Source organism: Scyliorhinus canicula, chromosome 1 (genome assembly GCF_902713615.1).
Source record: "Scyliorhinus canicula chromosome 1, sScyCan1.1, whole genome shotgun sequence".
Lineage (NCBI taxonomy): Eukaryota > Metazoa > Chordata > Chondrichthyes > Carcharhiniformes > Scyliorhinidae > Scyliorhinus > Scyliorhinus canicula.
This window is the reverse complement of record NC_052146.1, coordinates 141,728,116-141,800,204: the sequence shown is the minus strand read 5'-3', so window position 1 is coordinate 141,800,204 and position 72,089 is coordinate 141,728,116. Positions and strand designations below refer to the sequence as shown.

The 72,089-nt window shown below is 48.1% G+C and overlaps 1 protein-coding gene across 1 annotated transcript; it reads left to right on the top strand.

Annotated features, from left to right (window-relative positions):
- Nucleotides 1–28,178: 28,178 nt before the first annotated feature.
- LOC119968174 (gap junction beta-4 protein-like) lies at nucleotides 28,179–36,706 on the top strand. The gene is made up of 2 exons (XM_038801174.1): nucleotides 28,179–28,333; nucleotides 34,597–36,706. The coding sequence occupies exon 2, from the start codon at nucleotides 34,625–34,627 to the stop codon at nucleotides 35,369–35,371; it is 747 nt and encodes a 248-aa protein (XP_038657102.1). The 5' UTR covers nucleotides 28,179–28,333; nucleotides 34,597–34,624; the 3' UTR covers nucleotides 35,372–36,706.
- Nucleotides 36,707–72,089: the final 35,383 nt, after the last annotated feature.

Here is a 72,089-nt window from a genome sequence, read left to right as displayed (position 1 = left end):
CTACTTTTTCATTGTCTGTGAAGTTTGCAGAACAGAAAGCGCAAGCCACTTTTGCATCACAGTGCATTCATGACTGTTAGCAGGATTTATATTTTATTAATAATTGTGGATCAATGATTAATCCAAAGTATTGCTGCCTATACTCTAACCTACACCCATTCATGCAGCACCCCTGTGCACAATAGCCTACATTGGCTTCTTGTCCAATAATGTTAAAGTTCTCACCCTGCTTTGGAAGTCTCTCCATGATCTCGTCCAATACCCCATCCAACAACAATTCTTGAGATCTCTGTGCCCCTCCAAATCTCCAAACATGACAAGGAACCAACTAGAGAACAGGCTATCCAAGACTGGGTATTGTGCAATGAGAGAGGATTAATTAGCAACATTGTGGTGCGAGAAGAGGGAAGAGTGAACATAATATGGCAGAATTTTCATTAAGATGGAGAGTAACACAGTTAAGTCTGAGGCTAGGGTCCTGAACCTAAAGAGAGCTAGCTCTGATGGTATGTGGCGTGCATTGGTTAGGATAAGCTGTCAAAGGATACTTAAGGGATTGACAGTGGATAGCCAATGGCAGACATTTAAAGAACACATGAATGAACTTCAATAATTGTACATCCCTGTCAGGCACAAGAGGACGGGGAAGGTGGCTCAATCATGGTTAACAAGGGAAATTAGGGGCGGCACGTGGCACAGTGGTTAGCACTTCTGCCTATGGCGCTGAGGACCCGTTTCGAATCCCAGCCCTGGGTCAATGTTCATGTGGAGTTTGCACATTCTCCCCATGTCTGCATGGGTTTCACCCCCACAACCCAAAGATGTGCAGGGTAGGTGGATTGGCCACGCTACATTGCCCCTTAATTGGAAAAAAAAATAATTGGGCACTCTAAATTTAAAAAACAAAGGAAATTAGGGATAGTCTTAAAAGCCAAAGAGGAGGCATATAACTGAACAGTACTCAACAACCAGGAACACTACAGACAGTTAACTGCAGATCCAACCAAAGAACACACCTGCCAACTCAACAGACTGATCAGACCTTGGATCCAGACGGTCAGAGCACTCTATGTCAATGTTCTTCAAACTTTTTTTCTGGGGACCCGTTTTTACCAACCGGCCAACCTTCAGGATCCAACCCGGCCGACCTTCACGTCCCACGCCGGCCGACCTTCGCGACCCACGCCGGCCGACCTGCGCAACCCACCATTCTTTCTTACCTTGTTTGCTGCTGACAAAAATGGAGGAAATGGTTTTGGGTCACTTTGGCCCTCGTACACGCTCCTCCAATGGAACCTGTTAGATAAAGGTGAAGCCTTCTGGTGTCGGAAAGCATGGAGTCTCCATCTGTCCAAAATTCTGAATTTTTTTCCTGTAAAATTTTATCAGTTAAAACCCCCCCCCCGAACTTGTAAAAAAAAATAAAATGAATAAAAGAAATGAAAAAATAAAAAATTAAATGAATAAAATAAATGAATAAATGAATAAAAATACAGAACTTGCAAAATAAAAAGCTGCAACCGTTTAAAAAAATAGCGGCTGCACTGCGCATGTGTGCCCGATGATTGGTGTGCATGACGAAATTTTTTTTACATGGTCGCAGCTGCTTGCAGCCGGCATTATGAAAAGTCGGTTGCTGCGCGTGGATTTGTGCAATTGGGCGCGCCGCAGACAAGGACTCCGCGACCCTCCCGACAACCGCTTGTGACCCACCCGAGGGTTGTGCCCCCGACTTTGAAGAACACCGCGATAGAGTACCTTTCGCCGTCCAGTACTTCCCTGGAGCAAAGAAACTATCACATCTTCTTTGCAGCCTTCAACATGTCATCGATGAAGACGAACATTTTGCCAAAGCCATCCCCAGACCCCCACTACTTGCCTTCAAACAACCGCGCAACTTCAAACAGACTATTGTTTGCAGCAAACTATGCAGCCTTCAGGAGAACAGCGACCACAACTCCACAGAATCCTGCCATGCCAATCTCTGCAAGACATGCCAGGTCATCGACATTGGTACCACCATTACACGTAAGAACACCACCCACCAGATATGCGGTACATTTCCTGCAACTCGGCCAACGTTGTCTACCTCAATCGCTGCAGGAAAGGATGGCCCGAGGTATGGTACATTGGCGAGACCATGCAGACACTGCGACAACGGATGAATGGACATTGAGCGACAATCACCAGGCAGGAATGTTCCCTTCCAGTCGGGGAACACTTCAGCAGTCAAGAGCATTCAGCCTCTGAACTTCGGGTAAGCATTCTCTAAGGCGGCCTTCAGTACGCGCGACAACGCAGAATCGCCGAGCAAAAACTTATAGCCAAGTTCCGCACGCAAGAGTACGGCCTTAACCAGGATCTTAGATTCACGTCTCACTACATTTGCTCCCTACCATATGGCCTGGGCTTGCAAAATCCTACCAACTGCCCTGGCTTGAGACAATTCACATGTATTTAATAAGAGTGGTTATCCCTCTGTCCAATCGCACCGTTTGGATCTGTAAAGACTTAATTATCTGCAAGGACTCCCATTCAAAGTATCATCTTGCATCATTGACTTTGCCTGTATATGTGTTTGTGGAACCCACCTCTTCACTCACCTGAGGAAGGAGCTGTGCTCCGAAAGCTAGTGATTCAAAACAAATCTGTTGTACTTTAACCTGGTGTTGCAAAACTTCTTACTTATTAGCCAGGACATTGTATTGGGGAAATTGATGGGATTAAAACCCAATACGTCCCTGGGCCTTGTGCTCTGCATCCCAAACTACTTAAGGAAGTGGGCCTGGAAATAGTGGATGCATTGGTGATCATTTTCCAGCATTCTATAGACTCTGAAAGAGAGTTCCAACAGATTGGAGGATAGTTGATGTAACTCCACTTTTTAAAATAAAATAAGGGAGAGAGAAAACGGGGAATTATAGACCAGTTAGGCTGGCATTGGTGGTGGGGAAAATGCTGGAGTAAATTATTAAGGATGAAATAACTGAGCATTTGGAAAGTGGGGACAAGATTGGTCCAAGTCAGCATGGATTCACGAAAGGCAAATCATGCTTGACAAATCTCCTGAAATGTTTTGAGGATGTGACCATGTAGAAAGGACAAGGATAGACCAGTGGATGTTGCACATCTGAGGCGGGATTCTCTGACCCCCCGCTGGGTCGGAGAATCGGCGGGGGCCAGCGGGAATCACTCCACGCCGGTCGGCGTGCCCTCCCCTGGCGATTCTCCGGCCTGCGATGGACTGAAGTCCCGCCGCTGTCATGCCTCTCCCGCTGGCGTGGATAAAACCACCTACCTTACTGGCGGTAGCAGGCGGCGCAGGCGGGCTCCGGGTGGGGGGGAGGGGGTGCCCCCACGATGGCCTGGCCCACGATCGGGGCCCACCGATCGGGCCTGTGCCGTGGGGCACTCTTTTCCTTCCGCCTTCGCTATCGTCTTCACCATGGCGGAGGCGGAAGTGACCCCCTCCCCTGCGCATGCCCGGGGATGACGCCAGCAGCCGCTGACGCTCCGGCGCATGCGCGGACATCCGCCGGCTGGCGAAGTCCCTTCGGTCCTGGCTGGCGTGGCGCCAAAGGCCTTCCACGCCAGCCAGCGGAGCGCCAACCACTCCGGCGCGGGCCTCGCCCCTCAATGTTAGGGCTTGGCCCCTTTGGGGCAGCCAACGCCGGAGTGGTTCACGCCACTCCATCACGCCGGGACCCCTCGCCCCGCCGGGTAGTGGTGAATCCCAGCCCTGGACTTTCAAAAGGCTTTCACCAGGTCCCACACAAGAGATGAGTGTGCAAAATTAGAGCTCATAGTATTGGGAGTAATGTATTGACATGGATAGAGAACTGATTGGCAGACAGGGAGCAGAGTGTGGGAATAAACGGATGCTTTTCAGAGTGACAGGCAGTGACTAGTGGAGTACCACAGGGTTCAGTGCTGGGACCCCAGCTGTTCACAATATACATTAATGATTTGGACGAAGGAATTACATGTAATATTTCCAAATTTGCAGATGACACTAAACGGAGTGGCAGTGTGTGCTATGAGGAAGATACAAAGAGGCTGCAGGGTGATTTAGACAGGCTGGATGTGTGGGCAAATACTTGACAAATGCAATATAATGTGAGCAAATGTGAGGTTATCCACTTTGGTGGCAAAAACAGGAAGGCACATTATTACCTGAATGGTGACAGTTTAGGAAAAGGGGAAGTGCAACAGGATCTGGATGTCATGGTGTAACAGTCACTGAAGATTGGCATGCAGGTGCAGCAGGCGGTGAGATAAGCTAATGATATGCTGGCTTTCATAGCGAGAGGATTTGAGTACAGGAATAGGGATGTCTTGCTGCAGTTATACAGGGCCTTGGTGGGCCACACCTTGAGTATTGTGTGCAGTTTTGGTCTCCCAGTTTGAAGAAGGATATTCTTGCTATTGAGGATGTCCAGCCAAGGTTCACCAGACTAATTCCCGGGATGGCAGAGCTGACATATTAAGAAAGACTGGATCGACGGGGCTTGTACTCACTGGAGTTTAGAAGAATGTGAGGGGATCTCATAGAAACATATAAAATCCTGATGAGACTGGACAGTTGAGGTACAGGAAGAATATTCCCGATATTGGGCATGTCCAAAACTCGGCATCACAGCCTAAGAGTAAGGGGTAAGCCATTCAGGACTGAGATAGGGAAGAACGTCTTCGCTCAGAGAGTTGTGACCTTGTGGAATTCTCTACCACAGAAAGCTGTTGGGACAGATCGTTGGACATATTCAAGAGGGAGCTGGACATGGCCCTTGAGGCTAAAGGGATCAAGGGGTATGGGGAGAAAGCGGGAGTGGGATACTGAATTTGCATGTTCAGCCATGATCATATACAATGGTGGTGCAGGATCGAAGGGCCGAATGGCCTACTCCTGCACCTATTCTCTATGTTTGCCAGAAAACTATAAGGTGATGCAATAAGAGAAGCAGGCCTGGAACATAAGCCAGAGTTGAGGGTATATATAAATAATTGATCGTATGGGAGAGCCAATGGGCATGGTTCCTTATTACAGATACATTCACCTTTGGGCGAATCACACTATTGTCAGGCACGGTGTCTGGTAATTAAACTTTGATAGGATTTTAGTCGATTCAGAGGGAGGTTTAAATGTGACACATTTCCACTCTGCGATGGACCGTCACTCCAGTGGGGGAGGAGGCAGAATTTTGGAAATTCCAATGAGGAAATGAAACTGTGATATGATTCTGGTGGGGACTGAACTCTGGGATAGAATCACGATCAATTGACTCTAATAGAAACCATATACTCGATTACACACTTGTTAAAACTGGCTCCCTAATCTCGCAGTGGCTCTTGAGGGTCTACCTTGGAAATGTTCTCCAGCTGGTGAAGTTTCCATTATGGGAAGAATGAAAGACCTCTGAAAGCCTTTAAAATGTTGGACCTGTGTTCCCTCAGAATATGATGAAGAAATTTCACAAGCACTTTTCTTCGATCCAATTCAAGTCCCTCTCAGAGTAGGAGGGCGCCATGCAGGAGCAAACACTCCTGGGGCGAGATCTTCCAGCTGTTCACACCAGCAGAGTCTTCTGGTCCAGTCGATGGCGCATCCCTGTGGGGTGGATTCAATAGGAAATGTCATTGACAGCACGTGACCAGAAGCTCCCACCGCTGGCCGATGGCAGGCCAACGCTCGCCCCTGGGAAAGACACCGCAGGGAGGCCAGATAATCTTGCCCCTGACCTCTTCATGTACCATTCACCAACTCACACCCCCCTCACCCCGACTAATGTGCGTGAACAGCTCTGGCATGGGATTTGAGAACAAGCTCAATGTTTTGTTAGGCTCTTGACGTTGCATAAGCCGCTTCCTTGATGTGCACTCTGACAAAGGAAGGTTCAGACTTGGATACAGCTTTAACACATTTATTAAACTGTTAACAATTTTCCTACTTGGATTCGACTCTTGCGTTAATCCTGCTATAGCTACTCGGACTGACGAACCGGTCTGCTACAATCCAGGTGGTGGGTATGTGTTTCAAATCAACCCTGTGTACACACCGAGTGTCTCCACTGGAAAGAGGAAGATCATGTGTGCTGTGTCCTTTTATATGGGTTGGTGTAATGCCCTCCTGTGGTGGTGTCACCTCTGTGTGTATTGTGAATGCCCATTGGTCGTGTCCTATCTTACTGACCTATTGGTTGAATGTCTGTGTGTCATGTCTCTGGTGCTCCCTCTAGTGTTTAGATAGTCTATGTGTATGTACATTAACCCCTTGTGTATCTACAGTGATGCATATCACCACACACCCCTTTTTTTCGTGTTACATATTTTCTGTAGAGTGTTAAAAAAAATTGAACAAAAACAGGTAGATAAGTGATGCTATGTACAAGTTATGATAACGGTGATCATTAAACAATAAGTCCAAATCATATGCATGAGTCCAAAATTCACTAATTATTATGGTCGAGTGGCTTTCTTGTTTGGTTGGTGAGGTGGTGATGTTGATGGTGGCATGTCCTTGTGAACACCATCAGTGTCCCTGTCCGTAAGGAACCAAGAAGTGGTCAAATCACTTTGTTGTCTGATTTGGAGTCTTTTATTTCTTCTGATGCTTGTGGTAGCAATGTATGCAATCTGTCCTGAAAGCCATGTTGCCTTTGTACTGAGCTGAGCAGTAACAGTGTCCCTCATGGGCAGAGTTGTACCATGTTGTACCAGTCGTAGTTCCAGTGGCGTTGTGTTTGTTGTGCTTGTCGTCTATATTGTTGCCTTTGGTACGCTCCTTTTTATTGTCTTTGATGTTGTTGTTGTGTTGGTTGTTTTTGTTGTCGTGCGTGTTGCACTCAAGGACCACACTCTGTGGATAATATGAGTCCTTCACACAGTTACTCGTGTCAGCGTGCTTTGTGGCATCTGCTGTTTCCTTGAGCGTGCCGTCACTCCTCGTCTGGAGTCATGTCCAGCTTACGTGAATCAGCTTTGGCTTGTCGATTCTCCCCGTCTGGAGTCTGGTCTGTTTCACCTGAGTCAGTTTTGGCTTCTTGTCGCTCCCTGTCCGGAGTCATTACAGGTTCACTTGCATCTTCTGATGTTTCTTGATGCTCCACGTCCGGAGTCAAAACATTCAGGAATGCATTTGCTTGTGGAGAGGCTCGAGCGAATGAGGTTTGAAGTAACGTGGTGTCACCGGAGTCACCAGAAGTCTCACTGTGATCATCGAGTGCCTCTGTACAGTGAACTAGCTGAGGTCTGTCACATTGGACTATCTTGTATGGGAAGTGGGATGCCGTCATCACTTGTCTCACATACAGTGGGTAGAGCCTCAGAGTCTTTTTGTTGTTCACTTGAGCGTGGTAGACTGTCATAGTCTTCTTGTTCACTGGAGCGTGGTAGACTGTCATAGTCTTCTTGCTGTGCACTTGAGCGTGGTAGACTGTCATAGTCTTTCTGTTGTTCACTTGAGCATGGAAGACTTGTATTGTCTGCTGCTGGTTGCTCAGAGGAGGTTGCTAGACCATGTGGTACCATGGTCTTGTTCATGCAAGGACTGCGCTTTGGAGTCTTGCGTTGCTTCTGTCATGGAGGCTGTCCACGAGCACGCTGTGGAGGCTTGTGTCACTCGAGTCACTTCTTGTTCATGCAAGGACTGCGCTCTGGAGTCCTGCATTGCTTCTATCATGGTGTCTGCCCACGAGGTCTCTGTGGAGTTTTTCATCGCTTTGCGTGTGGAGGCTGGGAACCTTCGTGGTGCATGGACCACTCTCTGTGTGGCAGCAGGCCGCTCTCTGTGGGCTTGTACCGCTCTCTGTCTCTTGGCGTCAGGCCGCAGCATAATCTTGCCCTCACGAGTCGGGATGTCGTATACGCTGGGCTGAGGATTCCCCAATCCGAAGAACTCGTCGTCGGGGTCTTCAATGTACAACACGTCTAGTTGCGGTTTGGATTTGGTACTGGGGTAGCCACCTCCCAAGGTGAAATGTTCGTCTGAGTCGTCGTCTTCCAAGACAATATCATCACGTTTTGTGTCGGAGCTGGCATTGGGCTCGCGATGTCCAAAGAAGAATTCAAGGTCTGAGTCATAGTCTTCAAGAACTGTATCATCTCTTTGGGCAGTGCTAACTGCTTGTTGCAGGGTTCTGCGGAGGTTACTTTCAGCTACTGGCCGAATTTCAGGCATTGTGCTGTCGTTCCAGGTGAAGGAATCAGGTTTTATGGCTTTAAATGTTTTTTTCCGTGTTTTGGGACATTTCCCCTTTAAGTGGGCGTGGTCTGGGGCTTCTGACATCACAACACGTGTGACATAGGTTGAAGGAATCGATTGGGCATGCTCTGATCGCTGTTCCTTTACTTGGGGCCTTTTTCTCCACTGCGCATGTGCAGCACCTTTACGAAGATGACTGCCAATCAAAACTGCAGATTTCTGCTGCAAGCCTACCACGTGGAGAGTTTTGGCGCCTCTTTTACCGTTTTTTCTTGTATGTCCTCGCAGAATTTGTGGAATTTGTCCAGGAGTGCCTGGAAGTCGCTCTTGGTTTGCCCCTTTGAGTATTTGAAGGTCTGTAGGATTTCAGCTGCTTCTGGGCCCGCGATGGTAAATTGAAGCTTTATTTTCTCTGCTTCCGCCATGCCATCTAGGTCGAATGCTACCAGGTAGATTTCGAATCTCTGCCTGAACCAACGCCAGTTTTCACTGAGATTCCCTTGGTACCTGAGCTGCTGTGGAACCGGAATTTTGAACATCATCTTGCCTGGGTGCGGTTGCTGGTTGTCATTGTTTGCTGAGTTGTAACTGTATGAATTTAACAGGTCACTCCGTGGGTACCATGTTTTGTTATACTCTTGACGTAGCATAAGCTGCTTCCTTGATGTGCACTCTGACAAAGGAAGGTTCAGACATGAAGACAGCTTTAACACATTTATTAAACTTTTAACAATTCTCCTACTTGGATTCGGCTCTCCCGTTAATCCTGCTATAGCTACTCAGACTGACGAACCAGTCTGCTACGATCCAGGTGGTGGGTATGATGTATTTCAAATCAACCCTGTGTACACACTGAGTGTCTCCACTGGAAAGACGAAGATCGTGTGTGCTGTGTCCTTTTATATGGGTTGGTTTAATGCCCTCATATGGTGGTGTCACCTCTGTGTGTATCGTGAATGCCGTTGGTTGTGTCCTATCTTACTGACTGTCATAATATACACATCAGTATATAATGGTGCAGACACACACTGACTGACACACTGCAAGACCAATCAACACACACAACACAGCAGCAAATCACCAGTTAGAGCACACTCACTATGAAGCCAGAGGGGAATAGTTTTCCCGCTCATTCGGGATGCAGCCTCTGAGAAGGACAGAGCTCACAGCTTGCAGCACAGATCTTTACCATGTGCTGATAGTCTAAACTGGTTAGGATAGGCATAGGTCTTCAGTTTAATCTAACATAGTGTCGACCCACAGTGAAAGTATGTTCAACAGATCCTAGCTTAATAAAATAGTGTTGTACTATTTCAAGTGTTGGTAGCCTGTATGTGTTACTGCTGAGGTAAACACAGTCTCCACAGATCCAGAGTACCCAACACATCATGGTACCAGTATGTGATGTTAGAACTTGTTAGACCTACCTTCAAGTGATCTTCCTTCGACCAGCCATCCTGCAAAATGGACAGCTTCTGCCCCCCACCGCCGCTCCGCATCACCGGTAACCTCGGGGCCAACTGGAAAATCTTCAAACAACGCTTCCAGCTTTACCTTGAAGCCACAGACCTGTAAGCTGCTTCAGACGCCAGGAAGATTGCTCTCTTCCTCTCCACGGACTGGGACTACGCCATCCATATCTTCAACTCTCTCACTTTTGCTGATGGTGAAAACAAATCAAAATTCAAGACGGTCCTCCTCACATTTGACAGTTACTGCGACACGAGGTGAATGAAAGTTTGGAGCGCTATGTCTTCCAACAGCGTTTGCAGGGTAAGGATGAACCTTTCCAATCCTTTCTCACCCACCTCTGCATCCTTGCTCAGTCCTGTAATTACGGGTCCACCTCCGACTGCATGATACGCAACCAGATCATTTTCGGTGTTCAGTCGGACCCCCTACACCAGCAGCTCCTCAAGGTTAAGCAGCTCACCCTTGCGATTGCCATCGAGAATTGCGTTCTGCATGAACACGCCACTAATCGATACTCACACATCCAAGCGGCTGAAACGGCGCGGCAAGGTCCCCATGAGGCAGAATGGGTATGAGCAATCAAGAAACTCCAGGGCCTCAGCCTGGGTGAGGGCGGCCATTTTGCGTGTTTTTCACAGCCTCCCGCGCATGCGCACACTGAATGAGGGGACGCCGACGATCGCACTGCGCAGGTGCGGTGGCGCAACGAGCGTCCTGACGTTACAACATGTGGCAACTGTGGCTCCGCCCACTTAAAGCGGCAATGCCCTGCAAAATCCGAATGCTGCCTACAATGTGGCAAACTTGGCCACTATGCTGCTTTATGCAGGTCTGCTCAGCCTGCCAACTCTCGTCGCTCCAACCAGCTACGCAGGGATATCCGCGCCATCCAACCCACGGTCACCGAACCCGATTCTGACCTGCTGCCTGACCTTGACACCGAGGACCAAAAGCACCTATTCGAGTCGGTGGCATTCCCAAACACAGGGTGCCCCCAAAGCAAAAAGTCCAGCCTCTACCGGTATACAGCATTGATCCGGACGATGAGTGGTGTGCCACCCTCATGGTCGACCGATCCCGAATCCGATTCTGCGTGGACACCGGCGCCTCAGCCAATCTCATTGCGCGGTCTGACCTCGAAAGCCTCCGTGTCAAGCCAACCATCCTGCCATCAGCCTGCCAGCTGTTCGACTATAATGGCAATGCCATTGCTGCCAGTGGTTCATGCCAACTCGAAGTGGCGCACAGGTCCCTTAAAGCCATCCTTCCATTTGAAATAGTGGGATCCTCCAAAGCCTCCCTACTTGGTGCGCAAGCATGCAAACTGCTGAACCTTGTCCAAAGGGCTCACTCCCTCTCTCCTGCTGACACGTATGCCTCTCAGGACACTGATTTTAGGGCACAGCTGGACGCCATTATTAACCGATACCACGATGTTTTTGAGGGCATGGGCACACTCCCATACACCTACAAGATCTTGTTGAAACTGAATGCCGCGCCTGTGGTGCATGCACCTCGCAGGGTCCAAGCACCCCTCAAGGACCGCCTCAAGCAGCAGGCTGCAGGACCTCCAGGACCAAGGAGTGATTTCCAGAGTCACGGAACCGACCAACTGAGTCAGCTCCATGGCATGCGTAAAAAAACCTTCCGGCGAATTGAGAATATGCATTGATCCCCAGGACCTCAACCTCAATATTATGAAAGAGCACTATCCCATTCCCAAGCGCGAAGAGCTCACCTGTGAGATGGCTCGCGCCAAGTTCTTTACCAAGCTAGACACCTCAAAGGGATTCTGGCAGATCCAGCTCGATGAATCCAGCAGGAAACTCTGCATGTTTAATACCCTCTTTGGAAGATATTGCTACAACAGGATGCCGTTTGGGATCATCTCTGCATCAGAAGTGTTCCATAGGATTATGGAACAGATGGTGGAAGGTATTGAAGCCGTTCGTGTCTATGTGGACGACATAATCATCTGGTCTACCACTCCGCAGGGGCGCATTAATCGCCTCCAGCGCGTCTTCAGACGGATACATGAGCATGGCCTCCGCCTCAACAGGGCCAAATGCTCCTTTGGTCAAAGAGAAATTAAGTTCCTCGGAGACCACATCTCCCAGTTGGGCGTGCAGCCGGATGCGGACAAGGTATCTGCCATTAGGGCCATGAAGACACTGGAGGACAAGAAGGCGGTCCTCCGCTTCCTGGGCATCGTCAACTTCTGAGGGAAATTCATCCCTAACGTCGCCTCTCACACCACGGCTCTCAGGAACCTGGCCAGGAAGACGACAGTGTTCCAATGGCTCCCCGCCCACGAACACGAATGGAGGGAACTCAGGGCAAAGCTGACCACGGCCCCGGTCTTGGCATTTTTTGACCCAGCCAAGGAGACCAAAATTTCTCCAGATGCCAGTCAATCCGGCATTGGAGCAGTGCACCTTCAACGTGATGAGGCCTCATCATGGGCCCCCATTGCACACGCGTCACGTGCGATGACCCCCACTGAACAGAGCTATGCGCAGATTGAAAAGGAGTGCCTGGGCCTTCTTACCGGAGTCGTTAAATTCCATGATTATGTCTATGGACTCCCTCAGTTCACCGTTGAGATAGACCATAGACCGCTGGTCAATATCATACAAAAAGACCTTAACGACATGACGCCTCGCCTGCAGCGCATTCTTCTCAAGCTCCGGAGCTACGATTTCCAGCTTGTATACACCCCAGGCAAGGAGCTCATCGTCGCTGATGTCCTCTCCTGGTCTGTCACCACACCATGTGACCCAGCTGGATTTGTTTGCCAGGTTGATGCCCATGTGGCATTCGCTGCCTCCAATCTACCTGCCTCGGATGAACGCCTCGTCCAAATTCGTCGCGAGACGGCTGCCGATGCCTTGCTCCAGTGTGTCATGCGCCACCTAACGGACGGGTGGCTCAAGGGCCAATGCCCTCAATTCTATAATGTCAGAGATGATCTGGCGGTAGTGGACGGGGTTCTTCTAAAACTGGCCCGCATTGTCATCCCGCACAGCATGCGCCAGCTAGCCCTTGAACAGCTACATGAGGGCCACCTGGGAGTGGAAAAGTGCCGCCGACGGGCCCGTGAGGCAGTGCACTGGCCTGGGATTAACGAGGACATAGCCAACACAATGCTCAACTTCCCACCTTGTCAGCGATTCCAGCCGGCCCAATCACGTTAAACCCTGCAGCCCCATGAGTTGGTCACGTCGCCCTGGACCAAGGTGGGCATCGATCTGTTCCATGCGCTTGGCCGAGACTATGTCCTCATCGTGGACTACTTCTCGAATTACCCGGAGGTGGTAAGGTTGCACGACCTCACAGCTGCAGTCATTCGTGCGCGTAAGGAAACCTTTGCTCGACACGGCATCCCGCTCATGTCATATGCGACAATGGCCCCTGCTTCGCCAGTCAAGAGTGGTCCAGCTTTGCCAGGTGGTACAATTTTGCACATGTCACGTCCAGTCCCCTGTACCTGCAATCCAACGGCAAAGCAGACAAGGGAGTACATATCGTCAAACAGCTCCTATGCAAGGCAGCCGATGCTGGTTCTGATTTTTACCTTGCCTTGCTGGCCTACCGCTCCGCCCCCTTGTCCACTGGCCTGTCGCCAGTCCAACTACTCATGAATCGCACGGTGCGGACAACAGTGCCATCCATCCATGTCTCAGACCTCGACCACGCTCCGGTCCTTCGCCGGATGCAGCTGTCTCATGCCCAGCACAAAGCGGACTATGACTCCCGTGCAACTGATCTCCCTGCTCTGGCTCCCGATGGCAATGTCCGCGTCCATCTTCCAGATGGTGGCTGGTCCGCCAACCCTGTCGTCCTCCGACAAATGGCCCCCCATTCGTTCCTGGTTCGTCTACCGGATGGCTCTCTTCTGCGACGCAATCGGCGTGCACTGCGTCTCATCCCGCGCTCGCCACATGATCTTCAGGTCCTGCCTCGCCATCATGACGACCCCACCATGGACTTTGCAGCGCTCCCTGTCACTCTGCCACCCTCTGACTCTGACACAGTCCAGCCCGTTCCAGAACCGACGGCTCTTGACCCACCCTTGAGGCAGTCAACCAGAATTTGTCACCCACCTCAGAGACTAAATTTATGAACTTTTTGAACTCATGAACTCTCTGAATTGTTTTGTTGCTTTGTTTAATCGACTCACTGGTTTGTATATAATGTTGCTCTAGTTACTCTTTTGTTGCATACTGTCCATCTGCACTAGACACCTTCCGATGTAAATAGTTTAGTGTTTATGTACATAGTTTTGTAAATATGCCTTCACGTACCACACATAGTTAGGAACATTCTCACCACACATTATTTATTACCACAACCACACATTTGTTTTATAAAAGGGGATGTCATAATATACGCATCAGTATATAATGGTGCAGACACACACTGACTGACACACTGCAAGACCAATCAAAACACACAACACAGCAGCCAATCACCAGTTAGAGCACACTCACTATGAAGCCAGAGGGGAATAGTTTTCCCGCTCATTCGGGATGCAGCCTCTAAGAAGGACAGAGCTCATAGCTTATAGCGCAGATCTTTACCATGGGCTGATAGTATAGACTGGTTAGGATAGGCATAGATCTTCAGTTTAATCTAACATAGTGTTGACCCACAGTGAAAGTATGTTCAACAGTTCCTAGCTTAATAAAATAGTGTTGTACTATTTCAAGTGTTGGCAGCCTGTATGTGTTACTGCTAAGGTAAACGCAGTCTCCACAGATCTGGAGTACCCAACACATCACTGACCTATTGGTTGAGTGTCTGTGTGTCATGTCTCTGGTGCCTAGCTTGTCTACGTGTATTTACATTAACCCCTTGTGTATCTACAGTGATGCACATCACCACACTCAACAGCAGCAGGGCAAGGCGGTAGGCAGCAATGCGACCCCACACACGTGTGTCCCTTGAAACATCTGCAAATTGTTATTCAGAGTATTTATTCTCTTTCGATGTAATTTTGAAACAAAATATGAGTAAATACAACATTGGGGATTGAGCTGCATAGGGAAGAAGGTTGCCAATTCAGTACGACTGTGGATCACTGATTTCAACATCAGATACTACTGATCCGGAGAAAGGAAATCTGCAGTTGGAATGTGCCTGGAAATGTGGTTGCTGGATGAAGTCAGTGTTCAGCTGAGATTTGTAGCTTCCTGTCGTCCTGCAGCTTTCCAATAAGCCGCCTACATGAGTGTGCGCGTGTGAGGCCGTAGTAGCAGCAAGGGGCCTGAATAATTAACCCAATGGGTCCTCAGAGGGATAAGATTTCCTGGGTGGCACATCTGGCGCCTGCACAAATGCTTCAGACTCAAGTCCCAGCTTCCTATTACATGGACATCTCTTAAAGCCACTCCGAATGAATGAACAGGAAATTGATTGAAAATGCACCAGATACTCATTTCACAGAAAACCCTAATACGACTCCTTTTTTTGTCATTTGACATAAGATGCGGGCATTGCTGGGAAGGCCAGCATTTGTTTCATATCCCAAGTTGTCCTTGAGAGCAGTTAATGCTGTGGGCCTTGAGTAGACCAGACAAGGGAAAGACCGTGGCTTTGCTTCCCTAGAGGGACATTAGCAAAGCAGATCTGTTCTTCTGACAACCTATGATAGTTTCATTAATGCCATTAATGTGACTAGCTTTCAATTGCAGATTTTCTTTTCAATTGAATTTATTTTTCACCAGCTACTGTGGTGGGATTTGAAACCTTGCCCCCCGAGGATTATCTATGCCACCCTCTTCCCCCTTCAGTGTGCGATGTCTTGAAACCTAGACCTGAGGAACTAAAAGACTGTGTGTTAACCCTCTGTTCTCTCGTAGAGTCTGTATAATACATAGGTGGGGTTAACCTCTTACCATACAATAAGGTCATTGTTGTACACGTTGAGCACAAACTTCCTATTACTCAAAGATACTTCATCAAGTAATGCTTTTCCAATGTGTTTCATAATTCCCTTCCAGTGTTGTGATTTCTAATTGTATTGGGCGTGTCTCTTGAATTATTAGGTAATAAAGATATTTCTATTCTGGCAGTTTGAAAGCAGCCAGCACGCAAAGGGGTGATTGTGCACAAAATGACGAGTCTGTCGACAGAATTGCAACATACTCTTTGACAACTAACAGCCTGGAAATTGTTGGTTCATCAACAAGTTGGGATCAGTGCTATTTGGATTGTTGTCATGTATAAAAAATGTACAGTTTATCTCTACATCAGCCAAACAAAGCAGCTGCAGTGACCAAAGCCACGATTCAGAAAGCAATTTACGTGGTTTGGCTGTGACGAATAGAAATGATGAAAGAGTCCCACCTTTCCCTTTGCGCAACACTGAGATGCGATTTGTGGACATGTCATTACAGCACCCTGTGAATAGTCTCCGCTTCAGCAACAGGATTGTGGAATTAATTGGAAATAAGTGTACGTGAGCTCTAACCAGCAACACCACTGCAAAGTGGCGAAATATTCCATAACCTGCCACTTAATATACCTCCACTTCATGACTCCAAAATGAAGCTGATCAGTGTTCAGTCTCTCTGGGAAACATGTTGAGTGATCTCAAAGAACTTTTGTCAGCCTTCAATCTGAGGAGAAAGACTGAAATGCAAAAATGACAGACAGGAGGAGATCAGCTGGTTGAACAAACCGCACTTATGATGGCTGGATCAGCATGGTCAGACAGATCTTAATCCCCCCACACAACCATGTAATCTCCTGAGGGTGGCAAGATTAACAGATAAACCAAGTCCAATAAAGGGAGCAAGTATGATATTCCCATCTGACCCCCTCAAGCGATCAGAACCAAATCACATTACCTTCCGTGTGCGCTGTCAAATTTGTAGAGTGATCTCCGACTCCTGTAAGATCCTTCAGTTAAGCAGGGATTACGTTCCCTCGCTGTAAATGTTAAAGCAGTGCTCTGCAATCCACGCTTGTGAATGTAAAGTCCAATTTCCTGCTTCTGCCAGAACCACGGAGGTATCTAATATTGGGGCGCATGCGTAAAACTGCCCTGATCATCTAATTTAAGTAATAATTCGGCATTCAAGGCGCTGATTGGGCCACACGCTGCCAATGTGAAGCCTAAAGGCACAAGGCATTTGGTAGAGCAGCTGTCCTGTCTTAAAGGGGCACCTGCACTTCAAGTGCTGTCAGAGAATGATGTTCCTCAGTTGTTACTCCTGCATTTTGGAAGCTATCAAAGGAGAATACAAGGTCAAATGATGAAGGGAGAACTCATCTCTTGACAGTCAGGGCACTGTAGCCTCCGCTCAGAAAGTGAACTGAAGAGTAACTGTTATTTTTGGGTTGAAGGGATTGGGTGAGGGTCAGGTGTGGAAGAAGTTTAGCACATTAAGCAAGTTTGTCAAGGTTAGTACCTGTTGAGTTGTCAGTGTTCTGGGATAGCATGGCAACAGCACATACTTTCCCCAGCTGCATCCTCTCTGTGGGGCCCTATGATCTGTCCCAAGCCTTCACACGGCAACACCATTTCAGACATAGCCTTCCTCATTCATGGGTGGCACGGTGGTACGGTGATTAGCACAGCTGCCTCACAGCTCCAGGGACCCACGTTCAATTCCGGCCTCGGGTGCCTGTCTGTGTGGAGTTGCACTTTCTCCCCGTATCTGCGTGGGTTTCCTCCAGGAGCTCTGGTTTCCTCACAATCCAAAGATGCGTAGGTTCGGTGGATTGGTCATAGTAAATTGCCCCTTAGTGTGCAAAAGGTTAGGTGGGGTTACTGGGTGACCAGGATAGAGTGGAGGCATGGGCTTAAGTAGGGTGCTCTTTCCAAGGGCCGTTGCAGACTCGATGGGCCGAATGCCTCTTTCTCCACTGTAGGGATTCTATGATTCCAAGGAAACATAACATTTGGAATTCTGTAAGTACTTGTCCACTTTCAGGTAAGAGTAAAAGTGAAAGAGAAGTGACTGTGAAGAAAGACCATAAAATGTGGGAGAATTAACAGGGAGGACGGCTTTCTCTGTGACACAGGGAAGGAACCCGAAAACATTCTCATCTAAACGGTGAGGTTGAAGAGTTGGTGGAGCCTGAGGAACTAAAGCTAAGTGATCAGCTTATTTTATCACAAGTACAAGTGTATAATTTATTATATAACTGAGTTTGATATTTAACAAAATAACCAGATCAGGGGGATAAAATTATAATTAACTAAATACAGGATATTAACCTCACAGGGTACTGAATTTTCATTAGATTGAAATCTGACATATGTAAATTGAAAAATGTTAAGAAGATGATCAAATGAAAGAGCTGATAAACCAATGGAGCAGAGCAAAGATTGAAAATTGAAGCACTTTAACAAAGCTAATTAAATTCTCAAATTACATAACCCCGATAACACATGGGTCGTGATCGTAAGGCCTCGTCGTGCCCAACTCGGTGATGTGGCGAGGGTGTTAAATCTCGCTGAGCGGATCCACAATGACATATTTAAGTGTGGGGGTTAGGCACAAATAAATATGTCACCTCTCAAAGCTCCCGAGGCTTGGGAACGAATGCCCATTCCTGGGAGAATTCACCATGGTTCCGTTTAGCACTGGTCCACACAAACATGGACCAGGCATAACGGCACTTGCAGGAGGGCATGGGGGTCTCCCAGGCCATCAGGGGCCCGCGGGTGGTCGGGCGCTAGACAAGATGGTACCTTGAACACTCCTGCTGCCACCTGGGCACATTGGCACTGCCAGCCTGGCACCTTGACACGTCCACACAGGCACCCTGGCAGTGCCATATTTTCACTGCCCAGGTGCCCTGGTGTCACTGCCAGCATGGCGGGGCACTTCCAGGGTGCCAGGCTGGTAGTGCCAGGTTACCCGTGTCAAGGATTGAGACGGGGGGGGGGTGCCCTGCCCTTATAAAGTAGGGGGGGGGGGGAAGGCTCAAGGATCTCCTAACAGGTAAAATTGTGCATTGGGGGAGTCCAGTGGCCGTGGTGGGGAGTCCGGGGGGGGGGGGGGGGGGGGGGGAGAGAGAGAGAGAGAGATCAGGACACCATTTTTAAATGAGCTCATCAGTGCAGGAAGTGAGTTAGGTGCGGCCTCGGCAGGGCTTTCCCCGCTGAGGCCCAATAAAAAGAGTCACGTTTGATAGCAGCGTGGTTCTTGGCGCCAAGGAACACCCTACTAAACACGCCCAAAATGGGACTTTGATTTTTTTTCCATCAAATCACGCCCATACAGTTTTAGTGACTCACCCACAAGATAGTCAGCACTCCCTGAGTACTGCACTGATGTGTCAGCTTATTTTGTGCCCATTACCTTAAATCTGTGTCTTCTGCTTCTTGATCTTTCCACCATTTTGAACAGTTTCTCCCTGCACCTCTGTCAAGAATCCTCCTGATTTTGAATATCTCCATCAAATTTCCTTTCAACTGTCTCCTGTCCATGGGCAACAGTCCAGGCTTCTGCCAGAAATCCTTCTACGTAACAGAAGTTCCTCATCCTTGGAACCTACTCTCATATCTCCCTTTTTCACGCAGTGAATGGTTAGGACCTGGATTGCATTATCTGAGAGGGTGGAGGAGGCAGAGTCAATTGAGGCTTTCAATAGGGAATCAGTTCATTTTCTGAAAGGAAAACATTTTCAGGGCTACAGGGGAAAGGCCAGGAAGTGGCGCTAGGTGAATTGCACCTTCCAATGGGCAACACAGAAACAATGGGCAGAATGGATTAAGCATCAAAATTGCTACACTGAAGCCACAGCAAGGACCAATAAAATCTATTCGAGTCTCTCGTATGTGGCCCACTTAAATCTCCAAATCAAACGTGTTGGTGCAGCTTTTCTTCACCCATCTGTAGACTTGTCACACATTTAGATGTTTGGACTGATCACTCCAGTAGCTTAACTCCATCACTATGACAGCAGCGCCACAGGGCTATGACAGACTGACCAGTAGTGCCCCTGACCTGACAGTGGAGGAGCTGCGTTTAAGGTTTTTTGAATAAAGCAGTTGGGTGCCAACACTATCTGAAGCACTCAGTTGGTGCAGGCTGAGGAAATTAGTGCAGTTCCACCGTATCCAAGTGGCCCTGGACCAGAGGGAATAACAAGTGGAACAACCCAAAACCACCAACCAGTCTTGCCACTTTCACTGAGAACAGAATTTAAAGGGGGTGGATGAAAGATATGTCTTCCCCAACTGCTGACAGGAATGTCACCATCTGCCACAAATGGTGGGCTTGAACTGGATCTTGCCCTGATGTCCATCACCTACCACCATTAAAGTCCCACTGCCCTTTCCAGTATAAATGTGGCTACTTAAACCTACAATTATTGTGAATTTTGTAGGCCTTTGTTGGGATGCAGACAAGAAAGCCACATAGCAGTATTGAACGTTTGGCTAGTGAAAGGAAGAGCCCTTCCTAGCTGCAGACGATTGTCCTCTGGAGAAGTGCTGAGCACACAATCTAGCTGACCTACAGTACTGTAGGGGTGCTGTATTATTAAAAATCATCCATCTTGCCACCCACCCAGAGGATGAGATCTTAAACAGAGGATCTATCGCCCCTCCCAGGTGGACATAAGAGACCTATCCCTCAGCAAACGTCACCAAAACAGATGATCTGGCCTTTAATAAAGGCGAAGGGAGTCCGAGGAATAAACAAAAGAAGATGTTTATTAGTAAATAACTATTTACATGAAGCCCAGTTTTACCTCACTGGGTCCTCTCTCTGTGTTGGTTGGTTCCTGACTGGCCCACCTTTTACACAAGCACGGTTAGCAGCCCCGTAGTTAGTGGGAGCTCTCTTCCTCCTCGTTATTACATGGTCATGATCACATTTTGGTTTATGGGAGATTTCTGTGCACAAATTGACTGTCATGTGGGGCAGCATGGTAACACAAGGTCAGGGTCCCAGGTTCGATTCCCCGCTGGGTCACTGTCTGTGTGGACTCTGCACGTTCTCCCCGTGTCTGCGTGGGTTTCCTCCGGGTGCTCCGGTTTCCTCCCACAGTCCAAAGACGTGCAGGTTAGGTGAATTGGCCATGATAAATTGCCCTTAGTGACCAAAAAGGTTAGGTGGGGTTATTGGGTTACGGGGATAGGGTGGAAGTGAGGGCTTAAGTGGGTCGGTGCAGACTCAATGGGCCGAATGGCCTCCTTCTGCACTGTATGTTCTATGTTATGTTCCCTGCATTACAATGAATATACTTCCAAAGTACTTCATCTGCTTACAGTACTCTGAGGGACCCTATGGTAATGAAAGCTGCCATATAAATGCAAATCTTTAGTTAGTTCTTACCAGTGCATCTGGGATTGTTGTACGAAGTGATATGCTGCAGACCTGACATTTCTGAACCAGAGCAGTTTAAGAGAAGCCAGATGTTCAAGATGGCAATTATATCAGAGTCATGAATGAGGTTTGGAGGTTTGATTGGATAAGACTGCCTCCATAAGGAGGCGTAAGCACAGAGGCAGTTCTTTGCTGAAAGAACTGTAACACTGCGTGCTTGCTGAACCTTCTCTCTACACCGTGCACCGGCCATCACTGAGGCCTGGCAAAAAAATATTTGCATTAATATCACCCCTTTCATGGCTACAGAACAGCTGAAAACAGCGTCGAGTCACTGAGGCATTTCTTTGTAAAGTGGGAAATATGGTAGCCAATTTGTACAGAGCAAGACTTCATAAACAGCAATAAACTAACCAGATCATCTGTTTTACATGCCCATTTGGATTTAAAATAACTGGTCAAATCATCTATTTTAGCGGTTAGCTGAGGAATATCTGTGTCCATCAAAGACAGAGAATGGGTCCTTGGTTTAAATGCCATCGCCTGCAAAGCAGCACTTCCAAAAAGGGCAATAATTCCTCAGCACTGCGCAGAACCTGGCCTATATGCTCAGGCCCAAGACCTCCTGACGCGGAGTCGAGAGTTCTTCCACTGAACCAAGTCTGGCATCCAAAATTCTTCCCCATCCTCTAACTTGCTGAGGTCAAGCAGACTTCTCAAAGGGATTGTCTGGCTGTGGGATTGTTTCTCGTCAGAGAACCGCATTTCTGACTGCGTAAGTGCAAACACTTCACAGGCCAGGAACAAACTGGGAACTGGTATAAAAATGAATGAAACCAACCAAATTTTAAAGAAGTACAATAACAGACTCAAGACACCAGCAGCATGTTCAGGCTGTGAACATTTTAAGAACCTTTCTTCTGCAGCACCTTTCAAAACAGTGCACACTGATGTTGCATTTCAGGAAATGTGCAACAGAAAGGCTCTGGCTTCATGCATACTTTTCTGTAATCTCTAATAAAGTTCACTCAAATCTGAGAAAGTAATACCGGCCCAGTTCATAGAACATAGAACATACAGTGCAGAAGGAGGCCATTCAGCCCATCGAGTCTGCACCGACCCACTTAAGCCCTCACTTCCACCCTATCCCCGTAACCGAATAACCCCATCCAACCTTTTTGGACACTGGGGGCAACTTTCGGCCTTCTCAGCTCTCCATTGTTCCGTCCATCGATCACTGCACACATTTGTGCTACTGGATCAGCAGGAAACCTCTTTAGTTCCAAGTGCTAATCACTATTAATTGGCTGTGGGTCACTGATTAGAAATCATTTTATGCAACAGTGACTGGAAAATGTTCCACGGTTCAAAGGAAAACCAGCAGTCCGATAGGTGTTTGAAGCAAGCGGTACAGCATGTTAGCTGTGACAGAAAGAGCAAATGGTCTGTAGAAAATCCACAGGGGATCTAACAACTTGAGGACACCAAAGACATGTATGGTTTCTTCAGCACTGTAATTTTAAACACTCCATTGAGAGGTAAACATAGACGAGAGCTCATGAAGAACAAGAAGGCAGTCAGTGATCACTGAGGGAATATTTTGACATTCTCTTCAACTGAGACTCTGGGCTGGATTCTCTGAGCCTCCGCTCCGATATCACGTTCGGCGAGGGGGGCAGAGAATGGCTGTTTACCCAGAAATCGGGACCGGCGCCGCTGAAGCGATTTTCCAGTCCCCGGGGAAATCGCTCGGGAGTCACTTGCACGCGATCTACGCGGTGCAGGTAGGGGACCATTAACAGAGGCCTCCCCCATGATTCTCCGCGCAAAAACGGCCAGGTTCCCAACGTCGTGGTTCTAAACACGTATCGGCTGTCGGGAAACTCAGTCCGTGGCCGCCCTGGTAGGGAGCAGGGAGATCGATCACCGGGACTGGGGCGCGGGCCTCATGGATGGCCAGGGGAGTGATCGGGCGGCACGGACCCGAGCGGGCACGCGATCTCTGCGGGTGGGGGGGGGGGGGGCCTACATTTTTGATGTCAGGCCGCGGTGCGAGTCCACCATGTCCAACGTGCAGCCGCCGCAGGCCGCCATGCACATGCGCGGGCTCCAATCCGGAAGTGCAGGGTCCCGTATCCGCAGCCAGAACTATGAGGAGCACTCCGGGGCCCTGGCAGCCCCCTGCAGGTAGCAGAATCGCTCAGGACTTTCTTCAGGAAAGTCCAGAGTGAAACGCCAGCCTTTGTACGCTGGCATGGCGTCATAGCCCCATTTTTGGAGAATCCAGCCCAAGGTCTTTGATTTGAATATCCTCAAGTTCATTCTTCAACACCCTTTCCATCCTGGTGTCAGCTCTTCCCCAACCCGGAGCAGAGTTGTAAAAGCCATCCGATAGCTGAAAAACATTAAAGCTCCTGGGCCAGATAATTCCTTCATGAAAATCTGAAACACAGATGGAGAGCCGCATTGGCGTGGATGCACAACCTCATCTGTGAAGAAGAGTTCATGCGACCGAGGATATCAGGACCATGGGCATCATGACTATACTCAAGAGAGGGTGCAAGTCCAATTTTGGCATATACAGAGGGGTCTTCCTGCTGTCTGCCACAAGGAAGGTCATTGCCAGGAGCTCCCTCAATCGCTTCCTCCCAGTGGCCAAGAGACTCCTTCCAGAGTGACAGTGTGGTTTTTGCTCATCGCAAGGCAACTCAGGCATGATTTTCACTGCACACCAAATTCAAGAAAAGTGCAGAGACCAGTGAGCGTGTGCGAGCAGTCATTCAGAAACTGATCTCCAGGTCATTGTCGACTTCTTCTCCATGGCACGGTGGCACAGTGATTAGCACTGCTACCTCATAGCGCCAGGGACTAGGGTACTATTCTGGCCTTGGGTGGCTATCTGTTTGGAGTTTGCATGTTCTCCCCGGTCTGCATGGGTTTCCTCTGGGTGCTCCAGTTTCTTCCCACAGTCCAAAGATGTTCAGGTTAGGTGGATTGGTAATGCTAAATTGCCCTTAAGTTTCCAAAAATCTGCAGGTTAGGTGGATTGGCCATGCAAAAATCACTCTTTCGTGTCCAAAGATATGCAGGTTAGGTGGATTGGCCATGCTAAAATCACTCTTTAGTGTCCAAAGATGTGCAGGTTAGGTGAATTGGCCATGCTAAAATTACCCCTTAGTGTCCAAAGATATGCACGTTAGGTTGGGTTACGGGGGTAGGTGGGGGAGTTGGCCGAGGTAGGGTGCTCTTCAGAAGGTCGGTACAGACTCGATGAACCAAATGGCCTCCTTCTACACTGTAGGGCTTCTTTCGATCCAAAGTAGATGAGAAAATGGGTCTTTCACTTAACGTACAAAAGACGAAGGTCTCCTACTAATCAGCTTCCACAACATTTAAGATGAATGGCAAAATCCTGGAAAATGTGAACCATTTGCTGTACTTTGAGAGTCTCCCCTCGACCAATGCTGACAGAGGTGCCAAAATTCAGGTTCGTCTCCAATGTGCCACTCAATCTTTGGCTAACTGTGGAAAAAAGTATTGAACACCAGGGTCTCAAGCCTGAGGCTAAGGTCATGGTTACTGGGCAGCAGTGACCGCCGAGCTACTATCTACTCCAGATACTTAGACAACCTATAGTACTGGAGATGTACCACCCAGTGGTGCCTTCACAAGATCCTCCAAATCTGGAGGTAGGAAAGACATTCCAACAACAATGTCCTCTCCTAAGCCAATCTGCCCAGCAGTGAGACATTAATGACTAAAAATCAGCTTCGCCAGTCAGGTCATGTAATTTAAGACTCCCAAAATACAGAAAATGGTCCACATTTTCCAGACTCCTAAAGCAACTGCTCCACTGGAACTGGGGCATAGCAGGAGTGTTGCAGGAGGATGGCGGGACATGCTTTAGAAATGACAAGAAGACATATCAAGAGAGGTCAAACATGCCCGTTAACTCATGTGAGAACCTGGCTTGTGACAGACTGAAACTGAGAAGGCTCAATGAGAAGACGCTGAACACACTGAGAGACTTTGTCAGGCCCATGCAGAGATGAATTTAGAGGGAGTGCACAGACCTCCAGACTACCTATTATACCAACCCTTCGAACACAACCTGCCCCACATGTGGCAAGGTCTGCAGGTCACTCAATGAACTTCTCAGCCATCTCAGAGCCCAGTGAACCAGAGTGGAAGCAAGTCACCCATGATCCTGAGGGGCAGGGGGAGGTGCCTCAGAGAAGGGACACACAACAGCACCACCAGCAGGAATAAAAGGGTATTACAGCACCAAATTCAGCCCACATTTTGAAAAAGAATCACAGACCAGAGAATTCCTACAGTGGAGAAGGAGGCCATTCAGCCCATCGAGTCTGCACCGAATCTCCAAAAGAGCACCAAATCAAGCCCCACTCCCCCACCCCATTCCCGTAACCCCATAACCCCACCCAACCGGCACATTTTTGGACTGTGGGAGGAAACTGGAACACCCGGAGGAAACCCACACAGACATGGGGAGAAAGTGCAAACTCCACACAGTCGCCCAAGGTCAGAACTGAACCCCAGTCCCTGCCGCTATGAGGCAGCAATGCTAAGCACTGTGCCACTGTACTCTCCATGGTAAGGCTCCCTTTAAGCCAATGAACTTGCATTCATGCAGCAACTTTCACATCCTCAAGACTTCCCAAAATGCTTCACCGCAAATCAAGTACTTTCAAAATATAGTTGCCGTTGGAAAGCAGAAGGCAACTTGCACCCAGCAAGTTGCACAAACAGCAATGAGATAAATGGCCATTTTATTTTTTATATTCGTGCCATTGGCTCTAGGAGATAGTGAAGGTTATTCAGAGCACCGGGTGAACTCCCCTGTTAATCCTTTAATAGAACTGTGGTACTTTAACATCCAGCTGCAAGGGCAGAAAGAATCTCAGTTTGCTTTGCAATGCAAAGTGCAATACAACCTCAATACTACACTGAAAAATGAACCCAGATTATGTGCTTAAGTTTCTGAAGCGATAATTGAACGCACAACCTACTGACTCAGAGACAAGATTACTGTTTCTGAGCCACCCGGAACATTTACCAAGGAAAATGATTGTTTGTATTTCCCTGATTTCTTCATCTGTGAATAGCTCACTAATTTTACTTCCTCAAGGACTTTGAGATCAGGAGCATGTAGGCACACACTGTGAACTTCATAACCTAAAAGAATACCCATCAGTGGACCCTGTCAGTCAATCGCTCCACATAGACCAGTTATCTCTATTGCACCAGATTGCTAAGGCTCAGCAGGTCAGAGTGAACAATGCCGCCAAACGCCTGGTGCTCTACAGTTGCTGCCCCTTACTTAGCTCTGCTGTTTGACAGATGAACATTGAGGCAATTCTATGGTGCCACAGTTTATCCTTTCCTGATCCCTCCTGTCAAAATGCAGTTTGCTGTACCACTAATATGAAAGCAAAATAATGCAGACGCCAGAAATCTGAAATAAAAACAAAAAATGCCGGAAACACTCAGCTGGAAACACACAGATGGGCAGCATCTGTGGAGAGAGAAGCAGTTAATGGGGGGGGGGGGGGGGGGGGGGGGGGGGGGTGCTGCATCCCCTGTGGTGTGTTTCTGGATGGCTCGCCATGGGCCAGGGGTTGGATCTCCTGGTGCCGCTTCTGTCAAACGGATTGAATCCACTTCCCGCTGCCGGGAAACCCACGGCAGGGGTCTCCCATCGGCTGGGCCAGAAGATCCCGCTGGTGACGAAAGCCAGAACCCCCCCCCCCCCACAGTTAGTGAGATTTTCCAGTCCCTCCCATCAACGGGATTTTCCGGTTCCGCCAAAGTCGATCCCTCGCGGCGTGTTCTTCAGCAGTCGGGCGGGCGAGCCATGCCAAAGCCCATAGACTGCAGCAGTACTGGAAGATCCCACCGGTGGCCAATGGCTCACCAGGTCAGGTGCAGGAAAACCTGCCGCAGTAGGGAGTGGCGACGGGTGGGCAGTAAATCTCAGCCAATGTTTCAGGTGGGTGACCTTTCATCAGAACTCACTGATCCTTTTGGGCTGTGTCGGGCAGAAGCACACAATCTTTGGAATAGGATTGTTATTTGCTCGTCCTGGTCATATTAGATTGAAGCTATGGAAATCACCAAATGTCCATTCAATTCTCGGACATTGTTATTGTGAACTTGTTTCAGATTAATGAGTCTCCTGCTGCTGCCTGTGAGAATTCTAAATGCAGCTGCAGTCTCCACCATAGTACTGAAATGGCCATGCCTTCAGATTCTCCAGTCCCTGAATTCTGAAACACTACACCTCTCTACCTGGCCTTTCTCTTTAAGGCAATCTTTAAAACCTGCCACTTTGACCAGCTTTAGTCACCGGACTTGATTTCATCTTAGGTGACTTGTTTTAGAATACTCCCTTGAAGGACCTTAGGACTTTTTATTTTATTAAAGGCATTATATGAATAAAGATGTTGGTGGGGGGGGGGGGGGGGGGGGGGGGGGGGGGGGGGGTCGATGTTGGTGCAAATATATTATCGCTGGACTAGTAATCGAGAGGTCCAGGGCAATGGGCTCTGGGGACCTGGGTTCAAATCCTACCATGGCAGATGGTTGAATATATATTCAATATAAAAATCTGAAATTAAAAGCCTATTTTTTAAAATCTCATCTGGTTCACTAATCCTCTTGCAGGTAAAGAAACCTGCCCTCCTGACCGCTCTTAAACACCCTCTGAACAAGCCACTTAGATATATCAAATGAAACTGGACGGGCCCACCCGCCATCGACCAAGGCACTGGAAATGCCTTCACTGTCACTCCCTAACAGCATTGTGGGTGTACCTACATGTCTGAGGCTGCAGCAGCTCAAGAAGGCAGCTTCCCACCAGGGGCAACAAGCGATGGGTAATAAGCACTGTCCTAGCCCACATCCCATAAACGAATAACACAAAAAAATAGTCCCAGTAAATCAGCCGTTTTGAGCCTTGCCACTGAAGACTTCTGCAATTTGTTGTTGGCAAAATAGGAACTTAAGTCTTCAACACTTAAAAGCCACAGGCATATGGCTGCTTTCCAAAGACAATAGAAAAGCCATTCTAAGTGCTGTGGAGTTTAAACCCCAGGGAATCATCTCATGCTAATGACACCTTGCTTGAAAATGTACAACGTAACAGAAAACATCTCCTATCCTTTGCCTTGACACTTACAGATGCGATTACCCCGAGACACACCCATGGAAAAATGCGGGTTAGTAATATGAGTAAAACTGAAACTCAGCCAAAGCATTATCAGGGGTGCGGGGATTGTTGGAATCACTTCAGTTTTCAACTAATCCTGTGTCTGAGTGAGGTTGTGTACAAGGGAGGCTGCTGAATTCGATGGTAAGTTTTTTGAGCAAACTTTCTGGTGTGTATACCCGCGCTTCCACTTCTTTTTCTGTCCAAATCGGACATAGAATGAGATAGACAGGATGAGCCGTCTTTCCAGTCCAGATCTTTGTTTCAGCTGCTGTTGTAGGTTCTTTTAAACTCCATTACTTCAGCCTTTACAGGATGAGTTACGGAAGTAAGTGGCGCAGGGAAGATTTATATCTTACACGACTCACAGTGTCTGATCGGCGTTTTAAAAATATCCAGCCCCAAAAACTGGGCTGTTCGGTGAACCATGAGTGAAGTCTGTACACCTGGAAGTGTACATGCAATTAATTAACAATGAAGTATCTCCCGAGTCACAAAGAAATGTCAAGCGCATGAAGGCTTTTGCCCTCTTTTAACTCTGTTTTTTTACATAACAACATTTTGCTGCAGGGGTGTGGAGTGCTAATTAAAGACAGGTTCGGTCAGAGAAGTCTCTTGAAACTGGATCAGGGATTGACGATGATAGATAGGAGCATAAAACTCCAGCCGACCATCTCTCCATGAGATACTGGACTCACCGTGTTAACATACTGTGCAAATAGTATTGAAATGTATATTTTTTCAAGGGATTCCCCTGCCTGGTAGTCTACCAGTTCAAGTCATTATTTCGGTGTATATTTGATGGGGAAACGATGACAGATTGCTGCATAAGTTATTATTGATTGCTTCATTGTATTTTAGTTTAAAATGACCTAAAACAAAAAGCACTTTAAGAGAAAGCTCTCGAGCAGTCTGCTACAAACTAGAGGCATTCTGATCACTAACATGATGGCGCAGTTTTCGACCTAATTTTGAACCAACTAAAATGCGACCAACTATTTGGCATCAGCCCTTTAATTGATGGAGCTGAATGAACCTTTCCTGAAAGTGTTTTCTCTGTACTTTGGTAAACGCAGATTGCAGACCATCAAGACCATAAAAAGAGTCTGGTATCTGGCAATGCTGCATTAACACTAGCTGACATGGAGATTGTGTGTATTCCCTTTTGAATCAGCAATGAATTGAGAGGCTGTAATTTAACTTTGGCCTGGAATACAGGGTTTTTGTTGAACCAGAAAATCAAATGTGCTGGATGGGTTAGGAGACTTGAATGCAGCTGTTGATTTTCTCAATAACACTCAATATATTGCCAATCAAAACCCTCTTGCTGAAAGGCATACTTGGTGCGTGAAGGAAACACCCTTTGATTGTCTTTCTCTCTTTCCCTCGAGATTAGGGCAGCACGGTAGCATGGAGGTTAGCATAAATGCTTCACAGCTCCAGGGTCCCAGGTTCGGTTCCCGGCTGGGTCACTGTCTGTACGGAGTCTGCACGTCCTCCCCGTGTGTGCGTGGGTTTCCTCCGGGTGCTCCGGTTTCCTCCCACAGTCCAAAGATGTGCGGGTTAGGTGGATTGGCCATGCTAAATTGCCCATAGAGTCCTAAAAAAGTAAGGTTAAGGGGGGGTTCTTGGGGTACGGGTATAGGGTGGATACGTGGGTTTGAGGAGGGTGATCATTGCTCGGCACAACATCGAGGGCCGAAGGGCCTGTTCTGTGCTGTACTGTTCTATGTTCTATGTTCTATTGTAAGAAGTCTTACAACACCAGGTTAAAGTCCAACAGGTTTGTTTCAAACACGAGCTTTCGGAGCACGGCTCCTTCTTCAGGTGAAGGAGCCGTGCTCCGAAAGCTCGTGTTTGAAACAAACCTGTTGGACTTTAACCTGGTGTTGTAAGACTTCTTACTGTGCTCACCCCAGTCCAACGCCGGCATCTCCACATCATGGCTATGTTCTATTGATCTCTCACCGCTTGTTGAGAGTTTATTTCGACATTAATTTAATTGTGTAAGATCTGATCTGGTTCCCACAGCTGCCAGTGTCTCTACGAAACGTAGAAAGCCCCTATATCGGGAAAAGGACGTTGGTTTGTCACAGTCACCATTGACGTCAATTACATTGCTGCGTTTAAACCATATTGAGTACTCAACTATTTAAGGAAGTTTAAATAGCTGCTCAATTCATGTTCTATGTTTCACATTATTTACGGGATGTGTGCAATGCTGGCTCAGCCAGCATTTTTTGCCCATCCCTCGTTGCCCTTCAGAAGGTGGTGGTGAGCTACCTTCTTGACTTGCTGCAGTCCCTAAGGTGAAGGTATACCCACTGTACTGTTAGGGAGGAAGTTCCACGATTTTGACCCAATGACAGTGAAGGAACGGAGATATATTTTCAAGTTAGGATGGTGAGTGACTTGGAGGGGAACTTCCAGATGGTGTTGTTCCCAGGTATCTGCTACCCTTATCCTTCAAGTAGCAGTCATGGGTTTGAAAAGTGCTGTCTGAGCAGCCTGAATGAGTCCTTGCAAGTGCAGCAGGGTAGCATGGTGGTTAGCATCAATGCTTCACAGCTCCAGGGTCCCAGGTTCGATTCCCGGGTGGGTCACTGTCTGTGTGGAGTCTGCACGTCCTCCCCGTGTGTGCGTGGGTTTCCTCCGGGTGCTCCGGTTTCCTCCCACAGTCCAAAGATGTGCGGGTTAGGTGGATTGGCCATGCTAAATTGCCCGTAGTGTCATAAAAAGTAAGGTTAAGGGGGGGGGGGGTTATTGGGTTACGGGTATAGGGTGGATACGTGGGTTTGCGTAGGGTGATCATTGTTCGGCACAACATTGAGGGCCGAAGGGCCTGTTCTGTGCTGTACTGTTCTAAGTCTAAGTCAGTTTGTTTATACACAGACGGCGGAATTATCCAACGGCGGGATCCTCCAGTCCACTAGCAGCACACCCACGCCTGCGGGGTTCCTGACAGCGTGGGGTGGCCACAATGGGAAACCCCATTGGTCGGTTGCGGGAACAGAGAATTCCGCTGCCGGCGGGAGCATTTCATGCCGGAAAACGCGGCTGGCAGACCAGTGAATCTCATCCCGATGTTTTTCAAATTAGCATCACTGACTGGGCTAAAATCTGTTGCCCACCTCGAGAACTGAGTGGCTTTCTTGGCCATTTCAGAGGCCAATTAAGAGTCAGCCACACTGCTGTGGATCTGGGCCCACATATAGGCCAGATTGGGACCACAGATTTCTTTCCGTAAAGAAGGGCATGAGTGAGTGAACCAGGTGAGTCTTAATGACAATAGTTTCATGGAAATCATTAGACTTTTAATTCCTCATTTATATTGAATTCAAATTTCGCCATCTGCAGTGGTGGGGTTTGAATGTTACCCTGGGTCTCTGGTTCACTAGTCCAGTGACAATGCCACTACCCCCATTGCGTCCCCTATCTACATTAATCTTCATTCACCAAAACATGACACACCATCTATCCCCCAACACCCACCAGCCCTGCAATGGTAAAAGCTTCAAGATTTCAACTATCCGGCTGCACGTACCACTGTGCATAGCAGGTAAGACGTGTTGGCACCAACCTGCCTTGCCCACTACAAGCAGCAGAGACTGTATTGGAATCTGAACCAAAACAAACTGAATCGAAAATGGAATGAGATATACCTTCCATGTAGATGAGGATGCTGGTAAGCAAGGACAAAGCCCATGACCTATCACTCAAAGAAACATTAAAGTTTCAATGTCCTGCAGCACATTCATCATTATTTAACCTTTAGTATAATGGTTGTCTGGTAGGAGTAGGCTTAAGAGTACACAGCAAATAGCTTTAGAAGTAGGTGTGTGCACCTTTCATTCCATTCACCACCCATTGGGTTTATTGACCTTTGAAAGGCCTAACCAACCCTGTTTGTATATATCACCAAAGCACTAACAGCTTATTCATTTCTTTTCAGAATATAGTGACAGGAACAGGCCCTGTCCCTTAAACTGTTCTGTCATTCAATTAGATCATGGCTCATTTATATTTTAACATCTTTCCACCTTAGATTGATAATTCTAACCTTTAATATTTTTGCCAAACAAAACCCCCTCCCTTCTGGAGAAAGGGCTCCCATTACCTGTGCACCTAGCTTTATGTTTTATACTGCGCCCCATGTGCCTGTCTCCCCCACCACAAGGAATAATTATCACTGTCTACAAATCAATTCCTTCAATCTCCGTACAGTACCTCCATTGTTTCACTCCTTAACCTTCTGTGTTGAGAGAAATAGGAAGCTCATCTTTACAACTTGTCCTTATAATTTAACATTTTTCCACCAATGCGTCATTCCAGATTGCAGTGCCAAGAACGAATTGCATTGCTTTAAATGGAGTCTAATCAGAACATTATCTCGAGAGAGCTTGAATTAAAGAAAGAGGATCATTTCATTTGTAAGGGTTAATAGTCCACTGCCTTTTCAATTATCTTTTTATACCGTCCGCTGATGTTTATAGGCGTCAGGACTTGGACTTCAGAATCTCTTCGCCTCCATGGTTCCTATTGCTCTCCATTTATAAAGTAAACCAATCTACTGTGGAAGGTCTGAAGTGGATGACCTCCACTTTCCCCATATTGAATTCCCTCTGGCTTGGCTTAGAACATAGAACATAGAACAGTACAGCACAGAACAGGCCCTTCGGCCCTCGATGTTGTGCCGAGCAATGATCACCCTACTTAAACCCACGTAACCCGTATACCCGTAACCCAACAATCCCCCCCCATTAACCTTACACTACGGGCAATTTAGCATGGCCAATCCACCTAACCTGCACATCTTTGGACTGTGGGAGGAAACCGGAGCACCCGGAGGAAACCCACGCACACACGAGGAGGACGTGCAGACTCCACACAGACAGTGACCCAGCCGGGAATCGAACCTGGGACCCTGGAGCTGTGAAGCATTGATGCTAACCACCATGCTACCGTGAGGCCCTACCGTGGCTTTCACCCACTCTCTTGATCTAGCAATGTCCTTTTGCAACTTCCTGCCCCCATCATGACTATTTACTGTGCCATTGAACTCGTGTGGTCAGAAACCTCGGATATATTTCTTCTTCTCGTTTGTAATGCTTTGTGCTCCCCCCCCCCCCCCCCCCCCCCCCCCCCCCCCCCCCCCCCCCCACCCCCCCCCCCCCCCCACCCCCCCCCACCCCCCCACCTCTGAACATGATTTCACAACAAAGAAGAAATATTGGCATCTCCAAGCAGGGCAATCAAAAGGCTGGCACATAATGCTTTGAGTCTTTGATGATCTCTGTAGAAAACAAAAGCGGTTGACACGCTTACTCCACACCGTTTGTTTTTCCTCTATTTGTGCATCACCTCTCTTCGCTGACACTCCTCTCTTCCTGGCTGTTCCACCTCTTGGTGGCTCCTTCCTTTGTCACACAGCCTTGTTCCTCATCAATGTGTAAGGTGCATTTCTTGTTAAGATTAATTTGCACTGATTGAAACTCAAGTAGCAGCACTTCAACAGTAAAAATGTTGTCTCAAACTCAGCCCAATCCTCAAGCCCCAACTTGGTTATCCAGGTGCAACTTATTATCATATAATGTTATCAAGAAAAGTGAAAATCTCATTTTTATGTAGATGCTAATATCTATTTGTGTCATTTTATTCATGATTTGCTTGATTATAGATGTTTGAATGAATTCAGTGCTTAACTCTTATTCCTGTTTGAGAAGCTACCCAGCTCCATTAATCCATGATTAGAATGTTGATTTTTATTTTAAATCCTGGATCCACCATAGTCTTTCCTCTTTGTGTACTTCCCTATCTCTCAACATCTTTGCAAACACAACAGAACCAAAGCTAGAGTTTAGAGATCTCCTTCATCTGTTGCACCCCACACACTTTCCGCTGCCACAACATAGACCAATACTCTGAAGGTGAAGACGACAGAGAGCCAGATCCTAGGTAGATGCTGCGTGTGAGGCAATGTTTTTGCTGCACCATCTCATTTTCCTCGGCACCCTGGAGAAGATTCTAATCTCATTGCTTTGCGTTGGGCTCAAGTCAAAGCCTGAAGGGTGAACAGACTCACTGAAAGAAACTTGAACTGAGCTCACCCAGTGCAAAGTTGATACGATTGGACCTCTTGCCTGTTTGTGCGTCGCCCACTATTACTTTTAATTGGTACCAGTGCAAAGTAAAATTGGGCCAGCATAAAATGGGCAGTCGACCGAACCATGGTGGTTTGTTACTCGGCATGAATTCAGTTAAAATTGTCCACCATCCTGTGTTTCGGGTTTCGCTGTGCCACCCATTCTGTTCGCCAGTATTAATATTTCATCATTCATGCTAACTGGTTAATCAAGATGAAGGGGTAAAAAGCAATTGTTATATCTTTTGATTTTTTTTTGTCTTAGATTGGTGAGTTGACAAATTCGAGGTGCAATGGACTGGGGGACACTGCAAGGTGTGCTCAGCGGTGTGAATAAATATTCAACAGGATTTGGACGGATCTGGCTCTCTGTCGTCTTCATCTTCAGAGTATTGGTCTATGTTGTGGCAGCGGAAAGTGTATGGGGTGATGAGCAGAGTGACTTTGTCTGCAATACCCTTCAACCTGGATGTCCAAACACTTGCTATGACCATTACTTTCCCATCTCCCACATTAGGCTTTGGGCTCTGCAACTAATCTGTATCACCACACCTTCACTCTTGGTTGTCTTACATGTGGCCTACCGAAAAGAGAGGGAGAGGAAGCACAGATTAAAGTATGGACAGAATTGTTCAAACCTGTACAAAAACACAGGGAAGAAGCGTGGTGGGCTCTGGTGGACCTATTTGTTCAGTCTGATATTTAAAACTGGCTTTGAAGTCGGTTTCTTGTATGCACTTCACCATATTTATAATCGCTTTGATTTGCCGCGTCTTGTCAAGTGTTCCATGTTCCCCTGCCCAAATGTGGTTGATTGTTTCATCGCCAAACCAACTGAGAAAAAGATCTTCACATACTTCATGGTTGGAGGGTCAGCTCTTTGTGTTATCTTGAACATTTCGGAAATGGTTTACCTCATTTTCAAACAGTGCTTTCGCCGTTGCAACAGAAAACGGACAAAGGAAATGAGCATGTCAAAGGCAAGACGAAATTTGATTCAGAACGGCATTAGTCTACAGGAGTACAACAACAAGGCCTGATGACCAATGTTGCAAACCAATCTCAAAATCATTATCAATTACACACCTTGGAATAGCTTAACATGAACACAATCTGCTTGGTGTTTTCATCAATAGGAGATAGCATGCCAGTGAACAAATAGAAATAAGAGGGCAAGTACTGGCATAGCCACCTGTATCAGAGTGGCTAAGAATGAATAATATTCACACCAAATTCAGCATCATTTTCATCTTTCTACATCTGTTGATTTGTTTTTCATTTGTAACCTGGCATTGTGAGCAAGCACAACTGCAGCTTCAACACAGTATTTAGGACAAATGTTTGCGTTATCGCCAACTCAGTCAGGTTTTTAAATCCATGTATTTACGCTGTTATACCAAAGACATGACACCATTGAAAGGAAGGAACATTATTGGAGTTTGCATCATCATCAGACCAGCAGAGACATGAATGAGGTTACAGGACACCACCATTGAACAAGCAATGATATGGACAGAGCCTATTCATTAGTGAACAGGCGATCAAGGATCTGGGCCAAATAGAATAAAGGAACATGAGTACAGCACATATCAGCACTCGGGCAGAACAAGTGAAGGGCAGAACGGACATTACCACTGCAGGAGTGGGAGTTGTGGTACTAGAACCATGAGCTGGAATGTATTTAGCCAAGAAGAATAACTGCTTAAGAGATATTGAACTATCACAAGGAAATGGACAAGTATTGTGAATGATTCCGAGTCATTCATGTGTGACTTTCATGAAATAATGGACAAAATTACATCACCTGATGTGTAAAATGGAAAAGCAATCACAGAAAACTTGGTGAGCTAAAAATGGGACCTGACTCGGTCCTATTAATTGATGGGCCTTATTGTAAGCGAACACAGCTTCACAAGGTGATTCCAAACCACCTGTAAAAAAAGTCAACATTTCAAGCATTAAGAACAGAACTTTACTTAGATAATGGCCATTAAATGTGACTACATAATTTCAGCACAAACAATCTAAGTGCCATCATTCTTATGGGACTCTAAACCAAGGCCCTATCTGCTCTTTCAGGTTGTTTAGCACAGGGCTAAATCGCTTGCTTTGAAAGCAGACCAAGCAGATCAGCAGCACGGTTCGATTCCCGTAACAGCCTCCTCGAACAGGCGCCGGAATGTGGTGACTAGGGGCTTTTCACAGTAACTTAATTGAAGCCTACTCGTGACAATAAGCGATTTTCACTTTTCACATGAAGGATTCTATGGCAGCATTGCAAAGAAGAGCAGGGTACTTAAACCTGCTCGGTATTTACTCCTCAATCAAAATGATAGAAACAGATTTTGTGGTAATTATTAAATTTGTACATCTTGCTGCGCAGTATCCAAATCTTGCATTTCCTACATTGCAATAGTGAATATACTTTAAAGATATTTTGTGGGGTGTAAAGGGCAACAGGTCATGAAATGTGCTATATAAGTGCAAATAGTTCTCTTTTTTTTTCCTTAATTAAGAAAAGTGGCATTGAACATTTTGTTCAAGATTCAGAAAGTGCCATTATTGACTATTTGGAAACATTTATGGGAGTAGCCCAAGAGGCAATGAAAGAGTATTGTGCCTTGATGAACTGATGAAAGGCCCAGTATGGAAATAATTCAGTGCTTACAAGTCCCCATGAGAATAGAGAACATGCAGAGTAGTTTAGCAGCCAATTCTTATTCAGTTGTGAGAAATATAAAATGACCTGCATATTCACTATTGGCAGTTTTACACTGTCACATGAAGAGCCCCGAGCTCACAATGTACTTTGATCTGTCTTCTCCTTTGAGTTCTATAATTATTAACATTAAGAGGATGTAATGCTTTGAAGCGGTGGCACAATTTCAAACCAGCACATACATAAGGATATCAGGAATGTGCACTGGCTGCAGAAACAACTGAAATTCTGCTGTGTATGACTCATGTTGCCGTACTGCCTGCAGACAGTGGACATTGCAATTTTAATCAAAATGTTTCTGTGTTTTTCTATTTCTTTTATTTAATCATACACAGAATGTGGACATCACTGGCAGAGCCAGAATTTATTCCCTAACACTTAACTGAGTGGGTTGCAGGGTATTTCATAGTCAACCAGGGACTGGTTTAGCTCACTTGGCTAAATCGCTGGCTTTTAAAGCAGATCAAGCAGGCCAGCAGCACGGTTCGATTCCCGTACCAGCCTCCCCGGAGAGGCACCGGAATGTGGCGACTAGGGGCTTTTCACAGTAACTTCATTGAAGCCTACTCGTGACAATAAGCAATTTTCATTTCATTTAATTTCACATTTCAACGAATCTGGAGTCAAACATAGACCAGACTGTTTAAGGACAGATGTTCTTTCCTGAGGGCATTAATGAATGGAAGGGGATTTTTCATGGCCACAATTACTAATACAAGCTTTCTTAGTTCCAATTTTGAACAAAAATTTACTAGATTTAAATTGTCCATGCTATGGTGGAATTTGAACCCATGCCACTGGGTCATTACCCATGCTGTCTGGATTACTAGCGCAATAACCAAATTCTGTTTAGCACAGCACTAAATTGCTGGCTTTGAAAGCAGACCAAGGCAGGCCAGCAGCATGGTTCAATTCCCGTAACAGCCTCCCTGAACAGGTGCCAGAATGTGGCGACTAGGGGCTTTTCACAGTAACTTCATTTGAAGCCTACTTGTGACAATAAACAATTTTAGGGGCTGGTTTAGCTCACTGGGCGAAATCGCTGGCTTTTAAAGCATAGCAAGCAGGCCAGCAACACGGTTCGATTCCCGTACCAGCCTCCCCGGACAGGCGCCGGAATGTGGCGACTAGGGGCTTTTCACAGTAACTTCATTGAAGCCTACTCGTGACAATAAGCGATTTTCATTTCATAACCATAACCCGGCCAGTCCCTTACCATTGGATTTATTTGAAGACATGTGCCATAGTATAGCCACATCTACAGTGTGGGCCCTTAATCACGGTGCAGAAATTCGAGATTATTGCAGCCTTCAAGTGACTTCTGCTGTGTTTTCCTGGGACCTCAGCACTGCCTCACCAAAAATGCTGAACAACTAAGTAACATAGCTCCCTTCTCATTAAAATCAATGCCACACCGACTTGACTGTATTAATGCAATTGTAACCTTTGCAGTCACTTACACCGTAACAGTGTCGCATTGAAGTGCTTGGTATCAGTAAACAATTCAATCACTTATCGGGGTTGCCTGAAAGTAAACACTTTTACTGATTTTTACGATGAAATTGGTTGCAACCTGAAGCCTCAATGAAATAATAAAACAAATGATTTGACAGACAGGCTTGCACTGATTTCTTCCAACTGGTGTTATTTTTATATTAATATTTATTGATCTTTTACATGGACCATGGATTGTGATCATGAAATGTGGCCAGTATGCTGCATTTCATGAAATAACCCGATGCCTATATTATTTATTTATTTATACTATGATTTCAGTGCAAACGTCAAATTAAACTTGACCTGATATTCTGTCTTTACAGACTGCAACCCATGTCCATGTTAACAGAATGGAGCCAATACTCCTGCACCTTTCCCGATTTAAAAAAACCCATTGTTCCCTTTTTAACAAGTCGCAGCACCTCAGCTGAGTATCAGACTTTAGCCATGCCATTCCTATCCACTGTTATGCCCACTGCAGTGTACTATAAGTATCTTTCAGCACTTCCTCATGCATTCAGCACCAATACAGTATCACCATTGAAGCAAAATGCAGCTTGTAGATAATACCAGTCAGTTCACACTGCCATTCTATGGATTCATCCATTCAGAACCACAGCCATTTAGTAAAGCCAATTATCCTATGCACATTGTATCATGCACACTCGATACTATGAACATGATACGTCAACATGTTGCACCTACATGATAATTCACTAAAGAAATTGCCATGCTTAACTATGCAACACGGGTTGTAGTGGCTCAAGAACATAAATGTAAATCATGGGATCTGGAAGGGAAAGGATGTAACTATCCATCAGTAGATCTTGCCTCCCAATTAAGGGCTTACATCTGTATCTAAAAGTGTCCATTCAAGCTTCATGTCAAAGGAAGGAGATTGCCCTCAAGTACAAATATGAGACGCTGTAAAGGCAAAAAATCTCAAAAATAACGTCTTGAGTTATTTTTTTCTGTCTTATCATTTTACATGTTACATCTTATATATTAATACCTTTGTCTGCATATTATGAAGAAAACAAAATAAATATGTTTTAAATACATGATCAGGAGTTGCAAACAGAATTTGTTTTTTGGTCAACCAGAAAGCTATCCATCATGTCTCAGAGTCTCCAACCGAGCTCCTGAGAATTCGAGATAAAAGCAAATTACTGCGAATGCTGGAATCTGAAACCAAAGCGAAAATGCTGGAAAATTTCATCAGGTCTGGCAGTATCTGTAGGGAGAGAAAAGAGCTAGCGTTTCGAGCCCAGATGACCCTTTGTCAAAGCTAAAATATGTAGAAAGTGGGAAATATTTATATTGTGGGCTGAGAGAATGAAAGATGAGTCATAGCCACAGAAACCAAGGCAACAGACTGCTATTGGGCACAGAAATCAAGGGGAAAGAGTGCTAATGGCAAACCCCAGAGAAATCAAAAGGTGTGAAAGGCCAAACCCCAGAGAAACTAACATCAGATGGTAAACTGTGACAGATGTAGATGTGGGGTCGGGGAAGAGGGAAGTAAAAGGGAGAGAAGGTAAGGAATGGGGGATAAGATGGCGGAGTGGTGGAAATATATAGAAACAAAGACAAGAAAGAAAGAAATGGTAAAATACAGTTAAAGTGAAATGGAATGGAAACAAAGGGGTCGAGGTGGGGCAGAGATAATAATCTGAAGTTGTTGAAGTTGATGTTGAGACCGGAAAGCGTGCCTAACCGGAAGATGAGATGCTGTTCCTCCAGTTTGCGTTGAGTTTCACTGGAACATTGCAGCAGGCCATGGACAGACATGTGGGCATGGGAGCAGCATCTTGTGTTAAAATGACAAGCAACGGTAAGGTCAGGATCCTGAATGCGCACAGACTTAAGGTGCTCAGCAAAGCAATCACCCAGTCTGTGTTGGGTCTCTCCGATATAGAGGAGACCACATTGGGAGCAGTGAATGGAATAGGCCAAATTGAAAGAGGTGCGAGTGAAACGCTGCTTAACCTGGAGTGTTTTGGGTTTGAGATGCTAATCATGGAAGAGGTAAAGAGGTGGGTGTTACCCTTCCACGATTGCATGGGAAGGTGCCATGGGAGATGGGAGAGGTGTTGGGTATGGTGGAGGAGTGGACTAGATTATCTCGGAGGGAACGGTCTCTGCAGAATGCTGACAGAGGGAATGAAGGGAAGATGTGTTTGGTGGTGGCATCATGCTGGAGTTGGCAAAAATGGAGGAGGATTATGCTTTGCATACGGAGGCTGGTGGGGTAAAATGTAAGAACGAGGCGGACTCTCTCCTTGTTTTGGGAGGGAGGGGGGGGTGTGGGTAGTGGCATGGGAGATGGACCGCATGCTGTTGAGGGCTCTGTCAACAACTGTAAGTGTGAAATCACGGTTGAAGAAGAAGGAGCATATTTTCAAAGCACCATTTTGGAAAGTGGCATCGTCGGAACAAATGCGACGGAGGCGAAGGAGTTGAGAGAAAGGGATGGAGTCCTTACAGGGTGTAGGGTGGGAAGAGCTGTAGTCCAGATAGCTGTGGGAGTCAGTGGGCTTGTAGGGGATATTAGTGGATAGTCTATTGCCGGAAATGGACACAGAAAGATCAAGGAAGGGAAGGGAAGTGTCTGAGATGGACCAGGTGAAAGTGATGGAGTGGTGGAAACTGGAAGCAAAGTTGATGAATATTTCCAGGTCTGGACGAGAGCATGAAACAACACCAAAATAGTCATCAATGTATCGGTAAAGGAGTTGTGGCAGGGGGCCCAGATAGGCCTGGAACAAGGAATATCCCACATACCCCATAAAAAGGCAAACGTAGCTGGGACCCATGCAGGTACCCATTGCTACACCTTTGACTTGGAGAAAATGGGATGAGTTAAAGGAGAATTATTGAGAGATAGAACGGGTTCAGCCAGATGGAGGGGAGTGTGGTGGATTGGAATTGTCCATGCCTCTTTTCAAAAAAGAAGCAATAGGCTGTCAGGCCATCCTGGTGTGGGATGGTGATGTAGAGGGATTGCACATCCACGGTTAGGGCTCGCAAACTGGAAGCTGTCAAGATGACGCAGGGCACCAGAGGAATATCGGATGTCGGCGGGGAAGGAATTGACCAGAGGAGTGAGGATGTAGTCAAGATAATTCCTGAGAATTCTACGCAGATAAAATTGCCTTCTCATTTGCACATGCTTTTGGCATAGAGACATCCCTGACTTCATATTTCATCCACAGTGTTTAGGCCTGGGTTGATAACAGTTAAGGTTTAGGGGAGTTACCATTGACCAGGCAATGAATTCTAACAGCCATAAAATATTGTGGTTACAAGGGCAGGGCAGAGGTTGGGAATTCTGCAGCGAGAAATTCACCTCCCATCTCCCCAAAGCCTGTCCACCATCTACAAGGCAACGAGCCAGGAGTGTGATGAAATACTGTCCATTGTCTGGATGAGTGCAGCTCCAATAACACTAAAGAAGCTTGATGCCTTGCAGGACAAAGCCTGAATAGCAGCCCATCCACCATATTCAACACTGACTCCCTCCACCACCAACACACAGTGGCAACAGTGTGTACCATATACAAGATGCACTGCAACAGCTCATCCAAATCTCAAATCTCCACCACCTGGAAGAATCCCTATCCCGTACCAGCCTCCCCGGACAGGCGCCGGAATGTGGCGACTAGGGGCTTTTCACAGTAACTTCATTGAAGCCTACTCGTGACAATAAGCGATTTAAAATTTTAAAATTTAAAAGCAACAGATGCATGGTAACCCCTCCATCTGCTAGTTCCCCTCCAAGCCACACACCATCGTCACTTAGAACTATATCACCATTCCTTCACTGTCGCTGGGTTGAACTGCTGGAACTCCATCCCTAACAGCACTGTGGATGCATCTACGCTGAATGGACTGCAGTGGTTCAAGAAGGTGGCTCACCACCTACATCACAAGGCCAGTTAGGGATGTGAAACAAATGTTGGTCTTGCCAGCGATGTCCACATCCCCTGAGAGAATTCATTTTCAAAAAATGTAAGAAGTACGACTGGAGTTAACCAAAAAATGCTTGTGGTTTACCACATAGAGCATCATGTAAAAGTATACTTGTCCCTCATGTCATCAGATTATATTGGCTAATTTGGAGTTAAGTATGCAGAACCTCAACTCCTGGTGATAGATTCACCACCCCTAGATCACATAATGAGCTGAAGGGACTGGTAAGTGTATTCTCATCATCAGATCATACAATACATCATCATGGAGTACATCATAGAATCATTGCAGTGCAGAAGGAGGCCATTCGGCCCATCAAATCTGCACTGACCGTCTGAAAGAGTGCCGTAACTTAGATCCACTCCCCCTCCCTATCCCCATAACCCCACCTAACCTTTGGATACGAAGGGACAATTTAGCATGGCCAATCCACCTAACCTGCACATCTTTGGTCTGTGGAAGGAAACCGGAGCACCCGGAGGAAACCCACACAGAACATGCAATGTTATAATGAGCACGATTGAATTGTCTCAGCACACCCGACTTGATGTCGGGATGAGGCTGTTGAATCTCGCGACAGGCCTCTCACGACATTTGCAACTTCTCACAAGATTCAATCGATCATTGCTGGGAGTCCTGATCTGGATCTCGCCCAGCGAGGGTGGGACCCAGGTCAGCATATTTAAATGAGCCATTAAGCTCATGTAAACATGCATTCGCCGGGTTCTCCCGGTTCCCACGACCTAACAGCCAGGTCTGAGAGACCTCGCCGTACTGGTCCACACAAACATGGACCACGTGTAACCGCCCCTGGGGGGGGGGAGGGGGGGGGAGTCTACCAGGCCATTGGAGATGCCTAGATGGTCAGGGTAGGGCAGGGTAGCACCCCGAAGTATGGCTGAGTACCAGTGTGGATCTCATCCAAAAAAGCCAATGGGAAAAATGCTGCCAATCTCGCTGCCAATCTCAGACATGGCATATATCAGCACCACTTCAATAAATTATCCCAAATAAATATTGGTTAATGGCAGTATTAGCTTGCATTTTGATAGTGCCTGGAACATAGCAAAATGTCTCAAGGCATTTCACAACAGCATCAGAAATCAAATTTTCACATTCAGAAGATGTTGGACGTGATTCAGTGACCTCGTTGCCCTTGAGCAAGAGAGCAGCAAGGGCGGTGAACAGCGGTGGAGGCCAAAAACGAGAACTGCTCCTTTAGACAAAATCAGGATCCCGCCGTAGCAACACCACAGACACACCAGCCAACACCCGAACACCCAGGGGGTGGACCTCAGCCCCAGGGACATGGAGCCAACCAGAGGGTGGGTGAGTGCAACAGGGAGGAGACAGGCGCCTGGTCCAGGTAACGCTATGTGCGGGTGTCAGAGATACAGGGACTGAGGTCCAGTGAGCAGGAGCCCTGCTGCAGCCAGGTGTGTATGGGCAGGGTGTTCCGGGTGTGGAGGAGGGAGTAGTATCAATGGGGGAATGGAGGGTCCCAGAGTGGAAGACATCGCTGTTTGTCAGTCTCTCGTTCTGTCTAATTCCTTACAGATATTTAATGGTATGGACGGTATTTTGGACCCTGCGGAACAGGCCATAGTGGTGCAGCTCGCAGGCCAGGCAGCCAGGCGCCGGAGACGGCGTTGGCAGCAGCAGCATTGACAGAGGCTCGAGGAGGCGGCCCATGTGCCGGACTCCGCCCGGAGGGCGTGGCCACCCATCAAGCCAGGATGAGACCCAGAGGGAAAGGCCTTCCAATATCTAGGGTGTACAAACTTTGCTGGTCGTTCTAGCAGATGATAGAGCGTGCAGGCCGCACGAGCCTCTGCCTCAAAAAGGATACAGTTCGACACTTATGCCATGTCCTTGCGGACCTGGCACCACGTGGAGGAGGAGGACATCCATTCCCGGTGGCCGTCAAGGTCACTGCAGCCCTGAACATCTACACATTGGGATCACTCCAGGGCTCGAGCAGGTCTTGTGTAGCATCTCACAAGCCACAGCCCACACGTGCATCCAACAGGTTACAGATGTCCTGTTTGCCTGGGCGGAAAATTATATCAACTTTGACAAAGACAAAGCCCAACAAGATGCCCAGGAAGCAGGATTCTCCGCCATCGCCGGAATGTCCCAGGTCCAGAGAATGATAGACTGCATGCATGTCGCTCTTTGCGCACTGGGTCAGCTGGTAGCGCCCTACATTAACAAGAAGGAGTTCCACTCCCTGAATATCCAGCTCGTATGCGACCAGCACCATAGGATCATGCAAATGTATGTATGCTTCCGAGGGACTGTGCATGACGGCTACATCCTGGGGCGTCAAACAACCCCGGCCTCTTCGTGGACCAACCCAGGATGGCCAGCTGGCTCTTGGGGGATAAAAAGTATCCACTTAGGACTTTGCTAATGATGCCCGTATGGGGTTCGGAGGCTGGTGCGGAGGCCCGATACAAACCAATGTGGCCACCAGGGTTGCCATTGAGCGGTGCATCGGACTTCTCAAAATGCGATTCCAATGCCTTGACTGCTCTGGTGGTGCACTGCAGTACATCCCCGGAGGGCCGCCTGCTTCGTGGTGATCTGCTGTGCCGTCCACAACCTGGCACTGCAGCAGAGCATGTGCTGGAGGTGGAGGATGAGGAACATGTGGCCAGTTCCGAGGAGATAGGAGGACGAGGATGATGATGATGCACCGGAACATTGGGGGCTGGAGGACGATCCTGGGGAGGAACCGGAGGACCAGGGCAGGGGGAGTGACGTGGGTCTAAGAGGCCCGGAGGACCAGGAAGCCCTCATACTCACTTGCTTCACATCAGACAGTTCCTGGTCCATCAAGGCTACCCTCCCTCACCCCACCCCAATTTTTCATTCTCCCAGGGTGCTGGGACTGCATCAGCACTGAAAATGGATCACTGTCAAGGGCACGTGTGTGGTGATAACCCGCAGAGAGCTGGTTCTCCTCAATCTAAGCCATAGTGTGACCCCTACCTGCCTGCGGAGTGTTCACTCACACCCATTACCTGCAGGCGATGTGCTTGGAGGGCTGGGCCCTCATGCGTGGGGAGATGGCGCAAGGCTTTGGAGTTCGACCCCCATTGTGGAAGAAAGTGAATGAGGCGCCATACTGGTTGCGGTGAAAGGTTTTTAATGTTTCACACAAGTGTCCAACACTGCCCCACTCTCCCAATGGTGCCGCCCCATTCTCCCCCTCACCCCCCCCCCCAAGTCGGAACCCCCCCCAATGCACACTTCTCCTCTTACCCCCTCCCTACATCCTCTCCTACCCTACTCACCAAGGCTCCTTAGGCAGCATCTTCCAAATACACGACTGCTACCATCTAGAAGAACAACAGCAGCAGATGCCTTGGAGCACCACTACCTGGAGGTTCCCCTCCAAGTCACTCACAATCCTGGAAATATATCAGTGTTCCTTCACTGTCACAGGGTCAAAATCCTGGAACTCCCTTCTGCACAACACAGAGGGTGCATCTACACTATATAGACAGCAGCGATTCAAGAAGGCAGTTCGCCACCACTTTCTGAAAGGCAATTAGAGATGGGCAATAATTGCATGCTTAGCGAGCAATGCCCACATTCCTTGAATGAATAGTGTCACCAAAGGACAGCAAAGGCATGAGAAATAGAAGAGATGATGGGATATATGTCTTTGGGGGACACCAGCGGTAACATTACAGGAGTGAGGAGAGAAGCCATTGCAGGGAATGGTGATGGCATGGTGATATTGTCACTGAACTAGTAACCCAGAGACCCAGGATAATGCTCTGTGGACCCAACACAACTTAAATAACTCAAAAGAACTGCACTAGTAATAAAGGTCACAACTTTTCTCAGCTCTGTAACTAGGCCTGACCACACTAGCAGCCTTGCACTAAATTACTATTCTTGTTCTCACAGTCACATCAGCCAAAGAGAAGGGGAGGGCTGTCTGCGTCTCACTTTTATACACGCCAAGGCTGCCCCCTGGTGGTCTTTCCATTACCCATCAGCCCCTTCTGTACATACCCATGTAAGGATCACTACACCACCGTGGTGACATCTGAATTCAATAAAAATCTGGAATTGACCACAAAACCATTGTCGATTGCCATAAAAACAAATCTGCCTTACTAATGTCCTTTAATGATGGAGATTTACCATCCTTACCTGTTCTGGCCTACACATGATTCCAGATCCACAGGAATGCGACTAACTTTTAAATGCCCCCCGCAAGCCAACTCAGTTCAGGGACAAATCGGAATTGGCAGTAAATGCTGGACTAGCCAATGATATCCACATCACACAAATGAATAAAAAAAGGTGATCCTCTCGTTGCAAGTAGATAGATAAGAAACATAGTGTTCTAGGAAACACAGGCTCAGACTTGGGTGGTGACAACAGGTTCAGTAACTTTGGCGAGGAAAAGTGTTTTGGAGATGGGGCAGAAGTTTGCTTGGGCAGAGGGGTGAAGAGTTGTTTTTCGTTGGAGAGGGGCGATGACAGTAGTTTTGATGAGGAGGACAGCGCGTGAGGAGAACTGTTCAAATCATTACCAGGAATGAGTGTTGGGTGATCCGTAATTTTGTGCGAATAGAGCGGAGTCTCATGGAAAAGATAAGATCAGAATGAGATAGGACGTAGGACAAACAACGAGTAAAATATGTGAGCTCATTGCTACAGCCGAGGGGAACTTTAGAAGAAGTTTGACCCATTTTCCAAAGATGTGCAGATTAGGTGGACTGACTATGCTGAATTGCCCCTTAGTGAAAAATGATGTGCGGGTCAGATGGGGGTTAAAGGGATAGGGCGGGGGAGCGGTTCTCGGTAGGATGCTCTTTCGGAGGGTAAGTGTAGGCTTGATGGGCCAATTGACTCCTTCTGCCCTGTAAGAATTCTATGATTCCATTGGACTAGTGGAAGGGAGGCAAGTGACAGAGGCAGCTGATTGGATTGTCTCAATTGTGGTCACGAAGAGGATCATGAGCTGCTCGCAACTGTTGGAGGTGAGGGTGAAGAACAAGACAGAGAAGAGTTCAAGAAGACAATTTGCAGTAGATTAAAAAAACTGGGGTTTTTCTTTGAATTCCAAGCTGAGCCTGGAATATTGAGCAATTTTGGCAGATGAGTGCCTTTTGCATTTCAGCCAGATCTGGTGGTGAATAGTTGAACCATTTGTGCGCCATATCCATTCAAGTCTACATCCCTAGAACTTGGGGGAGAGGAGAGAGGGCTGTACGAGGATAGCAACCCGGGTGAGAGATATTTAAGGTTTTAAGAGGATCCAGGGCATCATAGGTGGATTGGGGATACAGATCAGCAGAGCAGCTGCTGGGAAATGAAGGAACAAAGATTCAACAGTTGGGATGTTGAAGTTGTAAGGGACAACTGACAGGCATGGATTTGAGCTCATACCCTGTGATCTCCTCTTGACTGGCTTTGTAAATAAACAGTGAAGAGAGTGAGCATATTACTAACATCCCACTGGCTGCAGGCCAGCAGTATGGTTCAAATCCCGTACCAGCCTCCCCGAACAGGCACCAGATTGTAGTGACTAGGGGCTTTTCACAGGAACTTCATTTGAAGCTATTTGTGACAATAAGCGATTTTCATTTCATTTTATTTCATGAACATTATCCCGATACCCATTGAACTGTGGTTTCATCCATTCGACTTTTGTAGTTTCAAGCAGCAAACACAGCTTAAATGCCACAAACGTAATCTAGTTTGGGACTTTTTTTGTCATTGAGCTTTACTGCCATTTATGTCACAACAGTTCTTTCAAAAATCATATTGTTGCCGCTTAGTCCTTTGAGGTCAGGCTAGTGGTCTTCGTGCTGCACAATAAATTGCACATAATCAGAACAAAATGACATGCCTTACACACGAAGGAGGGGGTTAGAAATAGTTAAGTAACCGCTGATTTGCAGACTCCCTTATTAATTGCAACTGGTCTCGGATTGGCCTTAATGTAAATCTCATTGGACGTTGTGGGCCTAAAGAGATTTAGCAGCTTTAACAGAGGTGTGCCTGAGCTGCAAAATATGTTGGTGCAATGGGGTATATTTTCCTATGAAAATAATGCTAAGGGTAACAACATTCTTTATGATTTAACTGTGTCATGGGAGTGTCCCTTTAAGAAATGTTTTTGTCTTATCACATGGCTTCTGTGATGTCATTGTGTGGGTGGAGCTGGGCCGTGGCTCTGGGCTTTTATTTTTGTTTTTGAGTTGGGAGGTGCTGTGGCTCTTAGTTTTTCTTTCGCTTTGAGTTTGAGCTGGTTTTGTATTACACAGGTTGGAAAGAGGTGTCTCTCTATCTTCAGTTTAAAAGCTATTTCCAGATTACTTGATAACTTAAAAGTGATAACTGTTTTCTGGAAGGAATTCAAACCTACGGTTTTGGAAAGGAAACCGGTGTATCCATACCAAGTCTTAAAGATAGTAAGAGTGCCGTGTGTTGGGCCACACCTTTGAAAAGAGGTTTCTGGTTTATGGGATCTTGTTATTAAATTGGAACAGTTAAAGGGGGGAATTTATTAAGGGTGATACATAGATTACTGTAGCTGTGTGGGGTATTTCTGTTTGTAGTTGATAAAAATGCTTACTGTGTGTGTTTAGAAAAATGTTAACTAAATTTGTTGAATAAAGCTTATTTTTGATTAAAAGTGCTTAAGGCCTCTGTTGAATAACACCCATCAGCTCATCGTAACCAAAATCAATAAACAGTTGTAAGTCAGGTGAATGCCATGATGTACTTTGGAGTTTTCTAAACCCTGGCCCATAACAACTGTAAATTCAACAGTAACATCCAGCACACGCACAGGTAAGCACATATATCAGGAAGTTGCTGTCTGAGATATGTCATAATATACACCAGTATATCATGGTGCAGACACACACTGATGGACACACACAGGGACCAATCAACATGTACAAACACCGCAGCCAATCATCAGTTAGGATACACACACTATAAAGGCAGAGGGCACCAAGGTTCCCGCTCATTCTGGGTGCTGCCTCTCAGTGTAACAAGAACTCATCCAGCCCAGCACAGACTCACACCATGTGCTGAGAGAATCAACTCGTTCGGACAAGGCTTAGGTCCCTAGTTCAAGTTAGCATCATTTAGACCCACAGTCATCGTGTGTTAGTTAGTTAGAAGTAGTTAATAAAATTGAGTTGAACTTTCATCAGTGTTGGAAGTGTCTGTTCATCTCTCAAGTCTACACTAGCCAACACTTAAGCTGTAACCCTCGAAAAATCATGGAAGGCATGATTCAATTATACATTCAATGGCGTAAATATTCTGTGATGTTGTGGAGGCAGATTAAACTCACCAAAAAAAGATCAGTGTTGCCTATTTTTGGAGGCAGTTAAAGATAGGGCAAACCATAATTATTGACAAATAGCCTCTCTACCACTGAAACTGTTACAAGTATGGGGCATGATTTAGTCCTTCTGGCGTAAGTGCCACTAACTGTTTTCAGAATCTGCAGGAGACCTACATTACTTTGGTGGAAAGACCCGACTGAATTAATGGCAGGATCAGGTCTTCCCCAGGACCACAGTGGAGGAAATACACACCCCCTCCCAACCCAGTCATCCTCCCCCTTCCCTATCTGAGAGCTAGTGGCTGGTTGCATTCTATTGCCCATCAGCTCCACCAAGAGTAGTGCCTGCTGCCAGTGCTGCTCTCACCAAAGGCCAAGCATCAACAAAATATACAGGCCATTGGTAAGTGAGGCCATAATGAGGGTCATGGAGGGTCACTGGAAGAGAGGAGAAGAAGGGATTTGGTGCAAGGGCAGTGACTGGCCCCCAGTGGGCACTTCCTTCAGATGCCAGGCCCTTCAATTGGGCGCTGAGAGCCTTTGAAAGAGGCCCCCCCCCCCCCCATAGGAGGCTGTTGGAAAACCTGACAGTGAACACTTGGCAGCCATCAGGAGGCACAAGAAACCCCTCCGTGTTCTGAAGAATCCCTGAGCAACTGCCAAATCCCAGTGCGGTCAGAAATAATGACTCAGAGACTTCCTGGCCTTGGTGTGTGTGGTCGCAAGCAAGGCAGCACCTGCTTGAAGGCAGAGAAAGGAGCTCTTTTTACCCAGAAGCAGGTGTAATTTCGACGGAAAAATGAAACTGACGGTCGGAGAAGAAGTTCCTCCCGGGAGTGGTATGTCTGTTGGTTACCAAACCCGGCAGAAGAAGGTGAACGACTTGGCCAAGGCGGTGGCAGGGACCTGTGGCGCAGCAGCCAGTGGAAGGATGGTGGAGGGGGAAGGGTCAGTGCAAGTAGCAAAGCCCCAGGGCAGCACGGTGGAGCAGTGGTTAGCACTGCTGCCTATGGTGCTGAGGACCCAGGTACGAATCCCGGCCCTGCATCACTGTGTGGAGTTTGCACATTATCCCCATGTCTGCATAGGTTTCACCCCCACAACCCTAGGATGTGCAGTTTAGGTGGATTGCCACGCTAAATTGCCCCTTAATTAGAAAAAAATTTTTTTTTTAAAGTAGCAAAGCCCCAGATAGAACAGTTGGTGGCCTTCATTAAGGAAGAGTTCCGCCAGCAGAGGAAGGAGATGCAGGAGGATCGCTCAAAAGCCATCAAAGGGGCTGTGGCACCCCTCAAGGAATCAATGGAGAGGGTGGAGAAATGATTGGAGGCGCAGTGGTCGCAAATCCAAGAGATTGAGAGGGTGGTGTTGGATCACAGCAATCGGGTGGTGGCACTGAAGGTGGAGGTGGAGCTCTTTGGAGATGTTTGCAAGACATTGAGAGCAAAGGTGCAGGAGGAGCTGGAAAATAGGTCGAGAAGGCAGAATCTGCAAATAGTTGGCCTGCCTGACGGAGTAGGAGGTACATTCTGAGGATGCTGGCAGGGGCTCGTGGTGGAGGGAATGTTGGACAAAGCCCCTGATGTGGACAGAGCACACAGGTCTCTGAGACAGAAGCCTAGAGTTGGGAAGCCACCACGGGTGGTGATCGTGAGGCTCCACAAGTTCGTGGAGAAAGAGACGATTCTGCACTTGGCCAGAGAGAAGGGCAGCTGCAAATGGGAGGAGAACAAGGTCCGAAGCAACCAGGATATTGGAGCTGAGCTGAAAAATGGCGTACGGAGTTCAACAGGGCCAAGGCGGTGCTATATCGACAGCGGGTCATGTTTGGGGTGCACTACCCATTTCACTATGTGTGACTCATGAAGGCCGGGATACTACTCTGAGATCCCAGAAGCCAATGACTTTTTCAAAGAGCATAAACTGGGCAGAGCTGAACAATTTTAGGAGCCAGAGGTGCTGGCACTTTGAAGTAATTGTGAAAACGAGTGGGGGTCGGAGGGAAGGTTTTGTTTTCTTTTCCTCCAATGCGGAGGGTTTTTTTCTTTTTTTTTTCTGTTGGGTTGACAAAGGCTAGCAGGGTGAAAAGTATGTAAGGGGACGGCTGTCCCCACCCCCCTCCTGCTGCCTATGGCTGTGTTTTTTCCTTTTTCTTTGTCTTTGGGGCAGGTGACCTTTGGTTTGAAATTAGTCTTTGTGTGGATGGGGGAGGGGGAGGTCAGCCGGGTGCCTTCTTCACAGAATACAGAGGGGAGGGTGGGGGAGGGGGAGGGGTGTCAGTAGGAGGAGCTTTTGGGCAGGAGTTGCCATGCTGGCACATAATGCTGGTGAACAGAAGTGAGGTGGGGGAGAAGGCCAAGGGAGGTGACCGCAAGGGGTGGGGGGGGGGGGGGGGGGGGGGGGGGGGGGGCGGTGATGCGACGCGGCGAGGTTGGAGAGGGAACATGGTCAGGGGCAGAGAAAGGGGCCATCTTGGATGGGCCAGGAACAGGGTGAAGTTAATAGGAGTGGAGCTGTTGTGGTGATGATAGTGGACGGTATTGGGGAATGTAGGCATAAGCCCCAGGTACGGCTGGGCGGGGGGGGGGGGGGGGGGGGGGGGGGGGGGGGGGAGGGGGGGGGGGGGAGGGGGGGGGGGGTAACACATTTGATAAATAATAAGATGGGGTTTGTGAGTGCAAAGGTAGTGAGGGACCCGGGTGGGAGATTAGTGATGGTAAGTGGGGTATTAGAAGGAACACCGGTGGTCCTGGTGAATGTGTGCACCGAATTGGTACGATGTAGGTTTTATGATGGGGTTGCTGGGAGCGATCCCGGACTTAGCCACTCACCAGTTTATTATGGGAGGAGATTCTAATTGTGCCCTAGAGCCAAGGGTAGATAGGTCGAGCCCAAGGTTAATGGGTGGAATACGAATGGCAAAGGAGTTGGGCGGGATTATGGAACAGATGGGTATGGTGGATCCATGGTGCTTCCCATGGGGAAAGGAGTATTCCATTTCTCACATGTGCATTGGGTGTATTGAAGGATCAACTTTTTTGTGGTGAGCCGGAAGGTTTGGTTGGGGTGGAGGGGGCAGAGTATGCGGGGATAGTAATCCCAGACCATGCGCCCCACTGGCTGGAGATTCAGCTTAGATCGGGACCGGAGCAGAGGCCAGGGTAGAGGCTTGATTCGGGGTTGTTGTCAGATAGAGGGTTTTGTGATAAAGTGCGGCTGTAATTAAGGATTATGTAGAATTGATCCAAAATGTGAAGTTGGCAGCCACATTTTTGGAAGCACTAAAAGCGGTGGTCCGAAGGGAGATTATAACAACACTTCCTCCACGATAGTCCTCAATACCATAGCCCCGCATGCCTGCGTACTTAGCCCCATACTATACTCCCTGTACACACATGACTGCATGGCAAAATTTGGCTCCAACTCCATCTCCACGTTTTCTGACAACATGACCGTAGTGGGCCGGACCTCGGACAACAGTGAATCAGAGTACAGGAGGAAGATAGAGAACCGAGTGGAGGGGTGTAACGACAACAATCTCTCCCTCAATGTCAGCAAAACTAAAGAGCTGGTCATTGACTTCAGGAAGCAAAGTACTGTACACACCCCTCTCAGCATCAATGGGGCCAAGATGGAGATGGTTGACAGCTTCAAATTACTAGGTGTGCACATCCCCAAAAATATGTCTTGATCCACCCACATCAATGCCACGACCAGGAAAGCACAACAGCGCCTATACTTCCTCAGGAAACGAAGGAAATTTGGCATGTCAACATTGACTCTCACCAACTTTTATAGGTGCACCATAGAAAGCATCCTTTTTGACTGCATCACAGCTTGGTATGGCAACTGCTCGGCCCAAGACCGCAAGAAACTACAGAGAGTCATGAACACAGCCCAGTCCATCACACAAACCCACCTCCCATCCATTGATTCTGTCTAAACCTCCCGCTGCCTGGGAAAGCGGGGCAGCATAATCAAAGACCCCTCCCACCCAGCTTACTCACTCTTTCAACTCTTCCATCGGGCAGGAGATACAAAAGTTTGAGAACACGCACAAACAAACTCAAAAACAGCTTCTTCCCCGCTGTTACCAGACTCCTAAATGACCCTCTTATGGACTGAGCTGATTACTACTACACTCCTGTATACTTCACCTAATGCCTGTGTCCATGTATTTACATTGTGCATCTTGTGTTACCCTATTGCATATTTTCTTTTCATGTACTAAATGATCTGTTTGAGCTGCACGCAGAAAAATACTTTTCACTGTATCTCGGTACACGTGACAATAAACAAATCCAATCCAATCCGATTATCTCGTTCAAATCACATGCGGATAGGGAAAGGTGGGAGGAATATGAACGGCGAATGAATGAGACAGTGGAGGTAGATAGGGAGTACTCGAGGGTGCCCACCACGGAGGGTTTGGCGAGCAGGAAAAAAATTACAGGGGCAATTTGATAGGTTGACTACGGGGAGGGCGATAGGACAGCTGGCTAGGGCAAGAGGGGTGCAGTACGAATATGGAGAGAAGGCGAGTTGAATGTTAGCGCATCCGCTACGGAAGCAGGCTGCATCCAGGAAAATATTGAAGATACTGACTGGGGCAGGGGATGTGGTGTCAGAGCCAGGGAGGATAAATGAGGTGCTTAGGGATTACTATAAGGAGCTGTACAGGGCGGATCCAGGGGATGAAAGGGGGCATGGGACAGTTCTTAGATGAACTAGAATTTCCACAGTTGGAAGAAGAGAAGAGGTAGGCGCCAGAGAAGCCCCTGGTGGTGAGGGAGATATTGGACAGTATCAGGGGTATGAAGTCGGGGAAGGTCCCGGGACCGAGCAGAATTTTATAAGGAGTTTGCAATGGACATGGCACCTGATCTCCTGGGGGTATTTAATGAGGCATTGGAGAAAGCAGAGCCGCCAGCAGGCAATGATCACATTGATCCCAAAAAAGGGGAAAGACCCATTGGAATGTGGGTTGTAGAAGCCCATATCGCTGTTAAAAACAGATGTGAAAGCACTGGCTAAATTGGTGGCAGTAAGGATGGATGGTTGTAGGGCAGCACGGTGGCCGAGTGGTTAGCACAGCTGCCTCACGGCGCTGAGGTCCCAGGTTCGATCCCGGCTCTGGGTCACTGTCCGTGTGGAGTTTGCACATTCTCCCCGTGTCTGCGTGGGTTTTGCCCCCACAACCCAAAAATGTGCAGAGTAGGTGGATTGGCCACTCTAAATTGCCCCTTAATTGGAAAAAATAATTGGGCAATCTAAATTTATGAAAAAAAAAGGATGGATGGTTGTGTGCCGGGGGTGGTTGTGGAGGACCAAACAGGTTTTGTAATGGGCAGGCAGCTTTCTTGTGATATAAGGAGGCTGTTAAATGTGATCATGACCCTGTCGAGAGCCCAGGTGCCGGAGGTCGTGGTATCCGTGTACGCGGAGAAGGCATTTGATTGGGTAGAGCAGCAGCACCTGTTTGAGGTCCTGGAAAGGTTTGGGTTTGGGCCAAAGTTTGGGCATGGATGCACCTGTTATATGTGTCACCGATGGCGAGTGCGTGGACCAATGACATGGGCTCCCGGAACTTTGAACTGCATAGGGGGACCAGGCAGGGGTGCCCACTGTCGTCGCTGCTTTTTGCGCTAGCGATAGAGCCTGTGGCAATGGCTCTTAAGGGGTCGGCAGAGTGGCGAGGGATTACGAGGGGACGAAGGGAGCATTGGGTGTCGCTATCCGCGGATGACCTACTATTGTATGTTTCGGACCCGCTGGGGGGCATGGAGAGGATCATGGGCCTATTGGGGAAGTTTGGGGCGTACTCGGGATATAAACTAAATGTAGGGAAAAGTAAAGTGTTCCCGGTGAACGAGTTGGGTCGGTGAGCCAACTTAGGGTGGGTGTCATTTAAGGTGGTCAGACACAGGTTTAGATAGTTGGGGATTCAGTTGGCGAAAAAACGGGTGATGCTACATAAATGGAATTTAACAAAGCTGGTGGAAAAGGTTGGGGAGGATCTGAAGAGGTGGGAGACATTGCACCTGACTCTGGCAGGGAGGGTCCAAGTGGTGAAGATGAACATTCTAGGGCAGCACGGTGGCGCAGTGGGTTAGCCCTGCTGCCTCACAACGCCGAGGTCCCAGGTTCGAACCCAGCTCTGGGTCACTGTCCGTGTGGACTTTGCACATTCTCCCCATGTTTGCGTGGGTTTCGCTCCCACAACCCAAAGATGTGCAGGGTAGGTGGATTGGCCACGCTAAATTGCCCCTTAATTGGGTATTCTAAATTTATTTTAAAAAGATGAACATTCTGCCAAGGTACCTATTCATATTCCAGATCTTTGTACCAATGGCCTTCTTTTGAAAACTGGATCTGATTATCTCGGACTTTGTATGGGCAGGGGAGGTGCCTGAGAGGACCCTGCAGAAGGGAGGGTTGCCGTGTCCGAGCCTGCTGCATTATTACTGGGCAGCGAGAATGGAGAAGGTGAGGCAGTGATGGGAAGGAGAGAGGGCAGAATGGGATAGGATGGAGGAAGAAACCTGTAGCGGTCCAGCTTGAGGGCTACAGTGACAGCGGCATTGCCAATGGCATCAAGGAAATATGTGGAGAGGCGTTGGTGCAGTCCATGGTAAATGTCTGAACCAGCTGAGGAGGCTTTTCAGGATTGAAGGGATGTCGGTGCTGGCTCTATCGTGCGGAAACCATGGTTTTGAGCCGGTGGGGGAGAGGTGGGGGGTGTAGATGGTACGTATATGAAGTGGAGAGAATTGTGGCTTGTTAAGGTGAGGGGGCGGTACCTGGAAAAGGAATTTGCCAGTATAGAGGAACTGAAAGAGAGGGTCGAGCTCACGAGAGGAAGTGAGTTTAGGTACCTGCAGGTAAGGGATTTTGCGCGGAAGGTTTGGAAAGAGTTCCCCAGGTTGCCGAAGTACACCCTGCTGGAGCGACTGCTGCCTCCAGATGTGGAAAGGGAGGGCAGGGTATTGGACTTATACAGGTGGCTGGGAGAGCAGGGAGGCGAGCAGATGATGAAGATTAAGGAGCAGTGGGAAGGGGTGCTGGGAAGGGAGATAAACTGGGGAGTATGGAGTGAGGCGCTACCCAGGGGAAACGCGACCTCCTCGTGTGCAAGGATGAGCCTGATACAGTTCGAGGTGGTACACCGGATACATATGGTGCAGGCAAGAATGAGTGGGTTCTTTGATGGGGAAGCAGGTGAGTGTGAGAGGTGTGGGCTGGGACCAGCGAATCACAAACATATGTTTTGGGGCTGCAAAATGTTGGAGAGATTTTTGGGCGGGACTGTCTGCAGCGCAAAGAAGGATAGTGGGGGAGGAGGTTGTGCCGGACCCTTTGGTGGCGATGTTCGGGATATCGGAGAGACCGGAGTTGATGGAGGGGTGGTGGGCTGACATTGTGGCCTTCGCCTCTCTGAACCCCTGCTGAAGAATTCTGTTGGGGTGGTGGTCAGCAATGCCACCGGGGTGGCATCCTGGCTGGGGGACTTATATGCGTTTCTTTGGCAGGAAAAGATCAGCGGAGGGCTTCGAGGCAAGGTGGGGATGTTTGTGGCCATATTTAAGGAGCTATTCATCGCGCTGCCGGGGGGGGGGGGGGGGCGGGGGTGTTAGAGGTGAGGGGAGGGGGAGGTAAAGAAAATTGAAAATTTGTAAAAACTGTCTATCTGTGTGTTGGGGAGTTTTGTCCCCTGCATTGTTTATGTTTTGTAACCTTTTGTATAAATTTGAAATAAAATACATATTATAAAAAAGATATAATGGCCTCTATATAGAACAGTACAGCACAGAACAGGCCCTTCGGCCCTCGATGTTGTGCCGAGCCATGATCACCCTACTCGAACCCACGTATCCACCCTATACCCATAACCAACAACCCCCCCCCCCTTAACCTTACTTTTCAGGACACTACGGACAATTTAGCATGGCCAATCCACCTAACCCGCACATCTTTGGATTGTGGGAGGAAACCGGAGCACCCGGAGGAAACCCACGCACACACGGGGAGGACGTGCAGACTCCGCACAGGCAGTGACCCAGCCGGGAATCGAACCTGGGACCCTGGAGCTGTGAAGCATTTATGCTAACCACCATGCTACCCTTAGTTGGGTGGCAAGCAGATTCCCCAAGCTATCCCATTCCGGCAGCTGAGGTAATAGGGGTCACTGTTCCTGTCAGTGGGAATGCAAAAACTAGGCCCACCCACCACTTAGTTCAGTGATTTTCACGGTGAAGGTCACGACCCACGGATGAGTGGTGGGATGGTGTCGAATGGATCGGCAAAAGGTTACCAAAAATGATCCCCACATTTCGCCTGACCAGTTTTTCCATTTTCTCTATAGGTAAGGTTTCACTGCAGTACAGTGGATGCCTCTCTGGGCTACAGTGTAGTTGAGTCAGTTTGCAGCCAGTGAGCGGAAAATTCTCTTTGGGTGGCATTTCCTGCTATTGTGTTCAGCGTCGGGATCTGCATTATTTCTGGAATTAAGTATGTCACGAGCAAACCCCATGTGTACTTTATCATTCTCTCAGTTAACCCAAATGTACAGCCTCCTCCAGCCCTACAAGGCCCTACCTATATCCACTCCTTCCCTTCTGAATTGTCTGTCCACATCGGGCTATTGTCCATCAAGAATGCTTCTTTTTTTCATCACCTCACCCACCGCTATCCATCCCCTCTTCCCAGGTACTCGCCCCCAAGCATCCGTCTTTGCCGTGTGGCTAGATGGACTCCACCACAAATTGGTTCCAGTACCACAGGGCATTTTGCTTCTAGCTTTATTGGGACTTCAATTGTTCGCCAGTGATGACACTGTGTAACATTAAGCATGTTAATCTTTCCAGCACTTGCAGGCAATTCTCCAAATGCTAACAATGGGTGTGAAGCTACAAAATAATCAAATAATCCTGAGTTACACCCTTTAGCAAGGTGTCAGGATGGCGCTGTTGTTGAAGGTGAAACAGCAGCTCAATTTACAAATTTACATTCAATAATACAGAAGTGCCAACAATGAGTGTGACTTTTTAAAAGTAACCATGGAGAATCCATTGTGAATGTGGCGTGAGTCAGCCATTTTGTAAAATTGGGTCACCGGCAAAAAAGTGACCTAGTCCATTCTATCAGACTCTACTTAATCCAGCCATAGAGTCTCATTCCTTCAACCTTTAATTATTCTTGGAGATTCATTAAAATTAAATGGGCGGGATTCCCTGTTTCTGAGCATAAGTGTTGACGCCGACGCAGAATTCTTGGACTTGTACGACAACTAAACTGGCACCACATCAGGACCTACTCCGTTACTGTTCAGGGGCTAGCACTGGCACCACATGGAACACAATCGTTTCTAATGAGAAACAGTAGCGGATTCACCGATTTTGCAAATAACACTCATGGCTGACAAGCTGTCGGCACTTCACTCCCCACACATACCATCCCAGCCAACAAGATAGCAGTGAGGAGAGTAGCACCAAGGTTCGCAGACGCAGAACTGGAGGCCCTCCTGGGCAGCGTGGAGAAGAGGAGGGTGACACTGTACCCTGGCCCAGGAAGGAGGCTGCCCGCCGCCGCCATTCGCCATGCCTTGCCGCAGGTTGCAGAGACGGTCAGTGCCGTGGGCAACGTCATCCGGACCGGCCAGCAGTGCCGGAAAAAACCGCACAACCTCCTCAGTGCAGTCGGGGTGAGTAGACAGCACTGTGCACCTGGCACCAACCCCCGTAACCCGACCTATCACCCCTCACCCGAGGCTGGATGAACCCCAACCCTGCACCACATGGTGGCGCCCATACCGGCCGCCATAGCCGGTGTGTCAACACCCCCCAACACTACCCTCACCTCAACTCCACCGCCTCATCATCCTCACCCTACATGACCCCCACCCAAGTATCCCTCGGCCCGCTGTCTAATCATGCGTCTTGTCTTGTGTCGTGCAGGAGCAGCTGGGGACGCGGCGGGTCTAACTGGCATCGCCCGTCCCCAGCCAGTGCCACAGCTGGAGACCCCCCATGAGCCGAGCAGCGATGAGAACAGCTCGAATGGCAGCCCTCCATCCAAGACTCAGGTGACCCTGGAGCTTGGGTCGGACGATAAACAGATTTCCCGTCACAGCTGTCTCCAACATCCTCCACCATCCCAGAGACACTCAGCTTGATTGGGCACTTTAGTAAAGAGGCTCCTGGGACACTACCTGGTGCGCACCACACCTAATTAATTAATAATCTTTATTGTCACAAGTAGGCTTAAATTCACACTGCAATGAAGTTACTGTGAAAAGCCACATTCCGGCGCCTGTTCGGGTACACTGAGGGAGAATTCAGAATGTCCAAATTACCGAACAGCACGTCTTTCGGGACTTGTGGGAGGAAACCGGAGCACCCGGCGGAACACACTCAGACACGGGGAGAATGTGCAGAGACCCCACACAGACAGTGACCCAGCCGGGAATCGAACCTGGGACCCTAGCGCTGCGAAGCAACAGTGCTAACCACTGTGCTCCCGTGCCTCCCATGCTCTAGGACAGCAGCTGGATGTAGAGCCACCCAAGGGCAGGACGATCCCAGGAACTAGCTGCCATCCAGACAGGTTTCGGGCTTCTCGAGCGGCCTGTCCCATCAATCGTGGAGATGCAGTCACAGAGCCAGGGACTACATTAGGGGTTGTCGGCGAGCATCCAGTACCTGCAGGTGCAGTTGGAGGAGTCCAACTGTGTACAGCAGCAGGAGGTGGTGCCAACATCGCACGGGTAGCGTCCACAGTGGAGGCATTGGGGCCGAAGGTTTCAGTTATGGATCAGCATGTCCAAGGCCTGGGTCATCCTGTGCAGGTGTTGGCCGAGGCCCAGATCAGAGCTACCCTCTCACAGGCAACCATGTACCAGAGCCACCTGGACATGATGGCTGGGCTGGTTTAGCACAGTGGGCTAAAAGCTGGCTGGTAAAGCAGACCAAGGCCTGCAGCGCAGGTTCAATTCCCGCCTCCCCGAACAGGTGCCGGAAATGTGGCGACGAGGGGCTTTTCACAGTAACTTCATTTGATGCCTACTTGTGACAATAAGCGATTTTCATTTTGTTTTTCATATTGCAGCACTGCTCCTGAGCGTGGCCCAGTCACAGCAGGCCATGACTGGGAACGTCAACATGGCATAGATGCACAGGAAGGTAGTCCATTCCCAGAGGGAGATGAGGCCCCGGAGAATACAGAGTCGGTTCATTAATGATATGCAAACGGTGTTTACTGTACATGTGTTCCGGAACACATTGACGCCGCTGTGAGGTGATGGAGAATCGTGATTTGGAGTCAAATCGGCAGCAACCTAATTTTGGCGTTGGAACCGATTCTCCGCCCAATCGCTTTTTCCCGATTCTGGCCACGGCCAATGGAGAATCCCGCCCAATATGTCAATATTTTTCTTCTTTATTCTGTCACTGATCTCAGTCTTTCTCTCTAATACATTCTTTCCTTCCCTCTCTTTGTTTTACTTCCTCCATCTGATATGATTCTGATAAGTTCACTGTTGTAACTGGCATTGATTTTGACTCTTTAATTCGATTGGTTAAGGAGATACCAGAATTGGGATTCTCCTTCCCGCCTGCACCATTTGCTAGCGTGGTGTGCCCCTACCGGCAGCGGGATTCTCCGTTCCCACAGCTGACCAATGGGGTTTCCCATTGTGGCCAACCCACACCGTCGGGAATCCCGCAGGCTTGGGTGCGCTGCCAACGAAACGGAGGATCCTACCACGAAGAATCCCGCAGCCTGTTCCTACAGTTCCCAGCGCACCTAAAGGAACATTGACAGACAGGAACATTCCTGACAACATTCCATAGTCTATGGTCAAATGCAAGTTTAATGAAAACCAAGTGCCACCACTCTGCTTTACCCAATCTGGATCAGTACTTCTGTCATAAAATGTGGGTGGGATTCACCGTCAGCCGATGTGATATCAGGAAAGGCGATTGGGCGTAAATTCAGTTTTGACGCTGAAATAGTGGCAGCCATCGGGTTCATGCCAAAACACAATTCCCCAGCGCCTCGACAGCGGCGTCAATATGTTCCACTCTGCACATACAGGAAGTGTCATTTGCATATCATTAGTTGGCCTGACCCGGTATTCTCCTGGGCCTCTGAGATGCTCCCCTCCACGCGGGGGGAATTTCCGACAGCGAGGTTCACTTGTGCTATTAGTATTCAGAAATCAGGTGGCGTGGCTGATGAGGGAGAGAGACGAGGTAGGACATGGAGAGGCGCGGCACATGGGCTGTCGGTCCTGACATTGCCCAGGGCTGGCTGGGGGGGGGGGCAGGTCGTGACAGGCCGTGGGGCCACGTTGAGCCACCACGGGACTGGGGTAGTGCCCAGTCATGGACCATCATCGCCACGCCCTGCAAAACAGCTATCTTCCAGCACACCCCTCTGACAACCCACCTTCGCCCCTGGTTCTGCAGAGTGCCACCAGCCATGTGGGTGCCCCCGTGCCACCACACCCGAGCGCCAACTCTGCACCACAGCACTGCTGCAACCCAGACCCCACCCTCCACTCCATCACCCCTGCATTCCAACTCCACCTCAGCACCCCAACTGGCCAGCGCCTGCCAGCAGGACATCACGCAGCCCCCATAGAAACACAGAAAATCGAAGCAGGAGGAGGCCAATGAACCCTTCAAGCCTGCTTCACCATTCATTATAATCATGGCAGATCATCAAGTTCAATACCCTGATCCCGCCTTCCCCCCACCCCCATATCCCTTAATCCCCTTAGCCCCAAGAGCTATATCTAATTCCTTCTTAAAATTACACAATGTTTTGGCCTCAACTACAGTCAGTAGTCGTGAATTACACAGATTCACCACTCTCTAGATAAAGAAATTTCTCCTCACCTCAGTCCTAAAAGGTTTACTCCTTATCCTCAAACTATGATCCCCAGTTCTGGACTCCCCCATTATTGGGAACATTCTTTCAGAATCTAACCTGTCTAATCCTGTTAGAATTTTATAAGTTTCTATGAGATCCCATGTCACTCTTTTAAACTCTAATGAATATAATCCTAACCAATTGATGTGCCATCAATTGCACGAGAGACGAGTTGCTATACAAAAGTTAGGCTTTAATAAACTAGAACTTAGCCCTGCGGTTGTCTACAATAAAATGGACGACCACCGGGCGTTTGACTATTTATACCTCGGCAAGGAGGCGACCAATCGGTCGAGAGGCACATGACCGACCAGGGCCAATGGTAAGCCGGTGTTCTGCCCCAATGGCAGACAGCTATGCAAATCATATCATCACACCAATTTATAGCTTCTCCTCATATGACAGTCCTGCCATCCCAGGTATCAGCCTGGTAAACCTTCGCTGCACTCACTCCATAGCAAGAACATCCTTCCTCAGATAAGGACACCTAAACTTCACCAATGCCCTATACAATTGCAGTAAAACATCTCTATTCCTGTACTCAAATCCTCTCTCTATAAAGGCCAACTTATCATTTGCCTTCTTTACTGCCTGCTGAACCTATGCATATCTTTCAGTGACTGATGCACGAGGATACCAAGGTCTCGCTGAGTATCCACCACTCTCAATTTATACCCATTCAAATAATAATCTGCCTTCCTATTTTTGCTGCCAAAGTGGATAACCTCACATTTATCCACATTATACTGCATCTGCCATGCATATGTCCATTCACACAGCCTGTCCAAATCCCACTGAAGCATCTCTGCATCCTCCTCACAGTTCACCTCCTACCCAACGTTATATCATCTGCAAATTTGGAGATCAAACATTTAGTTCCCTCATCCAAATCATTAATACGTAATGTTAACAGTTGGGGTCCCATCAAAGATCACTGCGGTACCCCACTAGTCACTGCCTGCATGGGGGTATGCATCATGTCGACCTTTCACCCCCTGCAGACAATGGATATTGGAATACAACCAGCAACGGTGGTTTTCCTCTTGGTCACCACAGGCCTGGGGGATGCTCTTCGGCTGTACAAGCTGGAGCTTCTCGAAGGGGACCCTACGCAGTGGAGCATTCCCCAGAAGATGGGAGGCAGCCAGTGAGGATGGAAGGCCAGCTGCAAAACAGGCTGAGGAGGAGGAGGGGGTGCAAAGGAGGTGCCGCATGAGGCCTATCGTGTCATTCAAGGATATCCGGACTGAGCATGCCATTAAAGACTCCGGCTGAGCAAAGGGAAGTACGACAGATCTGCCAGATGATGGCGCGCCTGGCACCACGGGGAATGTGAGTGGACACCCGCTCCCAGTGGTCGTCAAGGTGACGATTGCCCTGAACCTTTACGCAACGGGGTCTTTTGAGGCGCCGAGTGGGGACCTGTCTGGAATCTCAGAGGTCGGTGCGCAGGTGCCTCCGCGCCTTCATGGAGGCCCTATATGCCTGGTCGGCATAGTACATCCATTCAATGTGGACCAAGCCCACCAGGCTGCTCGGGCAGCGGGGTTCGCCGCTATCACTGAGGTGCCCCGGATGCATGCATGTTGCCCTCTGAGCACTTGCTGATTACAGACTGCTCTACGCAAACAGAAAGGGATACCACTCGATGAACGTGCAGCTGGTGTGAGACCATCAGCTGCACATCATGCACGTCTGCACTAGATACCCAGGCAGTGTGCACAACATTTTCATCCCAGCACACTCGATGATTCCTGACCTCTTTGAAGTGCACCCCTGGCAGGGGGTTTGGCTTCCTGAGTGACAGGGGTTATCCACTGCGGTTTTAGCTGATGACATTCATACGGAGGCCACAGACCAATGAGGAGACTTGCTGCAATGACTCCTATACCACGACCAGGAGCGTGATCAAGTGCCGATTTGGCCTCTTGAAGATGACGTTCAGGTGCCTGGGCCACTCTGGAGTGGCCCTCGAGTATAGCGCTGGGAGGATCGACCACATCATGGTGGCCTGCTGTGTCCTCCACAACATCACGCAGCAGAGGGGTGACGTGCTGGAGGAGGAGGAGGAACACCAGGCCTCGTCTGACAAGGAGGATGCAGGGGAGGCCGACGATGGGCAGGACTGGGGCCCGGACAGGCATGGGAGGCCGCACAACACCTCCGGGTTCACTGACTGTGGAGGGGGGGGGGGGGGAGACTGTCTAGGGGAAAGGACACCACATTCCACCTGCACACCCCACCCCACCCTTGCCATACCCACCTGCATCTCCCTCCGTGATACCTACCTGCTGCACTACAGGGTGCGGGCCCAAGGTTGACAGTAACAGTGGGTATGTTCCATGCGATGGAGGATGATGACAAACTGCTCTCAGATGAGCTTTGGTGCTCCGCATCATTCGATAATGTCTGACTCCTGCCCACAGTAGCACTTCTTACAGTCCCTCTGGGTGATCTCTGCATGCGAGCTGACCATTCCATCACATGGTTACACTGGACCACTGGGGTGACGGAGGTGGGAGCTTGGTGGGACACCAGAGCGATGAGTGCTCGCTGAACCATAGTCCGTGAGCCATGCCCACCCCCAAAGCCCACTCATTTCCCACCTGTGCCGCCTCTGCAGCCAGCCCAGTCCAGCCCACCCCCTCTCACCCTTCTGACAGAGCACCGAGGCAGGTTATAACATTGTGCACAGGTGTTTAATGTGAAAATATATATACAGGCTTGTGCCCTTGCCCCTATTGCTAAATTGTGCTCTGCACCCGTGCCAACTTAACTGGTGTCTAACTTTCTGGCCTTAATGCTACACCTAGGTGGATTCTCAGAGTACATCAGGAGAGGAGGCAGCCTGCTGTGAGTCCCATCCTGTGACCCTGGTCCCCTTTGGTGAATATCTTCTGGGGCGAATGGCTGCTGCATGGGTATCCCAGGTGACCCTGTTCTGCCCGATGCCCACCAGACGTGCCAGGGACAAAAGGGGGGGGGGGGGTCCTAAGTGCTGCGGTGTTCTGGCACAACCCCTGTGGGAGTCACCGGCATGAGCCCCATAATCTCCTCCTCCCTCGGGGTGCCCAGTGGCCCCCCGGGTTAGTCAATGGGACAGGGGTGTAAGCAGACGTATCCACTGAGGCTCCCCTGCCACATGACGTTGCCAGTTCCAGGGGCCCAACAGCAGCCTCTTTCCTGGGACAGGGTACAGGGTCAACCGCTTCTCCTCCACCGTGTCGAGGTGGGTTTCCAGTTCGGTGTCCATGAAACGGGGTGCCACTCTCCTCGCTGCCATCTGGTTGGCTGGGATGGTGTGTGAGGCGAATTAAGTTTGTATTTGCGGCTGCAGCTTGTCAGCCTCCTGAATGTCAATCTCGGACCCGTCAAATCCGTTTCTCATTGGTATCAATTGCATTCTGCGTAGCGTCGTCGGTTCTAGCCCCTTAACAGTAGTTAAATCGGTCCGGTGCCCTGCCAGTTTTGTAGTCGTGGAACTCCTCAAATTGAGTAGGGCACTATTCTTGGTTTGAAAAGGAATGGAGAATCCTGCCACTGGTCTCAGTATCGGAGAATCAGGCCGCACAACTTTCAATTTACAGAGAGCAATGTTATGAGGCATTGGCAAAACTGCATTTCTTAAAATAGATTTGTAGAGAGAGTGTTGCCATCAATGATCCTAAATAAAATAAAATCCTTCCTAACCAATTGGTTTTGTTTCTCTTCGTTCATTTTTCCAACATTTTTGGGAATGTTTTGCTAACATTTAAAAAAAAACAGAAAGTGATAAAACACAGGGGGAAATGGGATTTTACGAGCAACTTCTCCCAACAGTTCAAGCAAGCAAAAGTGGGTTAGTACAAGTGCTGAGATACTTCATGTAAATCGACATCTGTTGAATCAACTCTGATTCATACTGCCCTGTTGCATCATCGACATCTGTTTAAAATGAAAACAACACATTGACAGTCTTCACTGAACAAAAAATGGAGAAGTTGGAATAATAACGGTACAGTTGTTTTAGGGAGTATGTAATTTCCTGTAGTTATTTTTAGTTTATTTTTTTAAATAAATTTAGAGTACCCAATAATTTTTTTTTCCAATTAAGGGGCAATTTAGCACGACCAATCCATCTAACCTATACATCTTTGGGTTGTGGGGGTGAAACCCACGCAGACACGGGGTGAATGTGCAAACTCCACACGGACAGTGACCCAGGGCCGTGATTCAAACCCAGGTTCTCAGCGCCGTAGGCTGCAGTGCTAACCACTGTGCCACATGCCGCCCCTTCCTGTAATTATTTTAGCTCCTTTGCACAAATTCAGTAATTCCTTCATGGATGATGTTGCATTAACACATTGCTTGACAAACAGATTTCTAAAACGACCACTCTGTCATGTCAGGTGAATATGGTGGGTAAAGCAAACATGAAAGAAAAAGTCAGGCTGAGAAGAGAAAGGAACAAATAACACCGAAGTAACCAGCTAGGATCGAATGGAAGCTCATTTACAGGAATTACCCCAGTGAAATTCCTGAGGGACAAGTTCAGGATTAATGAAGGTATTTGTTCAGGACTGCTGTGTGGTAGTTCACTCAGGGAGTCTGACTGACCGTGGCAACATGCATGTTGTAGTCTGGAAGTATGGAGAGTGATGATAAAGGCTCCAGCATTCTTTCCATCACATGGCTGATAAGGAATCTCTCTCAATCCCATCATCCACAATTGGCGTGTGTTGGAAGGACTTTCAGATTGATTCTATGGTAAGTTGATCATAAATAGGTTGTCAAAATGCATTGTAAGTGAATTTTCTCGAATATATAAAAATAATGAAGTTTAAAATAGGACAGACTCTCAAACAGGAGCAGCTAGCTGAACATTGAAATAGCAGTAACTAAATAAAACTTAAATTTACAGCAGTAAAATACGAATGTACGCAGGAAACAACTATTGGCTTCACTGCATTTGCTGATGACATCAGCAATAGATTTAAATAACAAGATGCATGATCATAACACTCCAACACCTGTGCCCCTTAAATTTTAAATCCCCCTTAAAAGACAGAAATGCAAGGAAACAAATAAACTCTTGGAACAACTTGCTCGTAAATGTACCATTATCAGAGACGAGAGATTCCAGGAGCTCGTGAGTTGCAAAGACTTGCCGTATCTTCTCTATGGTACTGGGAGCTGTAATGTTGCTCATGATATATACTGCTAACTATGATGTTCTCTGTCTTCTTTGTCTGGATGTCTTGAATGTGTAGTGTTTAACAAAGAACATCAAGCTAAGTAAATTAACAAAGCTGATTTATAAACACGACTTAAACTAGATTTGAACGTATTCCTAAGTACAAGGTTGCTTAAATAAACTATGCTATAACTCTAACTACAGAACTCTCAAATACACAACTACTCTCTCTCATGCCTAAACACCTTCTCCTAGAATCAAGGGTTGTCATGTGATATATATGTGACTGCTCTTGATCACCATCTGGTGGTAAGAAGTATTTGCATGAAATTGTTAACCCTTTATCTCCCATACAATATCCATATTGTTACACTAACGACTTATAATGTGCATCCATGATGACTAAAATCATGTGACCCATGAAAAGACCTTGAAAGTCCACATGAAGTCCCGGCCATGTATGATCAGGCCACTGCCAAGGATATAGTGGTGCTAGTGGTGCCATCTTCTGGTTAGATAGACATGCAAAACAGGATTTCATTTTGTTCTCCAAATCCTGGTCCATATTCGACCACAAATCATACAACCTGCCTTGGCTTTTCTTTTGAGAGCCTCCTGGATGAGCCTGCTGAATTTCATCCATTACTTGCAAATGATCAGACTACAACATGTACGTTGCCACGGTCAGTCAGACTCTCTGAGTGAACTGTCTCACACCACTCCTGAACAAATACCTTCATTAATCCTGGGCTTGTTCCTTAAGAATTCCACTCTTGACCATCGCATTATTCAACCATCTACACTCTTAACTCACCGATTCACCTTAAGGTTTCAACCCACCATCTTCTATGATAGATGGCCATCCTTGCATTCGAAATCTTTTAACTGGTGACAGAATAGGATCTCTGTCCGTCCACTGCTTAATTTGATTAGCACTCACTGGAGAATGGGAAAGACACTCCAGTAAGAAAATTGTATCGGAGGACGCAATACCAGGATTGGCAGGTCCAGTAAAGTGAGAAACTTAATGCATCTGCATTAGCATTGTTCTTTCCTGCCCTGTCCATGATACTGTACTGATACACTGACAATGTAAGTGCCCAGCACTGTATTCCTGCAGAGGCCATTGGGGGAATACATTTTAACTCATCATGGCTTGTGATTAGTACATATGGTGAACGAACAACCATAGACGTACTGATGGAATATTTTTACTGCAAAACCATAGTTAGACCTTCTTTATCTATTTGTGAATACCCCTTTTTAGCCTTGTCAACATTCTAGATGCAAAGGTTATTTTTGTGAGGGCCTCAAAGGATCCAGCACGAGTTCTCAGGATACAAAGAAATCACATTTATTTACAATAACATATATATACAACAGCAGCAGCAACTTCCCTTGCTGCTCACTCTTCTCTCTCTCTGCTGGTTCCAAACTGGGTTAAAGTCCAACTGGTTTGTTTCAAACACGAGCTTTTGGAGCGCAGCCCCTTCCTCAGATGAGATTCACCTGAGGAAGGAGCAGTGCTCCGAAAGCTCGTGTTTGAAACAAACCTGTTGGACTTTAACCTGGTGTTGTAAAACTTCTTACTGTCCCCGGTTCCAAACTGGCCAGCTCTATTTATGCAGGGAGTCTGCTAATGATTTCTCCACCCCCCTCATTGGGGAAGCTCATACTCCCATAGGATTGTGGGATTGTCATTAGTCCCCAGCCAATGGTAAGCAGGCAGGTTATAACATCCCTCCCCCCCCCCAAAGTCCAAGGAATCCACCGAAGACCCTGGCGAAGGAGGGCTTCGGACTCGTTTTGCCGCAGGCCGGACACCATTTGCACGAGGCGCTGGATCGGGCGGCGTGTAACGAGATCGAGACCGGTGGTTCCGTGATAAACGGCGTAACGGTTGTACATCCGCGGCCCGTCGGCCCGAGGATTTCCCCTCTGAGATGTCTTGTGTCTCCATCTCGGAGTCAGAGTCTGCTGCCTCCGTCATCTCGGCGTCTTTATCTCCACACGGATCTGTCACGACCTGCGCAGGCTTTGAGTGAGGCACCAGAGGATGATTGTGAGGAATACTTTCCATTGTGTCTGGTCTCTGTGGCTGTAGGAATGAGCTCCTGGGGCGGGCAATCTTTGGAAGGGATAGTCTTCTGGACCGAACATGGTCTACATGTTTGCGCTGGAGACGACCCTGGGCTTGCATCTGGTAAGAGATAGGGCGCGTTTGGCGAAAGATTACGCATGGGACCCACTGGGCACCACCAGCAAAATTACGAATGAACACAGGGTCACCGGGCATAAACTGCCGAATCGGCCGATGCCTAGAAAAACCATGTCCCTGCCGTTCTTGTGTGCAGCGTACTCTTGCGTCAATGTCCGGGAAAGCCATGCTAAGGCGGGTGCGAAGTCTCCGGCCTATTAGGAGTTCTGCGGGAGCTACGCAGTCACCGCATGGGGGGTGGTCCTATATGAAAACAAAAAACGAGCCAGTCTCGTGTCCATCGACCCAGAAGACTGCTTCTTTAGGCCTCATTTAAGTGTCTGAACTGCGCGCTCCGCCAACTCATTTGAAGCCGGGTGGTAAGGCGCAGTGTAGATATGGCGTATGCCGTTCATCTTCATGAACCTCGCAAACTCCTCACTTGTGAACAGAATGCCGTTGTCCGTGACCAGCACCTCGGGGAGGCCATACGTACTGAAAGACAAACGCATCTACTCGATTGTTGCGCAGGACGTTGTGCCTACCATCTTATGCACCTCTAGCCATTTAGACTGGGCGTCGATTAATAGAAGGAACATGGATCCTTGAAAAGAGCCGGCGAAATCCGCATGCAAGCGCGCCCAAGGTGCCCTGGCCATTCCCAGTGATGTAGGGGCGGGCCCGCGGAAGCTTCTGATGCTCCTGGCAAATGGAGCAGTTTTGGGCCACCTTCTCAATGTCGGTGTCGAGGCCTAGCCACCAGACATAACTCCGGGCCAACATTTTCATTTTGGTCACACCTGGATGCCCATTGTGCAGGTCTCTCAGTATCAGCTCCTGTCCTTTTCCCGGGACAATCACACGCGTCCTCCACAAAAGGATGCCGTCTACCACGCTGAATTCGGACAGGTTGGAGGAAAATGCCCGCAACTCGCCTGGGAGCTGTCTATGCTACCCACCATACAGGCTCCATCTGGGTCCACTCACGATCTGTGATGCCGTGACAGGCAAGGTGTCCATAAAATTTAGGGTTGCAACCACCTCACCGGTCGTGGGGGTCGACATGGGGCCGGTCGATAAAGGCAATCGGCTCAGTGCGTTGGCATTCCCTATCTGGGTTCCTGGTTTGTGTTCCAGAGAATACTCATATGCAGTGAGCAACAAAGCCCAGCGCTGGATCAGTGGGGAAGCAATGGGCGGTATTGGCTTATCCTCTCTGAAAAGTCCCAGCAGAGGCTTATGATCAGTCACGATAGTGAAGTGGCGGCCATATACGTACTGGTGGAAGTGTTTCACCGCAAAGACCATCGCCAGGCCCTCCTTCTCGATCTGCGCGTACTTTTTTTCCGCTGCAGTCAATGTGCGGGAGGCGAAAGCTATCGCCCGCTCCCCCCGTTCTCTATCTTGTGGGACAGGACGGCCCCAATACCATACGGGGATGCATCACATGTGACGAGCAAAGCCTTTCCAGGATTATAGTGGGTTAGTAACCCAGACGACGACAATTGTTGTTTTACCCGCTGGAAAGCGGTTTCTTGCTGCTGACCCCAAACCCAGGTGTGATTCTTCTTTAGGAGAAGGTGCAACGGAGCCAGTGTAGTTGCCAGATTGGGGAGGAACTTTCCGTAATAGTTTACGAGGCCGAGAAACGAACAAAGATGCGAAGTGTCAGTCGGGGCGGGGGCCTGTTGAATCGCGCGCACCTTCTCTGCGACCCGCTAATCCAGGTAGACCACTTCCTTCGCCTGAAAGACGCACTTTGTGTGACGTAAACGGACTCCAGCCTCCAAAAAGCGTCTAGGGACAGCCTCCAAATTTTCCAAATGTTCCTGCTCCGACGTCCCTGTGATCAAAACGTCATCTAAGTAGACAGCAACACGCGGTAAACCTCTCAAAATGCCCTCCATAACACGTTGAAAAATAGCACAGGCAGAGGA

Coding starts and splice junctions, on each gene's coding strand:
- LOC119968174 (XM_038801174.1), top strand. CDS start 34,625: ATGGACTGGGGGACACTGCAAGGTGTGCTCAGCGGTGTGAATAAATAT.